Below are 65,731 nucleotides of genomic sequence, written 5' to 3' on the forward strand. Positions count from 1 at the left end.
AAAACCTCAATGCGTTGACCTTAATAGGCCACTTGATACGAGAATTACAGGCGTGAACAATGATTTGAGATATACAAATAAATATAAATTAACCTTGACCGCAGATAATTGATAGCTTTTAATGACCGCTCTTATAAGAACGATCAAAGACAATATACCATAATTACGACGTCCAGCAGGAAGTATTTCAAGATATCCAGTCTGATATTGTTGAAGTACTGAAAAAATATAAAACATGATAAAATAATATTTTTATTATACAAATATTTGGGCTTAAGGGCAACACGTTATGTTACAGAAAACTTCCTTGGCGTCAGTGAATAAAAAGCGATGAATGTAAACTAAATGACGCCAACATTATACTTAACTATCCGAGCAGTGTGCGCGGCAAACTGTGTGAATGCTTGAGGATATTTTTCTCTAGTATCATGTAATTCACTCAGTTCTGTCATATTGTAAATCAAGAACAAAACAAATTACATGCTACCTGCAGTTGACACAAAACACACAGTATATATATATGTATATAAAATGATAGTGTGTTCTCAGATAATTAAGGATAATTTGCCGCTAAAATACTGGGCCTAAGCTAGCCACACATCTTTGACAGAAAGTCGTCACCATAGGGGTATTTGCATACACGTGTGTGTACGACTACCAGTCTACTTGTCTCAGAGTACTTTAGCAAGCCGTTCCCGAGCGGTATAGCCTTACCTGATTTCCCATGTGGTACCGCATAAGAGTAAATCTTTGTGGGCATAGACCGACGTGAAATCGAGCTGTTGAGCAATCATGATGAGACTATTCCTCGTTAAGGTACGTAGGCACCCTAACTATTCGGAAAGTTTGTGGAGAAACGATATTATATTTGGTCAAAATAAAATACCGTAGCCCAAAACGAAATATGTAACATTATGTTGCCTGCCCAAGTTGCATATTGAGTAAACCCAAAAATTGAAGATGTTGTGCCTGATGAAGCCTTGTGCTTATTAAAATTAAAGTTGATCTAGATAAAAATTCATTGTCTATATAAAATTCCTTAACCACAATATTGAGCTCAACGTGAGAAGAAAAGACACAAGGCTAGGATGGAGGACAAGTTACAAAGTTATAACCGATTGAAAAAAAAAACGTTTTTTCTGCATTGTATCTGGTTATTTAATCTTTTCCAGCATGGATTTAATATCCAATTTAGAAGTTCTAATGTAACGTTTAAAAAAATCTGATTTCCAACGTCCCAGTGTTTGTATCATGCTGTCCTCAATACCTTGAGAACTATCACTTGTGGCCGCACCTGATCGAAAAGAATGTCCGCGATATTCCTTGTAACTATATTCTAATGCTATGAGTATTGTTTTCAGCTTGCTTATAAAATAGTTCCTGGAAAGTGGTTGACCGGTTTCTTCAACGAAAAACGAATCATTGTGCTTTGCGTTTAGGTTTAGTCTTATACTCTTTAGCTGGGATAGCAATTTATACGGACAAACGACGCCCTCTATCTTGAACAAGAAAATTATAATACTTTGTCGGAATATATCTGTCTTTGTAGCTTTTAGATTTACAGTTACTTCGCATTCTGAAACGAAATTTATGTCAGAAACGCATAAATTTGAATCTGGATCAAACACAGTTCTACCTGTAAACTTATTGCATCTCAGGAAACCATAAAATGCCAGAACACACGCTGTTTGAAATGTTAAATCCATAAAATCATGATTGAAAAATTCACATTGCAAACAAGTTACTATTTCCTGTAAAATATTAAACGTTATTGGTAACTTTTGTCGTAATGGCTTACTCTCAGATTTTTAACTCCATTTAACACATTTTGCAAACGTTGGTATGTATATCAAATTTATCACAAAGGGGATTCACATTTTCTAAATTAACTCCATGAAAAGGAACTCCATCGAGATATAATTTTATTGTTGATTATTTCAGTTTTAACACTGATTGGTAATGTGCCACGGAATAGATCAATAAATTTTCCGAAACTTGAGACATATTGAAAGCTCCTTGAGTTGAATCCAGTGATATGATCGCCACAAACACGGAGGAGCGCACAAGTTTGAAAGATGTTCGAATTGATTTTGAAAGTTATATACAGACGCAATATATGTTGAACATACAATACAATTCAATTATATTTATATATTTTGCCATTTCAATAATACAATAACGTGTTTATTCTATCGTTGAGTGTGAAGTAACTGCTGTTTTAACTGTTTGTCTAGAAAAATAATCAAAACTATGTGACTATCTATTTCACGTACATATATTGTGTTTATCCTGAAATTTGTCTCAACACTTGAAACAGTAGTTATTAAAATCTAAATCATTGTCTCTAATTTCTTAAAGAAATCGACATAGTTGAAAGGAGAACAGCGAAGAGGACCACAAAATGAACTGGTTACGAAACAGAAATATTGATAATCCTGCTTGCTCAACATGGAAGTGGGGTAACATGAGGTTCACAAGGATAAATAAAGCAAGTATTCATTTGTATACCTGTTATTTGATTAATAGATGGCTAATTGCAGGGTAAAGAACTTTTAAACAGTAGGCATTACATACGTAACACTGATTAACTCATTGTGTAAACGATTGTAATAAATTAGCATGCACAGTATGAAGATATACGAGATGTCAGCAACGCATGCAAATTGCTTGCAATAAATTAAATCAGTGGACGGGTTAATACTCACACAATCAGACATTTATAGGTATTCTTAACAGGCGTGTTATACTGTTGTTATACGTTACTGATTTACATTACCGTTCACCATTTGAAAAAATCTCAGGGGGCAACTTACTATGTAATGAATGGAAGAAATGAGCCTCTAAAAAAGGTCACTATGTGATCATCAATTATATATGAAGAGGGTTAATAATGCAAATAAGATATGTATCATTAGAATACTATTATTACTTGCTTCAATATATCACAAGTATTTGAAACGTATCTGATGACAGTAGTTATTCTTGATGCAGTTGAACAACAGCCACACATGCATCAGCTATTTAGTAAACCAATGAATTTCTATTTATCTTACAAGGTGGTATTTCCACTGATGCAAGATGATGATGGTATAAATCAGTATAAATTTGTACATACTATTACCATACAAACTTTAAGGTTTGTGTAGATGCAACATGATAACAATTATTTAAGGAAATTCAGTAGAATCACTGTCTTTTAAGATGGTATAAATGAGTCTTATTTATCAGTTCTTTATTCATTTAAAACGGAAATTGTTAATATTTTACCAAACATATTTTATACTTAATTTCTATTGAAATAGAATTGTATTCATAATAAAAGACTCACAATGTGTATATAGCAAGACGTGTTGAAGAGAAGTCAGAGATAGGCAAATGTTGTAAAGTGTTTAATACAATAGTTTGGTCAGGTCTTCCTATAGATTGAAATAAACAATTAATTTCCCCATAGGCGACAATGATAGCCTTTTTTGAGATACAGAATTTAGACAGTTGAACGTTTGAACGTAACCTTGCTAGAATTACATAAAAGTTATTCGGACAGTTTTTTTTTGGTCCAAAAAATATAGGTTCACGTTGCTTTTCTTAACGCGTAGTTTGTACTTATCTCCCATGCCTTTCAATTTTGCACTTAAAAATCCGTGTCACGTCCTATTGTTGAAAAGACATCTGATTTCCGTTAGGGCTAAGGAAAATAACTTGTTTGGCCTATGATATTATGCAGAGGTCTCGAATAATAAAAAATAGCGGGCGCACATATCAACCAATCAGGATTAGCCATACGTTTAATGCTGAATACCATGAAGCTCATAAAATGGATGCGCCCATACAATCTAATGGTGTATTGTAAACTTAAATACTGAGATTTATAAAGTTGCTGACAAAAATGTTGGTTTGTTTTCTGCCTAGTTGTTGTTTTAAAAGTAGTAGGTTTCACATATTCTTTCTTAATACAAAATGTATCCAATAATATATGAGTAAGTGTTATGAGTAATAATGCAAGTCTTAGATGGGATTTTCAACTTCAACTATTTATTTAACTGTTGTTTTCATACCAAAAGTCAGAGGTTACATCCGCAAAACATAGGTGTAAGTGACCATCACATATCAAATAGTTTGTCATTAAGTGTTATTTTCCTGTACGTTGCTTGGATAAAATGTTTAACATTTTGTGTTCAATAGACTTTAAAGAGTTAGTTGTTTTAGTAATCGTGTTGAACAACTAGTTTGAATTTAAGGGTAATTATTTTGTAATCGTGTTGAACAACTAGTTTGTATTTAAAGGGTTATGTTTTTGTAGTTGTGTTAAACAACTAGTCTGACTTTTTAATATTATTTTTGTTTAGAAAACGCAAATTATAATCTTATCTTTATGTGTCGATTATGAAATTAATCAAAGTGTTTATTAAATTGCTTATATTTTTATCGGATCAATAAGGTAATGAAGTAAGTCGCATCATATGTGGTCCGAGACCATAATTGTCGTCCCTTGTTTTTCGTTGTTCACGAATATAGTCCCTAGTGTTGACAGTGGGTTACTTGCCATTAATTTGTATACCCCTTTCAAATTTATTTCTCCATGTTTATTGCCTCAAATTGCAAGTATGGGGGTTAAATTACACTGTAAAAAAAATTTGGGTCGAGAATTTTAAAGGAAAGTAGTGATTTGGTCCAGCTGAAAAAGGTTGAAAATTAGCACTTCGGAAGCTGTCAAAAGATTTCAAGACGCCCTAAACATAAAATTGTCCATATTTTGAGTTAGAGCCGATGCAGTTTTCTATAATTTTGATATAATTTGTCCCAAAAGTAGTACAACACACTGTAAAAGTTTCTTTGAGAAAGCGCAGGTGGGAATTTTTTTATTTTCATTTATGTTCTAAAAGAAATGCACTACAAAATAATTGTGTTCTCGGACCATATTACATACTTTGTTACGTTAATTTGTTAAAGAAAAAACAAGGTTATTAAATCATGATACAACACAAAAAACAGACGTGGTGTTTCTATTTGAATTTCATGACACGACATAGGACACTTACAACTTTATATTTGATTTAAAATTAAAATTTGAAATATACTGTATCAATTTAAAGTGTAAATTACACGTTCTTAAATAAAAAAGAAAATCAGCTATTATGTTTTGGCAATACATTTACGTGAAATTCACACATTAGTAATGTCGTATTCAGTATATTTACATCTTTGTAGTTTAAATATTTCTTTTTTTTATGATATTTGGGGAAAATATAAAGATGCATGTATAACGGGGTAAGGTGTATATTGGAACTAGGAATGGTGCATTGTTCCATATTAGTTGCGGTGACTTGAAATAGGACATACATTGACTTGTTTGGTTCAGTGTGATGCTTTACCTAGTATGTTTGTTTGTTTATGTTCACATATCGTTGTCACCATAAAGGAATACAAGTGAGAGATTTAGCTAGTTATACCACCAGGTTTATTCTACATAAGAAAATGCATGTACCAAGTAGGGAACAGTGGTTATTGATTCGTTTTATTTAATTTTGCCATTTCAGTACGGACTTTCCGTTTTAAATTTTCCTTGTATTTTTTTGTCAATGTACTTTTAAGAATAGTAAAACGCCAATTTCTTCTGTTTTTCGTTTAGATCACTATAATACCCAAGAGAGAAAACAAAATAATTATTTGAATGTTCTCTTAATAATGATATTCGACACGCGGATATATATTTTTGTAAGTTCAAACGTCTTAATCATACGGAAAAAAAGTCCTTTAATATCTGTTTTTTTCTACATTGTTTAAAGACATTTCCGAAGTATTCGCTATAACAGGCTGAATAAAACAGATGTCTCCGAAAACCTTATTCATAGGAAACATTCTGAACTAGTTATTGATAGAGCACATTGGAAAATGGGTCAACTTTTAAGTAATTCATTTTCTACCAGGTCAACGAAGCCAATACATGAAAAAAGGAAATAAATCAAGCAGTTCCAGTTCAAGATAAAACAAAATCTCGTTCAAATACAATCAATAGCATGCATGGTATTATATTGCAATATTTCATAATTATAGCAAATTATTGTGTTTGATAGAATATGCATGGTTATCACAATGTGGTAGGTTTCATGAATACAACGCAACAGTTTTTTTTATATTATTACGAATTATTTTTGTAAAGGATCTTGTAACTTTTGATTACTTATCGTAAAGTTTTCAAGTTTCCATGTAGGTTATTAATGATTTGTTGTTTTCGCATCAAACGATCGATTTTAATCGTTATTTTGATTTTTGGCAATGTTTTAGAGAAAGGCATAACATTCTTTCCAAATCCGCTGTTGCATGACGCAGTTTAAAATAATAGTTTAATTATTACATGTTTCATATCATTAAATGACTCATTTTCACTGAACTAGTATATATTTGTTTAGGGGCCAGCTGAAGGACGCCTCTGGGTGCAGGAATTTCTCGCTACATTGAAGACCTGTTGGCAACCTTCTGCTGTTGTTTTTTCTATGGTTAGGTTGTTGTCTCTTTGGCACATTCTCAATTTTAGTGTAAAACAATTCAAACAGGAAAAGCAGCATTGTAATCGTTATACTAAAGAGAAACGAAAGACACTTAAGAAAGCTTTTGTTTACATGTACACTTCTAAATCGTCATGAATAGTCAGAATGACTACAGAAGAGCATGTTTTTTTTAAAATAGGCATAATATCTAAACATATTGAAATTGAATTGAGGAAATATCTCATTTTTTACTGTTTTAGGTTCAGAGTAATAAGTTGATGCGGAAATGAAAATTGCCTTTAGATTGCATTTCTGTAAATATTGGCAATGCAATTTCCCAAAGGAACTCCTTTTACGGCTAAAACTGTACCACTTTTACTATGAAGTTTCGAATAAAATCTTATCCTTGAATTGAAAGTCCTTGAATTGAAAGTTCATATGCACTATTATTGTTACCACAGGTCAAAATATAGGGCTATGCGGCATATTTTCAACGTTTATATGCCCTGAACTTTTCCGAGCTTAAACTAAAACTAATTTTCTTAACTACCCCTACCTCGAATGAAGGGTTACCACAGATTTCAATGTAAACAATATGCACATGTGTATTTACTGGTAACATTCCCAAGTTATGTCTCTATGAGATGGAACACAGAGAGCATACTTGGGAACCAATATGTAAACAAAATTAATTTTCTATGAATATTCTAGATCTCCCAAAAGAGGCGTGGTTTGAGAAACAGCTGTATTTACAAAGTGCAACCTATATCGATGAAATTATTTTTACTTTTTTTTGATGATGTCCTTTTAATCTTTTGAATATCCTTTATGTATACTGTTATTATCATGAAATGTTAATAAGAAAAAACTCCTAATTTGTTTTTAAGTCTTGAGCATTGAGCATTTTCCCATGATTGCTGGGAATATCGCCTGCAAGGGTGTAACTTATTCAAGCAATCTCTCTAGCAACAAAACGATATCACAGCTCAATGATAATATTGTATGCATTCAGCAAATGATTATGTAATAAAGAACTTTCTGTTTTAAGATACGCTGATTATCATCACAGTTGCAAAATTAATAATGCATTACTCATTTGATTTAGTATGTACTTTTTAATATAAAACATATAACATGTGTTTGTTTGCAAGTCAGATAAATATGATACTATTTGAATATTTAGATGGTGTTGTCAAAGGTGATGTAATATAAGGCAATGCATGTGTTACTTTAGTTGAAGTTGGTGTACTTGTAATTTTTCTTTGAAATAAATCGACACAAGTCTTACACTTAACAAACTTGAATTCGCAAACAAATGAAATAATGGCTATTTCAACTGTTGAAATGGGATGCTGGATTCACTTGATTCTAACAAAAGCTTACAATTGAATCTAATTTCTTAATTCATGTAAACGTTTTCACTCGACGTTTATTAAAAAGTACCTATGCATATAAAGGTCATAGAGTAGAATTAAATACAAAGCACAGAAATTTCGTCTTTCAACTTTACATTCATTCAAAATTTCACACAGACTTATTACCAATGTCATTTCAACTGATCGGGCGGAGCTTACATTTTAATTTGCATAAGGACAGCCTATTTGAAGATGTCTGTTATAAGGATGATAGCCGTTATAATTATTACTGATTTCTAATCACCTATCAGTGTCATCAAAGGAATTTAAAAAACAATGACTGGACACTTCATTAATGAGTTTATCCTAAAACACCTATCTATAGATGGACTGGTTTATTGTGAGCGAATCGGTTAAACTCCGCCCAGTCAAGTGAAATAAATTGAGTAATATTCACAACGGCTATTAACAGTACTGTTGCCAAGTCATTTAAGGTGTCATTTGTTTTGAAGTATTATTAATTCACTCAAATGTGATTTCAATCAAAAATGCTGATTTATTCTAAAACACATTGTTAAAGGACCAGCTGAAATACGACTCTCATTGCGGGATTTTCTACCTCCGTTGAAGATCTATTGGTAGTTTTGAGATTTGTTTTTCTTTTCTTGGTTAACTGAATATCTCTTTGAAACATTCCATGTTTTGATTTTTTATTGTAATATTGATAATTCAATAAATTTACCAAAAATTGATATAATTTTCGAAGAAAATGTCTGTACCAAGTCAGGAATAAGACAGTTGTAATTTTTTTCATTTGATGTGTTTAAACTTTGGATTTTGGCAATTTTTAGAATTTTGCGCGGAGTTCAGAATTGTTTGTTAATTTACTTTTCTTGTTATTATCTATGTATCAGAGGAACCTCATAAAAGTTAAAAAAAAAAAAAAGAAAAAGAAAATTCATGACTCTTACATTTGATTAATATTATTGGTTTTTGAATAGGTGTTATAACAAATTTAGTTGGAATGCCCCTTTGAACTTCGCAACCTCTCTGTATCCTTTAAGTATGGAGCGACCTGAATGGTAATTGCATTATCTGGGACTATGTGTTTACACAGTTTGAACTGAAGGTTCAGTTACTAGTTACATAGTACTCTTGTTTACATCACATTAGTATTTGCATATACCTTGACATAATATTTAGTCATTGACACTGCAATAATGCTAACCGTTGAAAAGAAACAGGAAAGGAATAACATCAATACAAATTAATGGAACCTGTAAATTGGGAAAACATACAAAATGTTGGATTTGTTAGAAACTATCGATTAATTGCATACATGTCAATAAAAAGAGTAGAGCAACACGAACCAAGACAAAAGTTGAACATTGTTAATTCATATAAAAGAAGATGTGGTATTATTGCCAATTATACATACAACTCACAATAGACCAAATGAAACAGAGATTAACAGCTATAGGTCACCGTACCGCCTAAAAAAAAGCCCATACCACATAGTCTCATGTAAAGGGCAACAGAAATAAAAATATAAAATATAAAATAATTCAAACGAGTAAACTAACGCACTTATCCATCTACAAAAAAAATAAAAATGAACGAAACAGAAATGTGTAACATAGCATCATGTAACAACCACTGACTTTCATGCCCCTGACTTGAGACAGGCATATTCACAGTCAGTATGCTAAAGTGAAAAACATATTCACAAGTGTAAGTATTTAAAAGCACATATTGTCTATTTTGTATTATTTGTATGGAAATAAGCAAACATATGCATTCTTTAAGTTTAAACATATTTATTTATAGAGTATTGGGAAAAAAGATATAACAACTTCTAATAAACCCTCTCACCGTTGCGGATGCAAGTGCTGCCGTGTAGCAGCATTTGTATGCTCTTTTGTGAAATCTTCAAGGTTGTCTTTTCCGTGCAAGAGATATTGCTCTCTCCTAACATGAGCCAGTCATTTAGCAATCACTTCCGACCAACTATCCTCGTTTATCAAGACCATATTCGCAAATGGTGTCAATGGAAAGCCGAAAATTAAATCCCAAAAATGTTCTCCCTGAAACTGGGATCGAATTAGGAACCTTTGTGTTGGTAGTCCGATGCGTTAACCACTTCACCACAATTTTCTTTAAAATGTATTGTAGCTGTTTTTTTTTAATTAATGTTCCGTCGTTCCTGGGCCTGAACTTCTTTCTTCGCTTTTTTTCTTTAGCTAAACTGAGGAGTCTTGTGTTGTCAAAGTTTTTCTACCTAACAATGCTCAAACAACTATATGCCATATCATTTTTTATAACTTTCTACTCAGTTAATAAAATGCACCATAAGATCTTATGTATATAGAGAAATAATGCTTACAACAATCTAGCTACCCAAAGATATTGTTTCTGTTTCGGTTTTAAAAGTTGTTCCACTAAACACTTTTTTCTTTGTCTTATTCTTCTTGGAACGAAACATTTTCTGGTTGAAAATAAGAAACAGTAAAGGATTAGCCAGGCTGTTTACCGGAGCAAGTAAATAGAGTATATGAAACCAAAGCCCATATTCTGCTATTCCATGGTGTGTTATGACTGCTGCGATTGTAATTGGAGCCCAGCAAATAATGTATGCTGTAAAAATATTTGTGAAATGATATTATTATTAATTGAAATCACATTAAGTAGCCTTTTTTCATGAATATATACATATATATTTCAGAGTCATGATACTTATAATAAAAATTAACATGCATTGTTAGTACTATTGAAATAGATACTAATACAATGTAGCTCGCAGGAGGATAAATGTTTTGCACCAGTTTAGACGAGTTGTATATACATAATATACACAGCCATGTATCACCATCATTGTTGGCGATTCGATGGATAAATTTGTTGTAGAGTTGTTACTGACTCAGACGTACTTGTAAAATATAATTATTTTCTGTGATTGTATCTTGCATTATTTGTAGGATCCTTTTCGAAATTTGGTGACTATGTGGAACGCATCTATCCCATCGAGCTAGCGATAAAGGAGACTACAGATACAGTTAAGTCGGACTCATATCTTGACTTACATCTAGAAATTGACAATGAGGGTCGGTTGAAAACAAAACTTTTCGAGAAAAGAGATGATTTCAGCTTTCTTATTATGAACTTTCCATTTCTAAGTAGCAACATTCCAGCGGCACCTGCATACGGGGTATATTTCTCCCAACTGATACGATATTCCTGTGCTTGCATTTCCTATCATAATTTTCTTGATAGAGGGTTGCTGCTCACAAGGAAGCTATTAAACAAAGAGTTCCAAATGGTGAAGTTGAAATCATCCCTTCGTATATTTTACGGACGCCATCACGAGTTTGTTGACCGTTATGGAATAACCGGTTCACAAATGATATCGGATATGTTCATTACGTCGTAACTATAATCTCCTTCCCTTTCATGAATAAGACCTACCGAATTAGACTATTTACCGGATTTGTTATCACATAAGCAACACGACGGGTGCCACATGTAGGGCAGGATCTGCTTACCTTCCGGAGCACCTGAGATCACCCCTAGTTTTTTGGTAGGGTTCGTGTTGTTTATTCTTTGGTTTTCTATGTTGTGTCATGTGTGCTGTTGTTTGTTTGTCTTTTTCATTTTTAGCAATGGCGTTGTCAGTTTGTTTTAGATTTATAAGTTTGACTGTCCCTTTGGTATCTTTCGTCCCTCTTTTACTATAGATAATTTAGCTGATCTGTAACAATAACATCTCCATGCATTATATAACATGTACTGTAGTACGACGCTAGATTAAAACTGACGAGAAAATGTAACACACGGCCACCGAAAACTTTATTATTGTGAAGCCGAGGTGATCGTGTGGTCTAGCCGGAAGGATACAGTGCAGGCGATTTGGTGTCACGATATCTCAGTAGCATAGGTTCGAATCCCAGCGAGGGAAGAACGAAAAATTTGGTAAAACAAATTTACAGATCTAACATTGTTGGGTTGATGTTTAGACGAGTTGTATATACATAATGTACACATCCATGTATCACCATTATTGCTGGTGATCCGATGGATAAATCTGTTGTAGAGTTGTCACTGACTCAGACGTACTTATAAATATAATTATGTTCTGTGATTGTATCTTGAATTGTTGGGTTGATATTTAAACGAGTCGTATTTATATATATTTGCATTGTTTAAGCTCGTATACTATCTGTTGTCTCCTTGTGTATACACCATAGCAGGACACGTGTTTTGTTTTTCTTTATTCTTTTGATCTTTTAAATCTAATTATTCGACTGATCATTGCTTTGTTTTTTTCCGTTTAGTTGACATTCCACTACTCATGTTGTAGCAGACATTTGTTTAGAATATAATTTTTTTTTTACATTGATGACAAAGGTAGATGTTGTATTAAAAGATATTTTTTCTGAAGATTTAAATTTGAAATTGTCTTTTGTTTCATTGTACTGATTGTAATTTCAATAAACACTTGTTCAGGCAAAATAAAAAAATCGTTATATTGTTGATATTTGATACATATTTGTTCTTGTATATCTGTTTTGTGAAATACTGACTTTTGGTTGCATTTAAGTATATATACAACACGTGTCCTTAAATAAAAAAGAGCAGACATTTGCAATGTTCTGTTTTTTTTTTTTTTTGTTTTTTTTTTTATCTTAGAAGGTGACAGAGGAATGATATATAGGACCAAGCTTTATACAGTTTATTTTAATAATAACACAATATCAAGAATATCAGTATTGTAGAAACCAAATAGCGTGTTTCACGAATGATCATAAAATACACAATTGTACATTGTATGTCGTTATTTCCTGTAATAAACAATAGCATTTACCCAAAGAATGCATGTTAAAAAGTGTAATTATGGTAATTTTACTTCAGGTAGCTCCCCCTCAAAATGAAGATTTCCGTAAGCAATTATTCCTTTAAAACAATTAAATATAATGTCTAACTAATGCCTAGACACCAGTATTGTAATGTATATTAAAAGATAAATATTGCAAATCAAAATAATTTGTTTTTAGATTTATCAATTGCCTCCGTCTCATGTATAAATAATGCAAAAAAGGGTGCAAAAAATATAATTCTTACCAAATACAACAACGCATAGTAGTTTGATGGTCCTGATCTTTGCCTTTGATATGCTTCTATTTCTTACATTTGTATCACAACCATTATCTATAATAAGTAATCATATTTTCTACAAACCATGCTTTATTAACAAATTATATTTAATAAAATCAACAGTCCTTGAAAATTCAGAAAAACGAAAGAATGGTATAAGTTTCTTTTTTATTATTTTTTTAGGAAACTATTAAGATATTATTTGATACTAGGGTTATATGCATGCTACCTTATACAAGGTATGGTATGAAGTATGATAACATCTGTGTTTTGGTTTGCCTTTTTTACAAGATTTCATTGTTAATCGTTTGCAGTTTTTTTTAATACTTTTGATTCAATAACAACTTTGAATTTTCATCCTGAATGCTCATTAGAGTGAAGACATAGACTGGAAACATTGTCTGTATTTTACAATACTCACCTGTATCATTGTTTTTACCACGTAAGAATCCATTCCTTTCCCGACCACGTATTGTAAAAATTATGACAATGTAGCATACTGTTATGATTACGATTGGTAGTATGATTATAGTGGCAAGATCTGCATAAAGGAATACCTACAACAAATAAAAAAAATCAAGCAAACAATAGTATATGATCAATGAAGATTACAATTCACATTCAATTTAAAACAGTCAACAAAACCAACCAATCCATAATTAGATCGGACAACATAAATCCTTCCCCAGTACTATATCGAATGAATCCTCACAATTTACCTTTTTGTTACTGCTAAATCAATCTTGAAAGTAAAACAAATTAAAAATAGAACCACGCTTGTATTATTTTAAAATTCCATAGTTTACGCAGGCTCAGTATGAACAACGCAGACTGCATAAAAATACTGTCCAATTTGAACTGGTATATTACTATAATAGCAAATTCGACGAAGATAGATTGATTACAACGTAATCTGAGTATCAATGCATTCCATATACATATGACCGTCTATTTGAACTGGTATCAATTTTAACTGGACGGCAGACGAAAGTTGCGTAATAAAACCTTTTAAATTTTTGAAATGTCGCTCTCTCTCTAACACTGCCTAAGCAATCAAACCTAAATTATGTATAGGAAAAATAATTGAACTTGCATTTATCCCATTGCACCTGATTTCACTCCCGGCTTTTAGTGGAGCTCTTTTTATACATTATTTATAACCGTTGATGTAAATTTCCTTTGGATATGTGAGTCGTTCTTTACTCCTTGGTTTTGATTGTTATTGTCTTTTGATTACTGCTATTCTATTTTGAACTAAACATCTTAGTTTATAAGTTTAAGTTTACGATTTGAAAGACAATAACGACAGAGCATTCCGTCTTAGTATAGTTAACTAAACATATTATATCATAAATGGTGCTAGAAAGAATTGTGATCCCTCGTACAATTTTTTCAACCTTTGATTCGACTCGGTTAACAATGTTTTTGTGAGGTAAATATTCTCATTTTCACCTTTTCAGCAATGTGTTATTGAGATAGTATATAAATTTGAAACACATATTCATACCCAGCCCTTAGCAATTTGTATAAAAACAACTTACTAAACTTGGAGCATCATGCGTACAGTAGATATCCTCTTCGTTGTATGTACCAAACACTCCGTAAGGAATTGCAAGGATACATCCAATAACCCATGCCGACAATACCATGCCATAGCGGTATAGTTTGCCCTTAGAAGCAGCGGCTAATGGTCTTACAATAACATATGCACGGTCAATTGATAACACAACAATTGCATAAGTTGACATATAAAACGGAACCATTGAAAAATACACATAGTATATATAACACACATAGGGATTCCATGGCACATCAAACCAATTAAATAGGGTTTCTGGTAGTACAAAAAATACACCTACACAAAAATCTGAAAATAAAAAATATAGAGCGGTATTCACATATGTGTATAGTAGTATGAAACTTTTGCTTTTTGTAAATCGGTTTTCATTCTTTTAGTAGTGTGTGCTCACGACTGATTTTGATATATATTGGTGTTCGTAAATATATTTTGACTGTCTTAATGTTACCAGGTTCACATTAAATCATTTTATCAATTCCAATGACGATGTACCCTTTTATTACACGTATATTCAATTTGGTTTTATATGAAGTTCACGATGTTCAATATATTATATCGTGGGGTTTGCCTTTTTTATTCTTTCTGCATATGTTGTCTAAATTTACCAATGAGACGATATGAGAATTTGCTATGAATTAGCGCTCTTGGTTGTCTTGAACACAATTCGTATGTGTACGATCCTCAGTTTGTCTGATATTTAGTTTGCAATTGCATTGTGTTTAATAATTACCCTTCATGATTTGAAAATGCGGATATTGGGAATCCATCATTGACCCCAAAAGCAGAACATATGTACATGTACAGCCACCAAAATCCCAAAAAAACCCATGCAAATGAACATCGCTTATCTTGCTTTTGTATCACGAAGTCACTGTGTAGCCTTTAAGACGTAACATACAAACTCTAATGTCATTACGAGAGGTACTCTAGCATTTGCCAATGATTTTAGAAACTGTTCGGGACAAAAAGGCAGACTGTATATCAAATTCCTGTCCTTTGCTGTTGATTGCTTTTTTAACTTGTTGTCATATTTTAAACATATTTAGTAGACGAGAGAAACTTTCAAAGTTCCAAATTGATAAGCATTGACATTAATTTAAATATATCTTTGTTTTTACTATATTAAACATATCTATTTAGAACGGTTAACATAACAGATTCATAAATCAATCACTCAAAGACATACATTTGCAATATCATATCGATATATTATTTCTAAGTCTGAGGCAAAAATAGATCTTTTAAATTGTAAAGCTAAGAAGTAGTTCTAAATGATTTTACATATGGTATAATTGACATAATCACCTTCTTTGTTCAATGAATGTATATCTTGGCAGAAATGACAAAGTAGCATCATATATTGATCAGTTGTAATTGTATTTGCACTTTAGAAAGCTGTTGAATACATTATCCAAAATTTCTTAGGTAAAATTTTTCGTGTAAAACCAAAATAGTAATAGATTATATTCTACTGGATGATAAGTCAAACGAAATATGTTTTAAAATATTTCTGATGAGAGAATATTTAGATAAAAAAAAAAGATTAAATTGAGTTGAAAGGATTTCTCATTATTATTTGGGCTTAATGAACTAATCCGGAAATATACTTCCGTATAATTGAACACTCATGAAAGATAAAATGCTTATATTTTGTTACTTACGCAAGTTGTGTGTTAATGCATTGTTAGTCTCTACAGGTGCGCTCAAATCAAGACAGATTAAAAGCTGTGCCAAATATGAACTTGAACATTAACAGATCATTTAAATAAAAAAAAAATGTTTTAGAAGCTGTTATACATATACATTTAGATTATAACATGTAGGCTTAGATGTGAAAAAAATCTAGGGTTTCGGATAGTTTTTACATGGAATTAACAGTAAATCAACAGAACTGACTACATCAAATATATTTCATATCAATACCAAAGTGCTTACTTAAAGATTGAATACATGATCTAGAATATTTCTGAGCTGGTGGCCACAAAACTTCGTCATAGAACACTGGGTTATCATTTCGTAACTGCAATACATCAGTCTAAATGGAGTTTTCATGTAAATTGTTTCATACCATCATACAATATCGATTCCGAATCATTCCATTGTAGATCTATACTATTTCTTACCTGCAATAGCTAGGTTAGTTACGAAAAATCGCATTCTTGATTTAGGATTTCTTGAAATCAGAAGCACCACCACCAAAAGGTTGAAAAATATTATTCCAAGGAGAATGATCAAGGAAATCCATTTGAGACCCTGTAATAGATTGATTCGCAATAATAAATATGATTTTACTGACTGCGTGATTAAAATTTTTTGATTAGGATAAGGTTTCCCAAAATTTATATAATGAATAATGTATTTTTTTTTGTATAAGAGAGGCACCACATACTAAAAGAATATTCACTGTCAAAATAAACATACAATGCAATGGCAACCCGTAGATGCCTCTTATATGGTGCTTCACATTTGAGGAAACAAAACACGGGAATGCAGTTAAGATTATTGGAACATATTCGTCGTCGTATGTGAAACAGATATTCAGTAATGGTCAACCAACTTTAATGGCTTACATAAGAGCAGCAGCACTATATCAATGAAATCATGATAAATACGAATGCCCTAAAATATTATCATCTAGAAGTTAAGTATTCAATATGCAGTCTTTACAGACATGTTGCTACAAAGAACTGGAAACATAAAAATATGTGGTATGATTGCCAATGAAACAACTCTTCATAAGAGATCAATTGAAACAATATTTAACAATTATAGGTCACCGAACGGCCTTTAATAATGAGCAAGACTAAACACATAGTCAGCTTTCAAAGACCCCTAAATGAAATATGTAAATTAATTCAAACGAGAGTATTGACGGTCTAAGTAATGTACAAAAAAAAACAACAACAAAAAAATATATAGCTCAGCAACAAACGACAACCCCTAAATAACAGTCTCTTTTATAACTTGTTGATTTAATTGTATGAAGTTAACAATTATTTGCTTGACTTGAAATATAATATATTACCTGAGATTCTTGTAAGTCAGTTGTCACTGTTTCATTCCAAGCTTTACTCCCGTTTATTTGAATTGTCATATTACTTAAGAACGCCATTGTTTCTAAGATCAAAGTAAGCCTACCAATTAAAAAGAAACAAGTAAGCAAAAACAGTTATGTAACGTGTAATGTATAAACAAAAGGTAATTAGAATAACAGAAGTTCAAACCTCTGATTATATATACATTAATGTGGTCGTTTGCTATTATTATCAATTCTTCAGATATACAATTAACAGTTGTGTTGCACTGTTATACATCAATGAGCCCGGAATATGTAACTTATTGCATATCGGCTGAGACAGGAATCAATATCTATCAGATGATTGTTTTGACGGCATCATAAAACGAGAAAGAAAATCGCAGTGAAGACTTTAACATTGTTTATACCGAGAAAAACATTTTAATAAAGCAAATTCCATCATTATAGAAAAGATTAAGTTTATGTTTTACAAAGAAGTTAGTCCAACTTCTCATGAGAAAATGTTACAAAAATGTAGGTTTATTTCGCACCTCACCTATGATTGTATTTTTTTTAAGTCCTTAAATCTCAAAACTAACAGTATTTTAAATCAAGTTTTTAGTCAAAAAGTTAAATTAAAATGCTGGAGATTTTTTTCAACGGATTAATGCCCTAAGATTGCTGTCAATTGCAACTGTGACACAATTTTGCATATTTCACCAAACAGATTTTTACAAAAACATCCCTGACCAGAAGATCAACTATATAGTAACTTCAATCCCTTCGATTATTTGCTAACACTCTAGTACGCTGCCACGAGACAATAATGTTGTGTGTGCTTTTCAGAAAAAAAAAATCACCAATACTCTTTAATATTTTGGTACCATCATTTTCTTTAAACAATTATAGATATTGACTTTTCAAACAAAACAGATACATGTTCAGTTGACCCTAACCTTTATGCATTTGTCTGTTCGTTTGTAAATATGAATGTTCGTGTTTTTGTCAAACGTACACTAATAAAAAATTAACAATTTTTCAGTAAAATGTTCAAAGAATCTTATACTCCTGATGACGTGTGCATCTATACATAAGATCTAAATGCAATACTATTTTCCTTTGCAATCTATATAAATGTAATATATAGACAATTACTGGGAGCAAGGTACGTTTTGTAGTTTTATATTTAGATATATTAACCAAGGACATAATTCCATATTCCAGAACTTCTACATACATTGGCATAGATTCACCTACACAGAAAATTTGATTTTTAGAAATATATCGTAATAGTTTTAACAAAAACATGATATTATATTTTGTTTTCAACAAATTAAAGTAATCTGTTGAATAATTCATGGCAGGTGGTTTTGATATGAGATAACCATATCAGCAGTCAATCAGGAATAAACCCTGATGCTTCACGTCTTGCTTCATTTAAAATTTAAAAATCAAGTTTAATATCTGATATTATCGCAAAAAGATCAAATGAACATGTTTGCAGATTTTTGTATATATGTAACACTGATGAGAAGTTGTACGACCCTTCGTAGTTGCCGTACTCATCGAAAGCTAGGAAACATATGTTATTTAACTGTAAGATTTCTTTTGTGGTATTTGAAATAAAACTTCCACTATTATGAGTGCATATCAAGTTTCAGATGGGGCTTATCTTTCTTTTCATTTTTTGACTGGTTAGACAGACTGTTGTCTGTATTTGCCTATTTTTGTTCTCATAGTCATTTTATTGTACTTTTTTTATCTACTAAGCATTTTTTTTTATCTCTTTTACATTGAATTCTCCATGACCGTTTAATAATATTTTATCACAATATTCGATTGCAACTAAACTTTTGCGGTTTTATAGATATGTATTGTAGAGCTTTCGTTATTTTGCTGGACACTCCTTTTTTATTTAAAGATATGCGTAACTAGTTAAAAAAAATCTTACTGAACACTTCAAGATTAGCAACAGAAATATTAAGGATATTTGACAAAATTGCAAAAAAAAATATTCTTTAATGTTTCAACGTTATTCTCTAAAAGGTTTGAATGTAATACAAATGTATCATGAAAAATCAAGTGACCTTGAATCAAGTCAATGGTTACCTCTGTTCTATCCGCCGTCCTTATCAAACTTTATGATATAAAAAAAAATCTCATTTTCTGTATAGTTCATTGATATGGAATTAAACCAGACAACTGCCTTAATATGTCTTGAAAGCGGAAAGCATTTAAGTCGGGTAGATAAAGAGAAGATGCAGCGTACAAATAAGTATGACAAACGGATCGTATAAACACGTCAAGGTAAGAACAATTCTAAGAAATGACTAAGATGAATGACATCGTTTAGTTTTAGTCACTACGCGGAGAACAACAGTTGTGCTCGTAACACCAATCCCAGTATTTCGATTGGTTGAAACAGAAAAAAGTTCGTAAAGCTATTCCCTTTATGATTGAATTGCGTTTGCGTCATACAGCTGAACACTATTTTTCGTATTATGTATGATAAAAGCACACCATTATTTTCAACTACCAGTTTAAAACGCAGTTATTCATCCCCTGGAGAAATCAGAATATCACAGGTATGAATTGTAACTTTTTTGCTCTATAATATGGATTTTATGTGGTCTTATTCAACTATCGCCTAGGCTTCGAATTAATATATCCTTGTTATTGAAAATTTTATTCCTTTTTTTTCGGCATGGGAATAGACTTATCATAATTCTGATTAGAAAACGTAAACTAATATTTTAACACTAGTTTATTCAAACTATGTATAGCCTAATGATTGTATGTTCATGTTGTCAGATGTTGATTGGTATTTATTTGACAATTTATCTTATCAGTCAAAGAGAAAACGATTTGAAGACATTGTTTTGTTGTTAAAAATGAGACTAATCCACCAGAGACTGAAATATAATTATATTCACCCCTACAGTCAGAAGATATTCCAATTAATCAATACGTAAAAGTCATAATAAATCTACGATGAAGTCTATGTATGATGATATGTTCAATAGGTGCTAAAATTTAGACTCAAGATAGGCTACATAGTAGGGATCCTAGCAGAGTTGTAACAAGGGTTTTAACACATGTAGGCAGTATGGCCTTTTTAATAAACGTTACACGACGTAGATTTTCATGTTATAGTCGGACCCTGCAATGGAGACACAGGAATTAATTCATGTACCCCGGGTACCTTTCGAGCAAGATAACTGTTGTTGTAAAGCTCACATAACAAAATGTTATCTAATAGTTCAATACTATGTATGTTGCATATGTTTTTTTTTTGTTGCACTTTAGTGTGTCTGTTGTTTCGTTATTTCCCTCTGTTTTATTCTAATTTTTAACCCGGATCATTTTACTCTCAATCGATTATTGACCTTTGTACAACAGTATACCTATCGTGTCTACAACTTGAAATCTTCTCTAAACATTTCGCTTGTTTAAGGTTAACATTCCCGCTCCGATCGGTTACCTTCTTTTGCTAACATAAACGTACCTTTGTCTCTGTTGGGTAGTTGTAAGTTTGGCAATCATACATTTGTAAAACATCTTCGTAACATAATATTGACTTTACAGATACAATTGGATTAAATTGGATTTTAACTCTTAAATTGATATACTTGTCACGCAATTTTCATTAAAGAAATGCATGACGGTCGTAAAGGAGTTTACATTATAGAGAATAATGGATCAACACAACGTCTTTTTTTGATTTTCCTGGCATTTTTATATCTACGATTATATGGAAAATAGTCCAAGACAGGGATGGGGTAATCGTAATCGATTGTAATTGATTACATTTTTTCAAGTAGACATTTTCGATTACATGTAATCGTAATTTAATCGATTACAGCAAAAATTTGGATGTAATCATCGATTACTTTTCGATTACATTTCGATTACTTTAGTAAAAAAGTTTGATGAAAAATAACCTATTTCAGAGGAAAATATGTATGTTATCACTTTGTGGTACAGATAAATATTATGCATCAATATTACTTTAGAGTTAAGCAACTGCCATATTTCTATCTATTGTCTCAAGCTGCATTTTGAGCAACCAGATCCTATACCTTAATTTACTTTATATCTAGCTTTTGAAACAAATGGATGTATGTGCTTGTCAATAATTCAAGAGCTTTTATATTAAAACAAGAAAATAGATTTGAAATAATAAAATAAGATTTTAAATAAGAAATGTGTCTGTCTTTCGTTAAGTTCTGTACTACATTTTTTAAAAGTAGTAAGCTTATTTGTATTAAATTTCCTGAAAACATCATTTTCAATCAGAGTTGAAATTAAAGCTTAGAATAGATAAACAGTTGATTTCTTAAATGTTATGATATACATGTATATAAATTAAATTAAAAAAGAACACAAAATCCTTTTAACAATGAACCAATGGCAATGCATAGCAATTCTTTTTAGAAATAGATACATGTATCCCTTTGACACTGTAAATATATTTTGTATATAATTTGATTGAAGAAGTTAACAAATTTTAACAACACTCTTGCCTTTACTAATGAGATGATCAAAGGATTCTAATCAAAAACAAACACTTTTGTCTAATTAAGAAGGAAATTTACAATATTTAGCCCCAGGTAATAAATTGTACTCCAGTGGCAGTTAAATAATCTGTAATTAGGGTGGTTATTCAAACAAAAGGTTTAAATAATGCATGTCATTATAAAAATAAATTTTGATCTTAAAAATTAGCTTACCTAATTAACTATTCTACATTTTTTATATTTCCTTAAACATTATATTTAACTATGCTAAAATAATTTGTTTTAAAGAGTAAAACAAAAAAGCTAACTTAAGTCAGTAAGAAAGTTTTTTTTTTAAACAATTAGTTATGAATATATAATTGATTATTGCAATGCGATGACATCTTTCATTTATGTTAAAAGTAAAAAATTCAAGATTTTTTTAAGATTTCTAATCTTCATCAAGAGATTTGATCAAAAAACAACTATTAACTTATAATTTAGAAACAATGCTTTGAATGATGCATTTGGTAAAGATCTTAATTTCCACTATACAAATGTTGAGCAATATAATTGTATTTTACTCATATGATTTTTTGTTGAAATGTTGACGTATGTAATTGACAGTAATCGAAAAGTAATGTAATTACTTTTGATAAAGTAATCGATTGTAATCGATTACATACTAAAATTTGAGTAATCGATTATTAATCGATTGCACAAAAATGTTTCATGTAATCGATTATTAATCGATTACATTTGTCAGTAATCGTGCCCATCCCTGGTCCAAGAATATAAAAAATAAAGCATTATGGGGCGTGATAATGCAAAGCATAGAATTGAATTACATACAATAAGGGAATATATACAGAATGAATATCATATATCCAGGCTTCTGTATTTGAACTGTATACTCCTTTCATTTGGCCTTTCTGTTGTATTGTCTATCTGTATACGTTGATCGTGTAAAATTAGATATCTGCATTTGTATCAAACATCAAACATCAATCATTTCTTATACTTAATCTTTGACACTTTTGAGTGTCTAATTGCAATTAATGCTTTCTATTCACGATGATCTTGTAAGACAAATATAATAACAGTAAGTTATTGTTTTGAAGATTTTACTTACTTTCTCAAGAAAAACTAGTTTTATACTGAAAGCGTGAATAACTTAATATCCTTTGTACAAGACTCAATGCAAGCATAATCCATAATACTAATACAAACTGTTACAACAGTCATGTTATAAGCCTATAATTGGTGATAGTCTCAATTTTGCGAAAAAATAGAATAAAACTTTAACAATATATATCTAGTTTCAATTGTTTCATATATAGGTTGTTGAAGATAGATTTTGAAAAAAAACCAAAATAGATGATTTTTTTTGTCTGCGATCTATCGAATTTTTATGGATTAATTGGCAAAAAGTTTGATCGTTTTAAGGACTGTATACTAATTTCAAAAACACAAAATATCATCAGTGACGATCTTATCTCAGAGTGATATTCATCCTCTTCGGTATCAGCCGTTTGGCGTGATAACTGCCTGTTCAATCCCTATTAATAAATCCCTCATTGACATTCCTTTTTTATCTTCTATACACCAGAAATAAAGAGTGAAAAATATTTGAAGGGTTTATCGAAGAAATGCCTCTGACACGGTTGACATAGATAAGTTAAGAGATAAAAACAGTTATGCAAAAGCAACAAATATAAAAACGACACGACTATATAGTCCGACATTGTTTTAAAACCTGCAAATCAAACTAAAAAAAAAAAGATAATAAAAACTGTATTAAATGCCAACAGTATAAACCGGTATTTATTCTAGGGAATGATTTGTTTTTGGAAATTAAAAAAAAAAAAAAAAACTATCCATAGACTTCTATACAAACGGAGAAGTTTACCAACGTGTTGGTACAATAGTACCTAATACTAATAGTGTAAATGTATACAAAGTAGATGTCGTTTTCGGTAACATTTTATTTTAAAGTATTGATCAATAAAAAGGTAAGATAACATGAGTTTCTATTTACATAGATATGCAAACTGCATTCACCATCCTCACTGGTCACATGTGCAAAAAATTAAACAAACAAGTTCTTTGCAATATGTTTATCTATCTAACATCATATGTTTATGTGTGTATAACTTGGATTCGAATGTTTTAACACTTCATATAATTATAATTTATTACGCTTGTCATTTGACATAATAATTAAAGGAAAATCGATAATTTTAATGATCTAAAAATAATTATAAAACGCTTTGATGGAATTAAATAGGCCATACCTAAAAGTCGTATACAAATTGATTACAGACAGTTATCAATAAAATAAAATATGAATAATCACACTGGTTCAAATATTCGATATAGCCTTTTTGTGCTAATGCGGCGTAAAACAAACAAAACTCGATCAATCATATATAAAGTATATTAGCAGCAATATATAAATTTGAAAATACATACAATATAAAAATATTTATTTAAAATCCCACATTCATGGTGATTAAACAGTTTGCAACTCGTGAAAGTTAATTATTAGTCAGTGAAGGTTAAGATTATCTACCTGACACTGATTCTACGGATATGTGAAAGCCTTGAAGGTATTCGTATTGAAACGACATACATGTATGTATAATGATTGGAGTATACACTAGTATGTAAAGAAGTAAGAATGAAGTGTAAAAAGTGTCTATCATGATAATATAATCATATTGTGTCTTTTTCTGTTTTCTTTATAGATTCTTTTTTGATTATTTTAATGATTACATATGTAACCATACCTATCACACATGTTTTTTTTTAAATTGCAAGGATAAGAAGATAAGAAAACATGACAAAGGCTAATCAGTTCAAATGGATTAAAAATTAAAAAAAATGCAATATAATATTTGTTTTCCAGTAGTCCTGTAGATAGAGAATTCACACTTGAAATATATCACAGTTTTGGAAGTACACAAATGGAGTTAAGATTTTCTTAAACAAATAACAAAGAATAAATTATATCATTGGGAAATATGGTATCTTGTGGAGAGTTGTCTCATTTACAACCATACCACATTTTCTTTTTTATTGATAATACTTTTCAGTAAAAGGTATTTTATATAAAAAATCGCTGATTCCTGGTGTAATTATGCATCTTTAAATATTATTGTAATACAGTATTTTTTCCTACTGTAAATACATACAAGTATTATATAGAAAATTGCAAGGTTTATGGTCAGTTTTCAGATAAAATAACCAAAGACATCATCTTTAAATTAACGATACAACCTTTATTTGCCTCATTTTAAAACTTATACATCGAATTTGACGTACACGGTCATCTCAGTACCAGAATGTATGACAAACCAAACGAGACCATCTTCATTTTGAAATTATCATTTGCTTCCACTTTTTTGTAGCAATAAACCAACTCTAACTGCATAATATATAATATACATTTTCCAACTTAATCGGAATTCAAAGAGCATGCAACAACTACTCAGACACTGTAAAACATCACCAGGGTTTAAACAGACAGTTATTGAACAAGGGCTTTGTCAAAGAACTTCATCAGGAGGTACCAAGAACCTCTTTATAAATATGCCGTATTGCATTCAAAACTAATACACGATGGTCATGCAGTATTGATTCTGGTTAATGCCGTTGTGTATCATTTGTATAAAGTGTTATAGTATTCATTTATTTGTCTTGATGAATATTACTTTTACTTTTTAGTCGGTTTTTGTGGTATTCATTTTACGTTTTGTCATTATGTATGGTTTATTATAATTTTTGTAGTCTTGCCTTTCTGTTATACTAATATGCTTTGTCTATTATGTTCTTGTTAGTGTGTTTTCGTTACATACGACGTGGTTCTGTACTTATGCATACCAGCATTATATCGTTGTTCTATGAACATTTCCATTTTCTTTTCTGTCATATTTGCCAATATGTTTTGTGTATATGCCTTTGTGTGTTTCTTTCTTACATATGACGTAGTTCTGTACTTATACATACCTTGATTGTGTTATTGTTACTAGGATATTTTCTGTCTTCTCGTTTAAAATCTCGTTACATATGACGTTTGTCTGTACCTATTCATCCGTCATTGTGTTATTATTCTATGGTAACTTCTGTATTCTTATTGTTTTATTGTGTCATGGTAAATGTTTGTTTGTATATCTTAAAATAAGAATCGAATGAATTTATATATTCGTATGTTTTTTTAATAGTAATTGATAAATAAAGACAACATTAGTATACCGCTGTTCAAAACTCTTAGATCCATGGACAAACAACAAAATCGGGGTAACAAACTAAAACTGAGGGAAACGCATTAAATATAAGAGGAGAACTACGACACAACATTAAAATGTAACACACACAGAAACGGACTAAGCATTAGACAAAATCCTATGAGAATTAAAAATATAACATCAAAACCAAATACATGAATTTGGGATAGATAAGTACCATGACACGTCTTATAGTAATGTGAATTCACACTTAAAAATGAGAGAAAACTAACGACACAACGGAAACACAACGTTAGAATGTCACACACACAGAAACGAACTATAATATAACAATGGCCATATTCCTGACTTGGTACAGGACATTTTTAAAGGAAAAAATGATGGGTTGAATCGGATTTTGTGGAATGCCAAACCTCGCACTTTAATGGCAATGTTAAATATAATATTAAAATGACAACATAATATTACAGGACTACAATTCAAATAAATAGGAGAACGTATTATGCAAAGAAACACATGAATAATAGAAAACAAAAGACATCAGGTTTAAAATTCAATACGCCAAAAACGCGCCTCGTCCACACAAGACTTACCAGTGACGCCCAGATATAAAAGTTCGAAAGTCAAAAAAAGTACAATGTTGTATAGCACTGAGGATCAAAAGTTGAAACAGGTTGTGCCAAATACGGCTAGAGTATTTTGCTTGTGATAAGAACATCCTTATTATTTAGAACAATTTATGCTATTGCAAACAGTAAATTTTACAAATGAATATCAAAGATATACACGATAAAACTGAAGTCTTAACTAATTACAGAAAACAAAACCCGAATTCATAATACAAAGACCAACACAGAAAATAGACACAACCGACTTAGTTCAGGCCTCAACGCCACAAATCACAAAAATGATGTCTCATACGAAGTGGTGAAAAGGCACAAAAATTACGTCACATTTGAATTTCCGAAAAAGCACAAAAATGACGTAACATTTGAAAAACTATATTTTTAAAAAATAAGATAGAATTAGGATTGATTTAAGATTATAATAAACTAAATACTGATATTACATTGAAACACAATGCACATTGCAATACTTATTAATAGCAATTAACTATATTATATATATGTCCGGTTTGTTTTGAATCTTACTTCAAACGTAAAACATCGTACAGATTACGTTGAACAAAATCAAATCTAATAAATGAAGGCGGTAATTAAATTTCTTTACCATTACACATGAATATAATAGAAAAGACGTCAACACATTTGACAAAATCCGATGAGAATTACAAATATAACATTAAACATTTAAACTAAATACATGAAATTGGGATAGATAAGTACCGTAACACGTCTTATAGTAATGCGAAATCACACTCAGCAAAACAGTCACAATCGGTAGTAAGTCACGTTTGGTATTTAAAGATTAGACGACGTAATGACAAACCACAATCTACCATGTGGTAAAAATGTCCTTAGCTAGTTTGGTCAAAGACACATCGTATGGATCCACCAATTTGTGATGGTGTCCATAAAATTTATGGAGTGTCAATTTTATTCTGTCCTCCTCATAACTTTGTTAGAGCAGTTTCTGCGTAGGAGCACACTCCTGTATATGAAGTCCGTATAGTGTGAACAAGCACGAGAATAATATATCAATTGTGATATGTAAACACCATACGAAGGGCTAGAGGGTATGTTACTGCTGAGAAATGGGAAATTGATAATTGGGAAGTTGAAATCGTTCCGTTTATCATAGATTTTCGTGTGAAGTCGTCCATCTGCGTCAATATTGAGGAAAAGATCAAGGTATGAAGCAGTCCTTCTAGTATCAGTAGTATCCTTAATTTCAAGTTCACCGGGATATATGATATGTAAGTATTGGCTGAAATATGGGTTATTCAATGATAGAACATCATCAATATATCGGAAAGTAAAATTACAGAATTTCGCAAGGTGCTTTTTTTCTTTTCTTGACATATTAACACAATGTTGACGGCTGCATCCCTATTTTGACATTTATACCTTTATGTCCGTTTGTTTTGTTCACACATCATTTTCAATATAATGGTATTTAATGCAACTGTTATACAAGTGTGAGGTTTCGCTAGCTTTCAATCATTGTTTTTTTCCAGCATTATTTCATAAGAAGATGTATGTACCAAGTCAGGAATATGACAGTTGGTGTCCTTTCGTTTGATGTATTTGAGTTTTTTAATTTTGCCATTTGATGACAGATTTTCCGTTTGAATTTTCCCTGGAGTGCAGTTTTTTGTGATATTTTTTTTTCTAGGTACATAGTAGTCTACATTGATACCTATACGGCACATCCTATGTTTCATTAATGAATAATTATATATCTATCTAAAAAAGATAATATCATATGTTTTAACTCATCAAAGTTAACTGTTATAATCTATGACAGGTTGGTTTGATAAGAGATAACTATATCAGCAGTCAATCAGATTTTGGCCAAACGTTATGTTTAAAGTTTCAGATCATTTAAAATGAAGTGTAATATCTGATATTATCACAAAAAGATAGAATGAGCATTTTTGCAACATTTTGTATAAATCGCTTATGAGAAGTTATACGACTTATTGGATATCACTCATGTTTGAAATTCTCATCATAGAGTTATAAATATATGCTATTCAAATGTAAATATTTTTTTTTCGGTATTTGAAATAATACGCTCGGAATTTCGTTACAAAGAAAGCGTTGTTGAGATCGATATTATGTAACTTTATCAATATTTAACGATTTAAATAATAAAAAGAAGTACTATATTCTTATAGATAATAAACCGCAGTAAAAATGTTCAATCTAGTATTTTGTTTGCCATTCTTTGCATTGAATATCGTTTTCGTGGATAACACACGCTTTCAAATCTTTTGCATGGGATACCTTAATAAAATATTACGTTTAGATCAACACAACGAGGTCAAATTTGTGCAAAATTTTTGTTGATTTTTAAGACGACGAAAATATCTACATATATGATACAGCTTAATGTAAAATAATTCAGAAGCAAGTCAGTATGAAAATACCTGCACAATTGTCGAAGAAATACAATTCGTACTGACCATGTATCAACGATATATGTCCCCACCAATCTACATTACGTCCTGTATATGATTTGTAATTTTTGAAGGATATTCATCACAACAATGTTCATTATATTATTAACTTGATAGCAATGACAATACGATCGATAATATTATTTATAAAATAAGCAGAGGTTATTTTTAAATAATGAAAATCTTTCGAATGACTGAAAGATACGTATTTTTTTTCAACAGATTATTTCCTGTTTCCTTTCATATCATCCCATACAATCACACATACTTCCTGTACACACAATGTACTTATCTATGCATGTCCTATCTAAATATAAACATTACTAAAACATGTAAAAAATTGAGTAAAATAAATAATATTTTCTTGTAAATTTTGTTTTTATTTTATTTCCGTCTGGAAAACCGAACAATACATAAGTATCCACTAGAGACATGTAGATAATTGCTATTAAAAAAAATGGAGAAATCAAAACTCGAAAGAGTTGTACGGTAGGACAGTCAAAACGTTTACGTTATCAATGCAATTCCAATAAAAGAAATGAAAAACGGAAGTGTCTTCATCAGATTAGTATTTTTATTTTGTTTACTAAAGTACCATCAAGAACATATGTTTAAAACAGTTTCAACTCTTTCTTGGACTTCATGCCTTCACTAGCTTATTTTCTCGTCATTGCAAACCAATATGTTACCTTTATTTGCTAACATTTACTTACTTTGGTCTTCATATTGACGTGTTTAATTTCTGACTGTTGTGAAGATGCGAGATTAAATTTGATTTGAGCACTAAAATTGATTTATCAGTTACGAAATTCTAATTGCATGCATGCTCGTTTGTAGGGAGTCACATAATAGACAATAATGGACAAATACAAGACCTTTTAATGATTTTTCCTGCATGTTTATATCTACGGAAAACAGACCAATACAATTAAAATTGATGAATATGTGCATCAAAATATCAAAAAACAGATAAATTAATATAATCAGGAAATGCAGAAAAATGGTCCCCCGTCTCGATCCTCATATTTGAAGTCGCATCTATTTTATTCGGCTTTTCTGTATTCGTCATGTTCGTTAATTCTGAAAAAAATGTGATATCTGCATTTTTTACAAACATCAATCATTTTTTTTATGTATAATCTATGAGATGTTTTCGTTTCTAAAGTAATACATTTTATTCACGATGAGATAGAAGATCAATAGACTTGTATTAAAGTATTGTTATGAACAGTTTTTATTGTAATGAAACAGAAAATGTAAAAAATAGTAACCCGGATTTGTTTTCTCTTAATCGATTAATGACTTTTGAACACTTGTATACTATTGTTGACTTTATATCTATCTCGAAAAAAAGTGAATATTATACTGAAGGACCCATAATGTCACAACAGGAAAACTCTAATCAAACATAATCCATCAAGTGAATACAATAAAAAAAAAATCCTGTTATTATGCCCTTTTCAGTAAATGTCTACATTTTCTCAAAAAACATAACAATTTATCCATGATATTGTCTCGCTTCAATTCTTTAATTTTTTTTTAATTTGGGACCTTTTATAACCAACAATAAAGGGTGGGGTTTATTGTAGAGGACCGTATAATTAGGTCTTTCCACTTTTCTGTGGAAAGACCTATTGTTTTTCTTCTGATTATTTTTTTTTTTTTTTTCTTCCGCCTAATTTTGTTCTTGCGATAAACATTTGTTTCGCAATATGTCGCTTAGATATTTTGTATATGATATCGAACAGTTTATGCGCTTTTGAAATTTACCCTGCGTAAACGAATACTTTTCTTTGTAGGAGTTATCTCCCCAAACACTGTTTTCCTTGTTAGCGCATCTCCTTCGCAACCGTTGAAGATTATGACAAATTTATTTTACAAAATTGCTCGTTATATCCTTGGCATGATTTGTCCTGTTTTGACCGAAGCGATATGACCGCTCCATATGAGAGTTATTTCCCCTTATGCATTTGATATAAGTGATATGAATTTCTATCTTATAAATCATAAGTGATAGAGACCTAGGATCTTTTGATTTGAGGTCCTTGGTCCCAAAAAATAAAAATTAGGTCAAGGTCAAAGGTCAAGGTCATATTCTAATATTTGAATTTGGCTTATTTTCACTTATATCCAAAGACTGTATAAGATATCAACAAATTATTTTTACTAAATTGTTAGTTGCGACATGTCGTAAGATGTAAATTTTGATTGCAAGCGTACGTTGAATGTAAAAGGGAGTTTTCTCCCCTCTTGTATTTAAAAATACGCGTTTGGTGATATAACTCATTAACTAAATATAATTAAGACCTATGGTCTTTTGATTTGAGGTCCTTGGTTTATGACCTTGAAATTGATCTCAAGGTCATAGCTTAATTTGGCGTTCTAGATTTTGACCTTTGCTTTTATTCTATATGTATACATGATAAAGATATACAACTTTTAGAAAAAGGTATCAAACCATTTAACCTTGAAAAAACAACCGGAAGTGACCTTTTGTAAACCGGAAGTAGCTATTTTTTTGTACTTTATTAATATAAAAGTATATAGAACCAGACATTTTTGGAATTAGTGTCAAGTAAATATTCAAATATAATCGGAAGTAACATTTTTCAAACCGGAAGTAACAAATTATCTCCCTTATTTAAAAAAAATGTATGGAAACAATATATTTTTGGAATCAGCTTACTAGGAGCTATCATTTGACGATTGAAATGACATTTTAAACTTAGTTTCACAACTTGTCATATCAAAATACATTGTTTTGATGGAAAGACCTTCAATTGTTCTCTGAACAATTGGTTTTTAATCTTTATTATATTTCTAAGATTTTCGTGAGATATAATAATGCATTGACCTTCAATTCTAATCAAATAACAGCTCTTTAAAGTACACCCTGAATAAAAAATGTTACAATCCAGGTAATACCTTACTGCGTATACCTCGGGCTACAATAGATTGACTTTCAATTTAGTTCTCTTTGAGTAAAGACGTTTTTTTCCAAATTATTTAAAGGTTAGTGGGTTTATTATTTTAGTTAGCATGGCTAACGCCCAACTCAATGACATTCCGTTAGGGATGGCTACACCGTCTCGAGAGAGCGGTGCACTTGATTCGGAAGACCATAGGGTCATTGATGAAAATGTAAGTTTTACCGCAGTGGCGGTAGAAACTGATAAGGTAGTCGAGTCTTTGGGCTCTTCTCACAAGGCGAGGAGAAATATCTCTTCTCGTCAAGATGATGAAATGTCGTTAGTCGACGGGACAGAAGAAGATGTCAGACAGAGCTGGTCTGACCTAGATACCAAAAACCCTAAACGGAAACGGGACGACTCCGTACCTAGCAGAAAAGGTAAGATTAAACACAGGAAAGTTGTAAATCATTCTAGCAGTTCCTCTGAAAATACTAGTAGCACTGAATCATCTTCTAGTAACTCTGAATCAGAGAGTTCAGAAGACAATGAAGCGTTTGACCCAGAACCTTCTTTGTCTAAAGATAAAAAAGAAAAAGTACCATCTCATGTAACCAAATATATAGAGAAGTATGCTCTAAAGGGTATAAGTAAAAAGACGAGACAAGATATGTCTTTAAATTGGCCTATTCCTTCGTCTAAAGGATTAAAGGCTCTTGAAACAGATAGATTTTTTAAGAAAAATTATTTTCAAGGTAGAAAATGGAATGCTAGATTAGAGAGAAGTAAAATTAACACACAGCTACGCATTCTAGATGTTATGGGTCCTCTGTCCCGTTTATGGTCTGAAGCACATAGGATTAAGAAAGATAATCAAGGTATGGACCCTTCTGATGTAATTCAGTTAACACAGAGGGCTATTGTGCTAGCAGGTAATGCTCACTATGTTTATAACACTGACAGGAGAAAAGCAATGTTAGTTAAAACAATGCCAGATAGTCTAGATTTTTTAAATGAGAAGAAAGGCAAGAAAGCTTTGGCAAAATCTAAGGGTCAACTTTTTGGTAATAAGTTTCTAAAGTCTTTGGCTAAAGAAAACAAGAATAACAAAGAACTTAGAGAAATGTTGTTGTTTTCTAACAAGAAAAAACATGCTGGTAAACCTCATTTTAATAGAAAAAATGATCAGTTTTTTCAGCAGGGGCCCACAAACAACCTGCAGTCTGTGGGCGGCAGACAAGCTCTCCATCCACAAGTTTCAGGGAAGAGACCTTGGCAGGGAAACCAGTCACAGAACAGACAGGGGAACAGTTATGGTCAGCGCCAGAATCAGCGCCAGAACCAAACCCAGAACCAAATCCAGACTCAACCTCAGAACAACCAAGTGTTCAAGAAACCTGCAAACCGATAGAACGGGTAGGTCAAGAGCAAACTTTCAGTCATATACAAAACTATTTCCAATTACCAATGAATTGCATAATCAATCAAAATTCTATTCCTGTAGGGGGGAGAGTAAGTCTTTTCCTACAGAATTGGAACTCAATTACAAAAGATCCTTGGGTTCTCCAGTGTGTAAAAGGAATAAAATTAGATTTCTTAGCAACACCTTTCCAAAATCAAATACCAAATCAAGCCTTTTTCAATCAAGAGAATCAAGATTTGATAAACAAAGAAATAACAGGACTTTTGAACAAGAAGGCCATAACACAGTCTTTCCTAACAAAGGATTCGTTCATAAGCAAAATTTTTCTGGTACCAAAGAAGGGAGGGGGTCAAAGACCTGTTATAAATCTAAAAGGCCTAAATGTTTTTTTACGTTACGAACATTTCAAAATGGAGGGAATTCATTTGTTAAAAGATCTTCTTTTGAAGAACGATTGGATGGTAAAAATAGACCTAACCGATATTTGACATTGCAAATAGCAAAAGAACACAGAAAATACCTCAGATTTTTTTGGCAGGGAAAAATAATGGAATTCAGGTCCCTCCCGTTTGGGATTGCAGTAGCCCCAAGAATATTCACAAAACTGATGAAGGTTCCCATGACTTTATTGAGACGTTTAGGTGTACGTCTGATAGTTTACCTAGACGATATTCTAATAATGAATCAGTCAAATCAGAAAATTTTGTCAGATCTCTCAACAGTTTTGTCAATATTAAGGGGCTTAGGTTTTCTGATCAATACAAACAAGTCAGTAATGGAACCTTCACAAACAATGGAGTTTCTGGGTTATACAGTAAACTCAAAGTTGTTGACTTTGTCTCTCCCGAAAGAGAAGGTAGAGAAAATAAAGAACAGTTCAAAATTAATGCTAGAACACAAGAAAGTGTCGGCAAGAGATTTAGCTCAGTTGATAGGTCAGTTAACAGCAACAAATCAAGCTGTCCTTCCAGGTCCTCTGCATTATCGCAATTTACAAATATTGAAAACAAAAGCCCTGCATTTGGGGGCCATTACGATCACCAAATCCAGTTAAACGAGGAAGTTCAGAACGAGTTGCATTGGTGGGTAACCAAGCTGGGGTCTTGGAACGGGAAAGCGTTACTAAGACCAGAACCCCATTTAACCATTCAGTCGGATGCAAGTCTGTCGGGATGGGGAGCAACATGTCAACAGATAAGTATAGGTGGGCTTTGGATGGACGAGGAAAAATCCCTCCATATAAATCAACTCGAACTAAAAGCAGCAATGTTCGCAGTACAATATTATGCCAAAAATCTACAAAACAAGCATATTCTTATACAAATGGACAACACAACAGCAATTGTATATGTAAACAAAATGGGGGGAACGGTGTCAAAAAGACTAAATTCCCTAACAAATCAGTTTTGGGATTGGTGTCTTCAAAGGCAATTAACAATCACTGCGGACTTTATCCCAGGAAAAATCAATGTTATAGCAGACTGGGAAAGCAGGCATTATGCGGATTTCAGCAATTGGCGGTTTTGCCCGATACTTTTCAAAAGTCTCATGAAACGCATAGGTCCTTGCAATGTAGATCTGTTTGCAGACAGGTCAAATACTCACCTGAATCAATATTTCAGCTGGAAGCCAGATCCCCAAGCGAAAGCGGTAGATGCCCTTCTCCAATCCTGGAGAGAGATAAAGGGTTATGCTTTTCCCCCGTTCTGTCTAATAAGTACGTGTCTGGCGAAAGTTCGGGAGGAAAACAGTCAGATAATTCTGATAACTCCAGTTTGGCAATCCCAGGCTTGGTACCCTCTGTTACTTCAAATGTCAGTAGATTATCCAGTGTTACTTCCCATGAGTCACAACACTGTATTGTCTCCCATGAAAGAGCCACACCCACTGATTCTGAACAAAACATTAAAACTAGCAGGGTGGACGGTCTCCGGAGATCATTTAACTCAATTGGAATTTCAGAGGAAACTAAAGAATTACTCCTTGGGTCTTGGAAATCGGGAACAAGATCTTCTTACGACAGTGCCTGGAATAAGTGGTCTAGCTGGTGTAGCTCACGGGAAATTGATCCCTTTTCAGCACCTTTGGCCGCTATCTTAGATTTTTTGACTTGGATGTATAAAGAGGGGTATCAATACAGAACTTTAAATGTTCACCGTTCGGCCATATCTTCAGTCTTGCCATATATCGATGGTGTCCCAATTGGTCAATTACCTACGCAGGCAGGTTAATGCAGTTTGAAAAAAATTAGCAATGATTTTCGGTGTTTGCATCGCAATCTAAATCTGACGTCATTTTCCTTACTATTCGACACGTGATTGGCTAGAACGTTTCGTCGACGTCAAATTTGAGCTTGTCACCAACAGCTGATCGGGCACCTTGTTATGATAGAAGTCGGTGTCTTCAGTTCGACAACAACACGTTAATATAGATGTGGGCTGCTTATATTTTGAGGTACGTTAGTTTTAAATTATTTTAGCCTTCTTCCGAGGATCTTGGATATTAATTTCATTCCCGATTATGAATGTAGTCTGAAGAGAAAGCTGCATGTTTACTAAAAAATGTGGTTATTTACAAGTTTCGCTGTCAGCATGATGTGGGCAGTCTGTTGAAACTTCCTTTGAATTAATTTTTCACGTTAACACTATTTTACTTGCTTATAAACAATCCAATCTTTATTAGCTATTGACTTTATAAAAAAAATAGTTTCACGTCGACAGTTTGCAGACTGACCAGGGATGCATTCATGCGGGTCAAATGTTTAAATTTGGGATCTTGATGGTCAGAAACAATGATCAACCATGCAACGTAAGCAGTAGAATTTGTTAAAATGTCCGAACAACATGCCGGCTGAGGCCCGCCACCTTTCACCTATGCCTTTATCACCCCCCCCTTAATTAGTCTCGTATGCAAACACCTTAACATTTTCTTTAAATATTTATTAGGTATATTTGTACCTGAATCTTAAAATTGATCGCATGTTAAATCATTCCTTATTCCAATTTATAACATATTGTAGAAGTAAAACAAAGAATTATTCAAATTATATGCATGCATGACTCTGTGCATCATACTTATGCCTCAGTCTGTATTTAGTAAAATTGTGTAAGCATTCACATGAGATGTTATATGTGAGAAATATTATTTATTATCATGGCCATAATTTATTAACAACTTAAAGTTTTCATTTATGGTTTTAAATTTTATGCTTAGTCATTATAGTATTATTCTTAAATCATCCCTTTTAGTGTACATTTGAATTTTTTGTCTTTATTAATTTTTTGTCTTATCTTTTTTTTTTATAGACATAAGATTAAATTAAATATGTACTTTTAATATTGATTAACTTTAATAATGTGTATCTGAAGTATATGTGTGTTTGTGTAAATCTTTTCAAATTTTGACACACTTGTTATAAAACAATTTACATCAACAGATCAACCTTAATTGTGTAATTATTGTAACTTCTTTTGCAGATTGATTTACAACTGGCACTAATAAGTTGACTGTTAATGCATAAAGAGTGTAGTTTCTATGATATGAGGTCTACACAATTAAATGTAAGTATTAATTGTATTATAATGAATGATTCCCTTCAGTTCTATATTTTATATACCATTTTCTATAATCTTTATCTGTTTTGCTCATTATTATCTATTCTTTGTATTTTAACACACCATCATTCTCTTTTATTATCAGTGTTTTCTTAATCTTCAATGTCTCAGCCTTTAAATTTTGCACTTTTGCCCATATAGGGAATTATTACATGATTGGTGTATCTATTCTGTAAACACCATCCAGACCCTCAGTTTATGTGAATATATAAGTTATCTGGTGTATTTAGTCACACTCACCCAATCTTGATTAAGTCATATTGATTATTAATAACAAATTGGCAAAGCAATATGATGGGTAAATGTCAGTTAAAGTAAGTTGTACTTACAAACTTTATTGTACTTTTACAGACAATTCATCAATTAAACTTTGTGTCAAGTTTTCTTTTAATTCAATAATAATTAAGGAATACACAAATGTGACAATTTTGACTGAAGTTTTCTATTTGTATCATAATATGAATACCAATTACTTTTAAATGCCATTAATGGTTTACATATTTTTTTCAGTACATGCATGAAGATGACTTGGAGGTAATGGTCTCATACATGTTAGTTTTAACTATAATAGCCTAACTGAAATTTGAAAAAAGTTATCAGAGGAAAAGAGTGACCACTTCTACATACATAACGTTATGTTTAGAAATGAACATTTGGTTACGAAAACCCTCACAAAGTATAACGTCATAGTATCCCCCTTTTTTCTCTTCGTATGCATGGTGATTCTTTAAAGATTCATGAACAACTCAAGTATGAAAATGTGAGAAAAAAAACATTATTTTACATCTTTAATGTGTTTATCTCTAGTCAGAAACTATCAAAATGTCGATTATTTCTTTCCCTGCATTTTTACACCGAAAAGGGGAATAATCGATCCGAATCAATTCAGTGTTTAAATGTCGCCGAGTAAGGACTTGAATATCATTCATCTATAAAGATCGCATTGGCACACCCCGTTAACATTTATTGATCTCTTTAAAACTTGGCATATTTATTCTTGAAAAGCTCATGAATACGAAGATTGCTGTTTCTTGTTTTTAAAATGAATATAACATATCTAAAATTGGCAAAATAGTTGACTTTTGGTGGGGCCATGGTTGGATTGTATGTCATTTCTGTTATTTCTTATTATAAAAGGGCACATTTAAAGAATGAAACAGCTGTTACGGGAAAGATAACATATTTGTCAACCAAATACAACTTTATTTTTATTCATTTGTCTAGTTCTATGGGGTGTGCCAGGCTCTTGAAGTTGGACGTTCACACGCCATCTTTGAATGCTGCCCGTTACCATGGCAACCAGATGGAGGGTTCTGAGACACCAGAAATTAAAACTTTGGATAATATTAGGGATGATAAAAATAAGTTCTGGGTATGAAAGTTTCTAGACAAAAATTCTAAATAATTTCAAATTTCATTGATTTTTATATGAATAAATAGCCGATTTACTCTCGATCAGCATTAACCTACCTGCGTATAGTAAAACAATTAATGAAAGGTGTTCTACAAAATAATCCACCTTTACCAAAATACCAATTTTCATGGGATTTGGATATTGTTCTTAAATATTTATCCGCTTTACCAATGAACAAAAAACTTGATTTTTCAGTTTTAGGTAAAAAATTATCAATTTTATTGGCTTTGGCAGCGCCAAAAAGGATATCTGAAATTGCAAGGTTAGACAGAAGATTCATGTCCAGAAACAAAAGTAGTATAATTTTTCATTTACCGGGTCTGTTTAAAACACAAAAAGATTGCAATAACAGATCAGTGAAATACTGCAAATTTTCAAAGAAAAAATTATGTGTTATTTCTTGTATACATGAATATGAATTGAGAACGGAACATTTAAGGCCTGTTAGTAAACATGAACCTGATCCTTTATTAAGGTCAACTAAGAAACCTTTTAAAGGTCTATCTTCGCAGACAGTTGGAAATTGGATTAAATGGGTTATGAAGGAGGCAGGAATCGACATCTCATTGTTTCAAGCACATTCTTGTCGCATGGTCTCAACTAGCAAGGCAGCGATGAGTGGCATCAGTATGGATGATATTATGTCCATGGCAGATTGGTCCAACACTAGAACGTTTAATAAATTTTATTTTAGGACTAATAAAAAAGCGGGTTTTGCAGATAAAGTTTTAGAAATGGTAAGCTTGCTTTAAACGTGCATTATTATATCTCACGAAAATCTTAGAAATATAATTTCAGATTTTATGAGGGCGCAAAGCGCCCGAAATGAAATATTGATTATATGATAAGATTAGAGTGAGATATAATAATGCATTTCCCACCCATCCCACCCAAATGCATTATTATAGAGAAATTAAATACATTGCAAATAGATGTGGTATGATAACAATGAGACGACTCTTGATCTAAGTATTTCTAAACAGTATTCAATAAAATATGAAATATTACACAGAATGTTTATTCTCGAATGCAAACTTGAAATATACATCTATATCATTAAATTTTTTCAGAAAGGGTAGAGTTGGATGGACTTGAATATGACTGGTATTCCAAACAATAATTGCAGTTTTGTTGCAGTGTGGCGGAATATGATATAGAACATTCGTATGCAGTTTTTTCGTGGACTATAAAGAAATTACTGACTTTAACGTGTATACTCTGTGAAATATTTTGATGTACATTTGATAATACAAATGATTATTTTCTGTAGTTATTTTTTTTTAAGTAACCGCCTTATATCTATTCAGTCCAAACAGTTCAGTATTCAGATGTTTGGTCAGATGTTGGATTTTGCTTTTTGCTTAGTGGTCTGATAATTAGTATTTTGGGTGTCAATTTGTTTATTCATTATCCAGATGCATAGAAATATGTCTATGGTGAACTATATCCATTGTTTACTGAATCGGTTACTTTCGTATCAGATCTTTTGAACAAGAATATGATATTTTATTGGTTCAGGTATTGGTTTTGTTGTTTTATATCAAACATAATTGTTTGAGGTTTAAGGTTTGGCTTCATTGAAAGTCAATCTATTGTAGCCCGAGGTATACGATGTTACCTATGGGCATGCGCAGTAAGGTATTACCTGGATTGTAACATTTTTTATTCAGGGGTATACTTTAAAGAGCTGTTATTTGATTAGAATTGAAGGTCAATGCATTATTATATCTCACTCTAATCTTATCATATAATCAATATTTCATTTCGGGCGCTTTGCGCCCTCATAAAATCTGAAATTATAATTATTATTTCCTACTTCTGCATTTTAACTTTTGTAGATATACAAAAATAAGAGTTGTTTTGTTGGCAATTATTACATATATCATCATGTTTGATATGATAATTCAACCTCCAAAGATGTTAAACATATACATTCTTATCACATTAGTTGCTCATAGCTAGATAAAAAGGAGCATATGTTGATTTCCATTGCATTTTATTCCTTCAGAGAACGACTAGAAATCCAAAAAATACTTAAAGCATTTTTGTTTATATTTTGAATATTCCGTTTTGTTTTTCTTCAAAAAAATCTCTTTTGTTTATTCTTTTGGAAGTATACTTTGCAAATATTTTATTTTGTTTTAATTTTTTCCAAGGTTTTTTTTTATTTTGCGTTTATAGTGCGGACGTAGCTACTTTATTGTGTAAAACTGTTTAGGTTAAACGCTTTTAACTTCAATAAATATTGTCTCAACATGCCGAAATCATTTCAAAGTGTGTAACAGCACATCTTCAAATTTACTATTACCATAACACATTGGAAAACGAAGCATAATCCAAAACAAAGGGGAATGAATTAACTAGCTGATAAAATTACAGAGATAATACCAACATATCTTACTTAAAGTAGCACGTCAATACAAAGATTTTTTTACTTCCAATCCCACACCTTTTAAAAAATGCTGTAACTTTCTTAAAATTGCTAAGAATTAATCAAAGAGGTATATGTAGATAGATAAAAGAATAACCTTTGAAATGAATGCAATATGTTTGTTATGCAATCATTATGTAATCAATTATTATGGAATTAGTAGCAAAATCTTGGTCAGTTCACTTGAATGAATTTCTCTTTTATCTCTATAGCTACAAAAGAAATTTGAATCAGCACATCAGGAGCTTTAAAAGCGTGTCTCAAATTATCGCTATCGTATTCCATTCTCTCATAAATTTGTAATTAGTGGAAACATCCTTACCACATAAAAGTAGATAATATATGATTAGGTGTAAAAATTGACCTATACATTCTATCCAAAATCTGAGAAACGCTTTTGTAGATAATGACTCAAGGAACAACATATAATAAAATCAACCCTCTAAGGGGATCCATGAAGAAGCTAATTTCAATTGAAAGTGGAAAATTGTTGTAAAATTTTGTAGACACAGTTATCATTATAATTGATTACATAATGGTTGTATAATACTAAAATTGCATTAATTTGAGTAAAAAGAGTAGGCTGTTAGCTATTCATAAATACCACTATTATAAATTTTCAAGCATTATAACGAAAATTACAGCATTTTAAAACTTAGGAATTGGAGGGTTAAAATCTTTGTATTGTGTTACCTTAAACAAAACTATTGCCCAAATTAGTATTGAAGTTGTAATTTGGATCATTGGTAATACGTCTCGAGCCTCCTAAAACTATTTATCCTATAAAATGTAAAAAATTAAGTAGCAGAATAATTTTGCCACTCCTGTTTTTAATCTACTCTTGAAAACAGTCGCCGGTGATAAATTGATCTTTGAAAGCGTGAAAACAAAGTTAATTTATGAATATTATATAAAAGGTTTAATAATGATTAGTTGCTTTGGTATGATTGCTAATGAAACAGTTATCGACAACAGTTCAGTGTCGTTACTGCAGGCATTCGACCTTAAGGATGTACGGTTGTTATGTTTAGGGATTTTTGTCAGAGTTTTAGAATCCTCTGTCTTATTCTATATGAATTCCTAAAAAACCAATTGCCCTTTGACCCCCATTATTCTTTTTATAAATATTCAACATGTGTAGTTATTATCCATCTGTAAAGTTGTAAATTGTCTTCGGCTGTAGATCAAGTTTCCTTCCGGCATCAATTTTTTTTATGGTTTCATTTTCATGTAGAATCAAAAGGTTTGATTTTTTTGTATCAAAAACGTTCGGTAAATACAATTAAATCAAAACTTCCGATTCTTCATGAAAGTGAAACTATGAAAACACATAAAGAAACACTTAACCAGAGCTCGATTCAAATTCGTTATACGTTTTGAACATGATGCTGCAATTTTTCACCATCTGTCTTTATTCTATCAAACCTATCTGACTATTCATATAAAGTATACGTATAAAGAAAAACTTACTATCTGCTGGTCATACAGTTATATATCCTCAAATATTTGTTTAAGAATTGCACATTGTAATGAAAAAAAAAACAAATGTTTAGTTTTTTTATGAAATTGTTGTACACTCGAGCCTCCTTAAGAATTAAACATCCAAATTAAAAAAAAACAAAAAAAAACCAGCACACACGACATATAGTGAGATTGATTATCATCCTCTGCATCCAAATCATTAAATTCTATAAGTGTTAATGTCTTCATGGATATATGGATAAACTATCAAAAAAATATCATCAAACATGAATCATCGACACCTTCCTCAATAACAACAAATTTATGAAATAATGAACTTTATTCGTAACGTGTTTATGTCTCCTTCGATAAAGTATGTTATGAATAGCTAAAAAGATTACTACGTTCTTCTTAAATAATTCGGCCCCATGATTGGGTAATTCATCGAAGCTAAATTCAAAAGAAATATTTTACCGTAAATATTACTTTAATAAATAACAAAGATGTTAACTCCCTCTGGAATAGTTCATGATATTACAGTACGTTTAATACATTGAACTGATGTTGTGTTGAAACATCATTTCATGTTAATATTTAATGAGAACAAAAATCAGGTAATATTTTTAGAATACAATTGTAGATATTCTGATATTAATTGAAAAAAATAATTTGTTTCAGAGCATTTAGTTTTTTTTCCAAATCAATATTTTATATTACTTTGTATTCATTAACTAACAAAAGTACACGGATGTGTTGTTTTTGACATGTTTTCATGCATTCAGTAGTATCAAAATCGTATAGCGTAAACATACGTCTAAAATGATTTGAAACTATTTCAATAATGTTTTGTTTTTATTATTTAAAAGTTTTTTTCTGCAGTTATTGAAAAACATATTATGTTAGCATTTTTTTTAAAAATATGAACGAATTATATGTCTTCACTTTTTTGTAGATGTCTTACTAAGACATGCATACTGCATGCAGGGGCCTAGTGAGTTTGCAAAGTTATTTGAGTACGTTTTTTTTGTTCGAGTAGCTACTGTACTCATAATGACAAAATTTCTACCTTATCTATGTCCAAGGTTTCGTTCATAATTACTAATAAATACTTTATATGCGCGTGAGACCAGGAATGAAGAAATAACTTCGTACGTGTTAATATTACTAACAATAAATTATAATGTTTTCATTTAAAATTTGGCTTCACTAAGAGAACTCAATTATCAGTTACATACTGATAGAAAATTATCATCTCTAACTTTTCTCTAGAGTTCTACTCATCAATTGTACAAACAATACAACGGTATCGAATAAAGGTATGTAATATACAATTCCTCTCCAATGACAAATATTTTTATTAAACTCTTTGGTGGTTATAGTATTGAGTAATTTTAATGACTCTCACAGACTTGTGTTCGGATCTATGAATCTGGGTAGAGTGACATCTTTTCCCGCAAACTACTTTCAAACATGAACAAGCACACTAAAAATTAAAAACAACGTGTGCTTCGCGTACAAATCTTGATTAGGTATAATAATCATATAGCAGAAACATGTTCTCGCATTCATCATGCGATCAATCATCATCATTATAATGAATCATTTTAAGCATTGAAATATTTATATATTGAATGTGATAACTGAATCATGAACCGACTTATGCATGCTCGACAAATATTTCGTCCCCTCAAGTTATGAATGAGTGTGTATTTGCATTGTGCATGTCGTGGTTGATGCAAAGAAAACGTTTAGCCTATCGATACGTTCGAGTTTTCTCCAGTTTGATTTCATTCGATTACCTAAAGTGAAAGGTATTCTATTTGGGAAAAATCGTGACTGTAGTTTTACAGAATTGATCCATTTCATAACTTCTTTTTATGTTAACATCGTCTTACTGTTTTAATGTTTGACTGAGATATAGACATGTGGTAATCAATAAACATATCTCGTTTCAATAGATAATCGTGCTTAAAAAAGGCACCCCATTGACTACCTTGCTAACGAAGGTACGTCTTGTTAAAGAAAAAGAATTAAATTCAGATCAATTTGAAAAAGATATGGAGGATGTTCAACTGAGTCATTGTACTTTTATTGCAATTTAAATAAAAATGAAAAGATAAATAAATAAATCGATCCATCCATTCATCCATACAACAAAGACCAGCAATATCCATCCTTTCCTACCTAGCTACCTTCTACCTAATTATCAATTAACTTAGAAATACGTGTGTTATTATATTCTAGATGCATATTTTCAAATGTAATGTTTTAAACGTATTTACTGACTGCAACATGGTGAATCAAACACCAGATTTGATAAGGGATAACTTATGTTAACCATTTTTATCCGTTTCCGTTAAAAGTAAAATAACAAAAATACCGAACTCTAATGTAAACATTCAACAGAAAGTCCGTCATCAAATGGCAAAATCAAAAGCTCATGTACATCAAACGAATGGATAAAAACTATTATATTCCTGACTTTGTAAAGGCATTTTCTTATGTAAAAAATGGTTGAGTAAGACTGATTTTGAAGCTAGCTTAACATCTTACTTTTATGACAGTCGCATTAATTACATTATATTGACAACGATGTGTGAACAAAACAAACAGACATACTACGTAAAAATATCAAAAGATCTACATCAGTCAACATTGTGTTTTAATCTTAATCACTATTAAAACAGGCAAATATGTCAACGATTTAATATAAAAAATTATCATGCTTATATGATTATGTGCACTTTTAAATATACTTTCCCTTTTTGTCTTGATAAAGTAATATTTCCATAACGCTATATTTCAATTTCTAGATTCAAACAAAAATTAAGACATACATTTCTTATGAATATCACCATCCAATTTATGAATTGAAATTAGTAATCATGCTTTCATGAAGAAATGCTTATAGGAAATTTCTCCTTAAACATTATTTTCAAACACCGTTCACACCAATAGTAACTTGATGAAATACAGAACTTTTTACTAACGTTGTAAATATCCTTGCGTAATAGATCTGATAATTCTAGGCGTGAAAGGTTGGTTTATTTACTATGCAAAAGTGATTTTTATACACTTTTCCTAAGAATAATTATATTATTTCTCTTAAAGACAAGAACACTTTTAACTCCTTAGTGTATGTGCAATGCAATTACGACATGTATTATGTTCCAAAGAGTTGTTGCAACTAAGCATAATTTCAGGGTAATTGTGACAGGTACTTGTTGTAAGATAAATTATAATTGAGTTATTAAGAAATCGATTTGTACAACAGATTTTGATAGTTATGCATGTTATATTTGATATAAAGACCAATATCCAACAAAAGTCATGGAAAGTTTATTCATGCTACTTTAGATCATTGTAAAAGAATAAGCCTTTAGCAAGTCTGGAATATAAAAGTTGTTGTCCATTCGTTTATTGTGTTTGATGTGTGTGAGCTTTGCATTTGCCATTAAATGAGGGACCTTCCGTTATGAATTTTATTCATTATTTTTGAAGTGTTATTATATTCTTCTAGAACCTCTACATCGATACCTACACAGAAAATCATAAAATTCATGAAATGAATCGTTAAATTTTTATCATAGAATATGATATTATATTTTATAAAAATAAAATAAAAGCAGTCTGTTGAAGAATTCATGACAGGTTGTTTAGATAAGAGATAACCATATCAGCTGTCAATCCAGGATAAACCATAATGTTTCACGTTTCCGATCATTCAAAATAAAATATAATATCTGGTTGTACCGCAAAAACGATAAAATGAACATTTTATATAATATAAAACTTATCATTGACGCTCATATCAAAATATATTTTTTTATTCATGAAGAATAGACTAATGTTCAGTATCAGATTAGCTGCAAACAAAATGTCTGAACCGCTTTGAATTAACAGAAAAAAAAAACATATGTTTAAAACTAATTGAACTCTTTCTAAGACCATGTAGACTTCATGCATGCTATAGTTTGATGTTCTCGTCATTGCAAACTGATGTGTACAACAGACTACTTTATAATACAAGATTCGGTATACACACATTTTCTTAACGGTACTAACTCCACAACAAGCACTTATCTTTAAAACCACTTAAATTCTGTAGAAGACTTTATGCCTTTTGTAGCCTATTTTTTGTCTCTTCATTGGCAATCAATAATACTCTTTATAATTGTTTAATTGCAGACTGTTCAGGTGATGCGAAATTAAATTGAATTTTAATACTCCGAATTAATTTACTAGTTTCGCAATTTTCATTTACGTGGATGATGGTCTGAAGGGAGTTTTTCAAAGTAGTGAATAATGGACCATTACAACACCTTCTTTTGATTTTCCTTTGCATTGTATTTATTTAACAGTTTTTGGAAATGGACCCACAAAATAACAATGGGAAAATAATTGTGTTCTACACAAGATAAATACAAAAAAATACATATGATCAGGGAATACAGAAAAAATGTACCCCGCATCGACCGTGATATTTCAATTTATTTTTTTCAGCTTTTAAGTTGTATTGTCAATTTGTATACGTTAATAGTGTTAAATGAGATATCTGCATTTTCAACAAATATCAATTTATGTTTTGCATACATCATATGTTTTCTATTTCTGTTCACTAAATACAATTAATGTATTTGCAGTGAACAAGCAAAACTTATACAATTAGAAACAAATCATTGTATTATAACTATCTCAAGACAAAGTAATGTATATACTAAAAACTAATGAAAATATGAACTGAAATGGGGAAGCATGACTTACTTACAATCATAATGGCAAGACTCAAAACACACACATTTAATAATGTGACTACGAAAAATTATTGATGTGATGCTTTGTGTACTGAAAAGTCTTAATTTGCACAAATATACTAAACTTTCACAATATATATCAATTTCCAATTGTTTCACAGTTTTAATTTCTAGGGTATTTTAGCCGACGTTTTTCTCTTTGTAGAACACGTACCTAGACCTATGATAACCATTTCGAACTATCGCTTCATTTTAACTATCGTAGATAGCTGTTGTAATTGTAATCATTCCATATCTCCACAATTTTCATATGATAAATTAATCTATTCAACCTATACATACTTATAGTATAGTCCGGACTGTCCGGGATATTCCGGAGTGAGGGAACCGGGATGCAGGCTGAGGGAATCGGGATTCAGGCGGAGGGAGGATCCCCCACAAGGAGAGCTCGATCAGTTCTGATACATGTGTTGAGTTTCATTATATAAATGATTTATGTTCGTATTAGTCTGGCGAATTAGAACAAAACATTCATATACGGTGCCCGTCTTCTGCTGATTTGGTACCGCCCTTGTTGTACATAGTGTAAGATATGTATGCTTTGTTGTCTCACATACACACATTTTTGTATATAAGTTCTTATTTCTAAACGTTTACGATGATGCAAATAACGTTTGTTACAACATCCATTTTAATTAGTTATAATCATACTTCTGATAAACAAATGGAATAGCAGAATAATTGACAAGAAAGGATCTCCCTTTCTATTATAAATCTTCTAATTATTATTCTTTGTTTGTTTTGATTCTGTTTGGCAGTTATATAGTATCGTGTTCTTTAGACAATTTGTAAAGCTTATTATGATACGCTTATACTGCATGCATCAAATTATTTTTGACAAGAGTAAGAACTTTTGATAAATTACAAGCCTCCTGTGATTTAGTGTCTATTGCTATCAGCATCATATATTATATATATTAAAAACAGATTATACAACAGCATCTAGTTAACCCTTGCATTTTAAAGTTGCATAAATAATTATCTCGAAGTTTCGTAACAATGGCTTGGTGTAGTACACTGGTTCTATGCACGTGTACTTGTGTAGATTAAGTACTATTCCTTTGCAGTATTGGAAACATACATTTAACTACATATTGCAGTGCTTGTTTGGTACCTCGACATTATTGTATTATTTGCAACCGCGCTGACGTACTGATCGTATGCGTCATGTCGAAAGTGACAGTTTTATACTTTCAACAAATAATATATTCTATATCTTTTTTATAGAGTCATAATAATATTATTTTAATTTTAGTTTCTTGTGTACAATTTGGAAATTAGTTCATTATCACTCAACTAGTATATATTTGTTTGGGTGCCAGCTGAAGGACGTCTCCGGGTGCGGGAATTTCTCGCTACATTGAGGACCTGTTGGTGACCTTTTTTTTTTATTCATAACTTCTGCATCATTTTAGTACTGTAAAATTATAGTAATACTACATGTTTATGCATACATGCAGAAGTAGCCATGTAGTGTCTCGCTGCTCGAAGTCTATATAATAATGAAAATTTCAGTATACGTAACAAGAAAAAGAAATACTATTACAAAATCAAAGACGTTTTCACTTTATTTGTCTTTATACTCTGTACTTAATACTTCACTTAATTTGTCTTTATACTCTGTACTTAATACTTCACTTTATTTGTCTTTATACTCTGTACTTAATACTTCACTTTATTTGTCTTTATACTCTGTACTTAATACTTCACTTTATTTGTTTTTATATTCTGTACTTAATACTTCACTTTATTTGTCTTTATATTCTGCACTTAAAACAACAGAATGGAGTTTCCTTTACCAGTTCTGAGCAAGATGAACACAGCAACAATCTATGTTCGAAGTGACACCAGTTATATATTTGTACATCTTTATATATTATTGATATTACATAACATTTGAACAAGGGAAGAGATCTATTTTGATAAATAAAAAATTAGCATTCACCTGTAATTTACCTTAACTATCAAATTTGAAAATTATTTCTGGAGTTAAAGATTATTCGAATTTTCTCAATAGTTCTGTTAAATTTTGAATATATCAAACAAATTATAAATTTGGAATGTTAATAATTCAAAACTTTAATAAAATATCCTTCCAAATTGTTTTTATAATTTAGAATTGTAAAGTGTTTCACAGCGCTTAGATGTAATTGGATGCTTTATAATGGTAAGCAATTGACCTGTTAATTGGGGAATAGCAAGTGCTGACGAAAAATGTTGTTTGCTGTAAAGAATGTTTGTAAGCAGTCCAACTCACCAAGACAAATTAATCAGTGTACGAAATAAATCATGGCATGGTTACTTTTTACATCACTTATACCTGTTTACAAAACTTTTGAATTTTTCGAAAAACTAAGGATTTTTCTACCCCAGGAGTAGATAACCTTAGCCGTAATTGGCACAACTTTTGGGAATTTTGGGTCCTCAATGCTCTTCAACTTTGTATTTGTTTGGCTTTTGAACTATTTTGATCTGAGCGTCACTGATGAGTCTTATGTAGACGAAACGCGCGTCTGGCGTATAAAATTATAATCCTGGTACTTTTGGTAACTATTATATGACTCGAAAACATTCACACAGTTGTCTTTCAACCTGAGCAGAACTTTGCAATAGTCATCTTCTATAAAGAGAATGTCACTGTTACTTTAGTTTTAACTAAAATAACGTTATTGCCTTCGTCTGATCTAACAAAGGCTACTGTGTTACTGATACCAAATAATTTAAATAACTTTCTTTTTTAATTCAATTTTTGAACTTCTGAGATAGAATGAAAGATTACATCTAATATCTCGCAATGGTTTGTTCGGACTGCACTTCAAATGAACAATGAATAGTAAATAAATGGAATGTTTTGAAGGCAAACAAAAATGTAGGACGAGATAAGTTAAAAAGATGACAACTAAGCGACAACCTCCCCCATATATTCATATTGTAGCAGGATATTTTATCAAAGTTGCGAAATATTAACATTCAAAATGGATAATTTGTTTGAAATTTTCCAAATTACATCGAACTATTAAAATTAAAATATTAAAAAACTCTAGAATTTATGTTTTAATTTGATAGTTTGGATATGAATAAAACTAAATATAAGAATACACGTTCTGTGTGTGTAATTTTTTTTAAAGCAGAACAGAAAACGGGCGCAAATGCTAAACGGAATGAATCAAAACAAACAAACAGAAACATAATTCGCCAAAATGAATCGACACCAAACAAAATGAAGATAAAATGTTACTTTTCAAGAGGCCGTGCCAATAAGTAAAGAGCATCGTACTGCACAAACCTTGAAAGTACAGAAAATAAGATTCAGTTTTAGATTCTTTTCATTGATTTATTATATCATAAACAAAGTTTTATTCTTAAATATTTATGGCAATTACCCCAAAACTCAATCCAAGCCTTTCTTTTGTGACATAGAACCTTGCAGTACAATTTCAGAGAAATTCATACACACTTAAACATAAGTTATTCATGTTATTGTCTGGAAACAATAAAATGTTTGTTTTAGACTATTTTTTGCCCCTTATTCCTAAACGTTTTGGACAGTTTTGATAAATTTTTCATCGTTCATGTTTTTTTACAACACACGCCATGATATTTATAAAAGATGTTCAATATACAATACATTTCAATTGTATTTATATCTTCTACCATTACAATATTGTAATAACCTGTTTAATATAGCGGAGTGTGACGACAGTGCTGTTTTACACTGTATGTCTTCATTTTACAAGAATAATAATCAAAACTATGTAAATACCTATTTCACGTGACTGTCGTGTTTTTTTTTTGGAATAACACATACCCATACATAACTTTTAAACTTTCGGCATTAAATACATTTAAATTTTCCTTCGCCATGCTCGTCCGAATTTAAAACATTTCTTTACCTAATCCTTGGTATAATAAATAAAACAAAACTCTAGATATGGGTTTAGTTGCTTGCAGTAACTTTTCTTTTTCTATAGTAAGCAATGTTTAATGACATTATAAATCAATATATTAAAACATTACAAGTACAACCACATTCATCCAATACATTTAAATGGTTTGAAATAAAGCTTCGTTTTACAAATGTATAAGCATATACATTCTTTAGTGACCGTAAATAAACTGCAAACTGTCGTAGTTACTGTATTTGTATATAACATACTAGTTATATTTAGTTTGCTTTTAATTTACTGATAACAAAATCAATATTTATACCAATAAAACAATATTCAATGATCTTATTACAGTGTTGAATTGGTAACCTTTAAGAATAAGTATATTTAAAGGAGCGATAAGTTTACAAGGATCATTTCTGAATTTCCGGGCACGGTTAACAACATTTCCGTAAACATGAGGATGTGCTATTCCGTTTGAAATAGGTTTCCTACATGTACAACCAAACTAGAAAACAAATCTTTATATCTATGGAAAAATTTCGTAACGACATGTTATTATTAGTTCGAACGTCTTTATCATATGGAACAAAGTCCTATGAGATGCTTGTTTTTTCTACATTGTTTGAAGACTTTTTGGAAGTATTGTCAACATTAGACTGCATAAAACAGATGTCCCCGAACATTTATTCATCGGAATCACTCTCAACTAGTTCTTGATAGAACACATGTGAAAATGAGTCAACTTTGAAGTAAGCCATTTTCTACAATGTTAACGAAACCAATACATGAAAAAAGGAAATAAATCAAAAAGTTCCAGTTCAAGATAAAAAATCTCGTCCAGATACATTGATAGCATGTAAGGTATTGTATTGCAATATTTCAAAATTATAGCAAATTACTGTGTTTGCTTTAAATATGCGTGGTTACTACGGTGTAGTAGGTTTAATGAAGACAATGCAACAGTCAATTTATAGTATTACGAATTATTTTTGTAAAGAATCTTGTTACTTTTAATTACTAACTGTAAAGTTTTTCCCCGCAGATAAAGCCCAAAACAACATTGTTTTTTTGTATGTAAAACTCATTACATTAACTGTTTGATAAACGAATTCGGTTATAGGTCTTTTCTTTGTTCCGTTGGAATTTCAACCAAAGATGAAAAACTGGATCTTCCATCACTGTATTGGATACTTATACTACATAAGTGTCCTTACAAATAACGGTATATTGCTGGGTCTTCCATGTGCTCCACGGAAGCTCTTTCCACATTATTAACATCTATTTTAGTTGTTGGGAAACTGCCTATTCTAGAGGTGTATTGAATCAGATGTGGATACTTAAAAATTCCCCAGATCTTTTAGAGTACATATAATCTAACTCTCTTTCATCATGCAACAGTATTAAAACGTTTGACTTTTCTACACTTTACACAAGTATCACATAGTTCAAGCCAAAAGACAAATTGAAAGAGTTTGTATTGATTTGTTTCATAAAACAGATTGGCCAACGTAGCTACACGTATCTTGTCATAGGGTTGGATAACTCATACTTTGTAAAGGATCACTATGATTCGAACAAACAATTCTCTGAAACTGACATTATCGAGATTCTTGATTTTATGATAGACAACGTATTTGTTAAGTTCGGAGGACGTGTTTTTTTCAGACTGTCGGCATTGCAATGGGAACCAATTGTGCCCCTCTTCTTGCCGACTTGTTTCTTTATTATTATGAGGCTGACTTTATACAGAAACTTCTTAGGAAGAAAGATATGAAGTAAGCAATATCCTTTAACTCTACTTTTCACTATATAGATGACGTTCTTTCACTACATAATTCAAAATTTTTGTGACTAGGTTGAACGAATATATCCCATCGAACTAGAAATAAATGATACTCCAGATACAGTTTATTCGGCCTCATATCTTGATTAACATCTAAAAATTGACAATGAGGGTCGGTTGAAAACAAAAGTTTACGACAAAAGAGATGATTTCAGCTGTCCAATTGTAAACTTTCCATTTTTTAGTAGCATCATTCAAGCAGCACATGCATACGTGGTATATATCCAAATTGATACGATATTCCCGTGCTTGAATTTCTTATTATGATTTTCTAGATAGAGGGTTGCTTCTCACAAGAAACCATTATTAAACCAAGAGTTCCGAATGATAAAGTTGAAATCATCACTTTGTTAATTTTAAGGACGCCATCACGAGTTAGTTGACTGTTTCACAAATGATATCGGATATGTTCATAACGTCGTAACTACAATCCCCTTCCCTTTCATGAATGTTACCTACCGACTATTTTACCGGATTTGTTATAACGTAAGCAACACGACGGGTGTTACATGTGGGGAAGGATCTGCTTACCCTTCCGCAATACCTGATATCACCTCTAGTTTTTGTTGGGGTTTGTGTTACTTATTCTTTAGTTTTTTATGTTGTGCCATGTGTTTTATTGTTTGTCTGTTTGTCTTTTTCATTTTTTTAAATGTATGTTTATTTTCGTTTTATGAGTTTGACTGTCCCTCTGGTATCTTTCGTCTCTCTGTTAAAGTTTTCATGTAGGTTATTAATGTTTTCTTGTTTGTGCTTTAAAAGATCGACTTGAATCGTTATTTTGATCGAGGAACTCAAGTTTAGAATAGTGGAGTTGGCAATGCTTTAGAGAAAGGCATAACACTTTTATTCAAATCCGCTATTGTATGACGTAGTTAACATGAATACGTTTTATTATTACATGTATTATAGCATGAACTGATTAGTGTAAAACTATTCAAACAGGAAAAGCAGCATTTTAATCTTCATACAAAAAGAAAAAGGAAAGACTCTTAAGATTCATATCAACCACTCAACAGAACACCAGGTTCGTGACGAATGTTACTGCTGATTTTAACGGAAATAATGTTTAATATATTATGTAGCTTTCTTTGTTTAATGCCAGAAACAAAAGGATACTTTTTGAATTTCGAATTATTGATGTCCATCATATCTTAGAAAATACATGACAATAGCTTTAACAATTTTTTTTTATTAATTTAGAAATTACAACGCGTAACGTTTAAGTCAAAATTATATGCACTATTTTATACATTTGTAACTCAGCATCTTTGATATGTTCTGTTGAAATAAAATTAACGTTAAGTATTTTTGCCAACTGCCGCTTCGGAATTCAGACTTGTATTAAAAATAATATAAGAGTCAATTTCATAAAAAAAAAACCACTCACGACATAATTGTTCGTATGTTATCTGTATTTTTCATAAATTACGACAACTTTTAGATGAACTTTTTGTTGTGAAACTATAGTAGCTTTTGTTTACTTGAACACAATTGAAACGTCATAATATGCCAGAAAGACTACATAAGAGCATTGTTTTTTTTATTAGACATAATATCCTAACATATTTAAATTCAGTTGTGGAACTCTTTCAACATTTAATGCGGAAATGAAAATGGCCGTTAATGATGAAATTATTTTTACTACTGATGATGTTATTATAATCGTTTGAATATACTTTATGTATATTGTTTTATCCTGAAATGTAGCTAAATTACTAAAAACACAACTCCTTATTTGTTTTTAAGTCTAGCATTGTGCATTTACCAATTGTCATGTTGGGATTATAGCCTTCATGAGTGTATCTTTTTCAAACAATCTATATATCTAGCAACGAAACGAAACGATATATCAATGATAATATTGTATGCGTTCCGCAAATGATTATGTAATAAAGAACCTTCTGTTTGAAGATCGTCTTTTTATCTTCACAGTTGGAAAAAAAAATAATATGTATCGCTCATTTAATATGTTTTGTCTTTTTATTATATGTAACATATAACAGGTGTTGGCTTCCAGGTCAGAAATATATGATACTATCTAAATGATGAGGTGTTCTTATCAAACGTGATGTAAAGTTCAGCAATAAATGTGTTGCTTGATTTAAAGTTCATGTATTTGTATTTTTTCTTTTGACATAAACAAATAATGTAATGAAGATATCTTAATGTGTTTTGGTTGATAAATTCATTGATTCATGCAAAAGAATACATTTGGTGTAGCATACTTTTCATTTCCTGCGAACTTTTCCACTCGATGTGTACCACCTTCCTTATCAATTTACATGCAATATGGTAGAATCCAATACAAAGCACAAAAATATGGTTATTCATCCATACACATAATCAAACAGTTTGCATGAACCTATTCACAAAAGGCTTTGACTATAGAGGTCTAAATATTTAATTGGATGTTTCAAATACTGATGTTTTTTTTTATTTAAGAAAATGGCTGCACCAAGTCCGGAATATGCCAGTTGTTTTCCTTGACTTGGATGTTTTTGAGCGTTTTATTTTGCCTTTTTATTACGGACTTTTCGTTGTGAGTTATAGAATTTTGAAAAAAAGACAATATTCAAGATAAAAAAATGAATGCTCTAAAGTATCAAATGCTCAGGAAGCGATAAAAATAGAACATTCAATAAACATTCATCTACCATGGCCACAACACGCAGACGATCAAACCACATCAGAAACACTCAACTGAAAACCAAACGGTGATAATAAAGATCTCATACAAAACAAAGATGCAACAAATGCATTAACTCCCTTAACGAAATAAATAATATATACATATAGGTCTCGGACATCATGAATGTATCTGAAATCGAAAAAATTGTATTTTATGGTTGTCCTCTAAGTATCACTGGAATTTTTCATATATTGCGTAGGTAAACCGTTAATACTCGCCATATTGGTTGGGTTTCGTGGGGTTTGTTGGAAAAGTTGAATAACGGCGAGACTTTCAACTGTGAAAAACATGACAGGGGCTTTCGTATACAAGTAATTGAAACTTGATTGATATTATCATACATTTGCATGATGATTTTCCCCGTTCCCAAATAATCTAAACTGGGTGTTGTGTTAGTGTAATTCACATTAACGCTCCCATTGAAACAACCCCTTTTTTTCTGACATGAATTGTCATCCTGGTTTTTTTTGCAACGTTGCTGTCCTGCCTTTTTCAAAATTCTTTCTCAGCTGTTTTAAACTGATGTTGGTATGTGGTATTGTGGTTTTGTTACTAATGTTGGTAGTGTTATGATCATATATATGACAAATGTGATATTACGTTATTGTGGTACAGGTTAATTCATTTTGTTTACATCACATCGATGATCTTTGTGTAGTCTGAAATGGTCTTGACCAATGCTGGCCCTGTCTCGACCTGTCTTGACTAGTCTCGAACTGTCTTAACTAGTCTCGACCTGTCTCGACTAGTCTCGACTGGTCTCTACTCAGTCTCAACCAGTCTCGACTTGTCTCGACTAGTCTCATTTAGTTTTGACTGGTGTAAATCAGCCCATCTAACTAAATTTAATATTGATCTTACAAAATTCAAGCTGATTAGGTATTTTGATTTATTCCAGTGAAATGAAAGAATTTAATTTTACAATAGGTAACACTAAAAATTATTATATAAATTCAGATAGGCATCTTTAAGTTTTTTATAACTTTTTCAAATCAACTTGGATTTTTATCAAACTATGCAGCTATTGTAGATATATATTAAACTTACTGAATCCAATGTCATTACGTTTTTGTTGTATTGCTGTAAAATTTAAGAATTAAAGTCATCTTGGTAAAAAAAACTAGGATTTGCAATTCGGACCGAAATAGAGATAGAACACTTTATTTTTTTTAATAACTTTTTCAAATCAACTTTGAATTTTATCAAACTATGCAGCTACCTTAGATATATATGAAGCTTACTGAATCCAATATCATTTAGTTTTTTTTGTTGTATTGCTGTCAAATTTAAGAATTAAATTAATCTTGGTAAAAAAAGCTAGGATTTGCAATTCGGACAAAATAGAGATAGTACACTTTAATTTTTTTAATAACTTTTTCAAATCAACTTGGATGTTCATCAAACTATGCAGCTATCTTAGATATATATTAAGCTTACTGAATCCAAGGTCATTTAGTTTTTCGTTGTATTGATGTCAAATTTAAGAATTAAATAAATCTAGGTCAGAAAAGCTAGAATTTGCAGTTCCGACAAAATAGAGATATTACACTTTAATTTTTTTAATAACTTTTTCAAATCAGCTTGGATTTTCATCAAACTCTGCAACTATCTTAGATATATATTAAGCTTAGAGAATCCCAGGTTATTTTGTTTTTTGTTGTATCGCTGTAAAATTTAAGAATTAAAGTAATCTTGGTAAAATATAAGCTAGGATTTGCAATTTCTGACTAAATAGAGATAGTACACTTTAATTTTTTTAATAACTTTATTCAAATCAACTTGGATTTTCATCAAACTATAAATACATGTATCAACAATCCTATTGTTTTATAAAATATATACAATAGAAAAAACCCGAAGAAAAACATATTTGAAATTTGATACAACCTCTAAACATCAATGGAGACCCCCTATTGTCAAAGTAGAGAAACAGAAGATATATTGTTTATGAACTCCTGTCATATTTTCGTATGCAATGTAGGATTGAATTTTCAGATTTCATTTTTTAAAATGGTACTATCTATTTTATATTTATTAGATACTATTTTATATGGGTGGTTTGTTTGAGGCATTAACTCCCAAGGTTTTTTATTTTTCTCTCTAGAAGGGTTTTGTGTTGGTTTTTGATGATTTTTTTTTAATTTATTTTTTTGGAGAGAGTGGTAGGGTATCACAAGGTTACTTTAACAATAAAGTACACCAACATCTCCTTATATTTATTTTTTAGATTTTATTATCAAGTATCTTTCTTTGAAAATGTTTTAAATTCTTGAATGTCAGCTCTCAGAAAATAAATAAGTAAATCCAGACGAACCGTGTAATACTTTTTTATATGATGAGATGGTTGGCAATGACAGAGAATAGGATAATCTATCTAATTTTAAATGAAGATATATTTGAGTTAACATTGACATTCAATGATAGAACATAAAACTGAAATAGATAGCATATATCAGTTGAATGGTCTTTGGGTCAAATATAAATAAAATATAAAAAATTACATCTACTTTTATAAATCTTATAATTAAAATATTTCCTGATATTAAAATTCAGAATACTTACACTACACTTCATTAATGAAAAACAAACTATGGTGCGTGTAAATGCATACATTTTCAATAGAAATTAATTAAAAGACACAGTACGCATCCTTTAAGCAGACAGCAATCGTAAACCAATTATAAATAAATCACAAGAAACACATCTGTTCTTCAGCTATATGCATGTTTATAATTATTCAAGCGATCAACAATTGACAGATGAAATACAGACTACAGTTTTTATACCAACAGTAATTTATCAAGTGCGATGAAATGTAAACAAACACAAATACTGTCTAGAATAGTATTTCTAGTCTTGCACTTAAACATGTCACCGTATTATATATTCACCATTTTGCTGCCTTATACATTTTTGAACAAATTTAGACAGATCAGTGTTATTAAGTAATAACAGGTCCAAATAAACGCGCAGTGCAAACAAAGAAAAACAAAGGTACTAAATAGAAAGCGTCTAATAATAAACCGTTTCACTGCATATATCTTGTAGTAGAACAATATTTCTTCAAAAGCTTCTTCTATATCAAGGATTATATACAGTAGTTACTGAAACTATTATAACCCTTGATTTTAGACTGGTTCTCCTCCTTGCAATATACAATACAATAATTATACACGCACTTGAAGGAAGCTAAAGCAGAGAAAACTTGTAGACGTCAAACTTTGCCATAAGAATTGATATATTGTCGCTTATTTATCGTCCAGGGTCAAAACGCTATGCACGTCCAGGACGAGAACAAATTAACAACATGATGCAGGGTCAAATGATTTCCTTATTCCAGATTGAGATTGATGGTTCAGTTGATGTCGACAAAGAAGCTGTAAAAAAGCAATCTGTCTATTGAACCATAAAGATTGAGGATTGAATATAGAATGTTACCAACAAGCGCTTTATATTATTCAATTTTAACAAAAAAACAGTCCAGAAATAACGTGGCATGATTTTAAACATCAAATTTGAGACTTTGTTAACAACCTGTATCCAGCAAGGAAGACAGATGCTTCATACATTTGTGTACAAATGTAGCAAATAGTATCGTAAAGCAAAATCAAATAAAAAAAAAAACAAGGAATTTTAACTGATATAGAAAGAAAGGAAATCCAACGGTACTAAATAGAAAGAGTCTGCAGCGTACCAGAGTATTGTCACAATTAAACATTTATATCATAATATTTGATTAATGATTTACTTTGTTTATTCAAAGATATTCGATGTTTTGTTTTCAACATTACAAACAAATATTAAAATATTGCATCATTGTATTTTTAATCATTTCAACTACGAAAACGTATATTTTCAAGACTGTGGTCGACAAAGAATGTTGATACTGACAACACCTGTATGTCAGGTATAAATAGTCCTCTCGTAAAAAATACAACTGCTAAAGTATATAGTCTAATAAATAAATTCTGTCAATATACGACGATATACAAATATCAAGCGTGCTGTTAATTTAACAATTTAGTACCTCAAGTCTTTTAACAAACAAGGTTGAATAATGGATTGATAGTGAACTCAATTCTCAAGCGTATCAATGAAATGCTATGTTTACAATAAGTGTACTGAAATACTGATTACACGTTAAATTATCTTAAATTATATTAATGTGTAATGTGCTAAAATACATTATAAAATATTGTTCAAAATTTGATGTTCACTGTATGATATATAAATAAATTAAATAAGAATATTACTAGCAAATATAAACAAAATATAAACAAAATATATTACAGAATAGAGCTTTAGTTGTTCTCTTTCATTTCAGGGAGAGGAATTTAACGTTTAAAAAAACTAAAGCCTTCTTGTATGTTTTATCGATGGCACTTTTTTTTGTTCATAATCATAACATTTTGGTCAAATTTATCAAGAATAAAGTATTTGTTATTCAACATCAAGCTTCCACAGCATTGACATGTTATTGCCATTTCATAACTAAAGATATACATACAGGATAAAATGATAGCTTTTTGCTAATTATATTGCAAACAAAATTATCAATGTCCTTTGTTTTCGAATAAGTTAAAATGATTAGTTCCATAAATCCCTCTTCATAAACAAATGATTAAGAAAACAAATAGTACTTTGTACATCTATCCCATTTAACTAGAGATAAAGGATACAACAGATACAGTTAAGTCGGCCTCACATCTTGACTTAAATCTAGAAATTGACAATGACGGTCGATTGAAAACAAAACTTTAGAACAAAAGAGATGATTTCAGCTTTCCAATTATGAACTTTCCATTTCTAAGTAGCAATATTCCAGCAGCACCTGCATACGGTGTATATATCTCCCAATTGATACGATATTCCCATGCTTGCATTTCCTATTATGATTTTATTGATAGAAGGTTGTTGCTCACAAGGAAGCTATTAAATCAAGAGTTCCAAATGGTGAAGTTGAAATCATCTCTTTGTAAATTTTACGGACGCCATCACGAGTTGGTTGACCGTTATGAAATAAACGTTTCAGAAATGATATCAGATATGTTCCTTACGTCGTAACTACAATCCCCTTCCCTTTCATGAATTTGACCTACCGAATTAGACTATTAACCAGATTTGTATTTACTAAAACAACACGACGGGTGCCACATGTGGAGCAGGATCTGCTAACAATTGTGGCGCACCTGAGATCACCCCTAGTTTTTGGTTGGGTTCGTGTTGCTTATTCTTTAGTTTTCTATGTTGTGTTATCTGTACGTCTGTTTGTCTTTTTTTTTCTTTTTCATTTTTAGCCCTGGCGTTGTCAGTTTGGTTTTCGATTTATGAGTTTGACTGTCCTCTGGTATCTTTCGTCCCTCTTTTTCAACATGTAAGCCATCTCAATATAGTTTTCGTTTCTGTATATTTACCTTATGGAAGTTCGCTGCTCAGTTTCAAAATGAATAAATTTCCATAAAACTAGTATATGTTGAAAGGAGATTAATTGAGGAATCAAAAAAGAAAAAAAAAAGATATAGGGGTCAATGTGCCTGTTTTCGAGATATTAGCCGTAGGAATCTGAGGGGAAAATATTATCTCTTAATTTTTCATAGCTTTATCATTGACCAGTTAAAGATCTCAAAAATAATTACAAAATAAATAAGATTTTATAAGACTTTTACAAATGGCTTTTGACTATACATGTAAAAGATTTATATAAAAAAATAAAATCGGTTCATGGGCAAATTTGTTCAAGGCATTCAAATAGATAAAACCAGAGGATTTTGAAAATACGACAAAAATTCCAAAACATGTCAAGCAAACATCCTTAAGGTGGCATCTATGTTTAATTTGCATGTCCCTCTTTGTTTTCAGCAGAAAACATCACTGCTTGCATATTTTGGATATTCTATATTATGATAAATTAATGAATTCTACGATGGAAATTACAATAATACGAATACGACATCAACGGAGTATAGAAATAATAATGGTCACGCTGTTTTATTTTGTTACATTAGTAGAACTCTTGCGAACATTTAGCTTTTAAACAGATAAATATATTTCGAGTATTTAAATAAACTCATCGTAGATAAAATGACTGAATTTTTCTTTTGCGCCAGACGTCCTTTTCGTCTACAAAAGACTCATTAGTGACGCTCTATCAAAATAAGTTTTTTTTCTAATTTAATCAAGTAAGGAAAAACACAATATATTGCCTACTAGTACTTTTACAATTAAAACAAATAAATGATAAAAGATACAGTATGCACCATTTATTTAGAACGCTATCAAATAATTACATTAAATGTATGTTTCATTATAATACGTTATTCTGATTGGCTAACTGCACATCACGTGCTATTCCTTAAACAATTGCATTACACAATAAAACTTATCAATCATGGTGACACGAGATCGAACAATAATGTGCACAGGTGAATCAAATAAAAAAATGATAAAAATCGTGTTTTCATGATTCTATCTAAAAAATGCAATTACAATTATTGAATGCTTCTTTTTGTAACTTCATAGGGTTGTAAAAGCTTTGACCGTGTGCACATTTTTAGAATTCTCAAATAACTATACAAACAAAACGAACACATGGTATTCTGCAATAAACATATTTATCGTAAATCAAATTGAAAACAAATGACAGAAGGAATACAGATAACAATTATAAAACAACAGTTACTTAAAATCATCCAGAACAATCAAATTGAAAATAAGAAGCACTGTAAACAATCTGGGTTTTAACTGGCAGATCGTATTCTGCAAAAAAACCAACATATTTATCGTAAACCAATTGAAAAACAAATGACAGAATGAATAAAGATAACAATTAAAAACCAACAGTTACTTAAAATCATCAAGAACAATCAAATTGATAACAAAAAAAAAGTTAGCACTGTAAATAATCTGGGTATTGACTAGCAGATGGTATTCTGCAAAAATATATTTATCGTAAACCAATTGAAAAACAAATGACAGTTACTTAAACTCATCAAAAACTATAAAATGTCAAACCAAAAAAACAAGCACTGTCAAAATTCTTGATTTAGAACCGACACTTGAATGTTTTGCCAAGTCATATATTTACCCGGTTGTTTTTATCATAAAAAAAATGTAATAGGACAGATCGCAATGAAACACAAATGAAAAGAAACACATGATCTGATAAAATCGATTGTACTGTCAAAAATAAAATCACTTATACTGAAAAGAAAACGTCTGCACTGCTTTGTTATCAAGGGTACTATGAATTACTTCAAACAGCTTAGTCATGTTGGTAACTACATAACGTTTGTCATAACACGGCTATTCTTTCAATTTACGAAGTATTTGCTACTGAACCTAAATCAAACAATAATCAAACAATTGATTAATTAATATATGTGTATTGAACCACAGAGACGAGGAGCAAACTCATTTGGCATTATACAAAAACACATTTACATAAAGCCCAGAAAGATACATAATCAATTTGAATACTTCAAATTTAGATGCAGTTTGTAGAATTGGATCCCTATCTTTTAATATGATAATGTGTAAATTGTATATTCAGCTTCTTTTTCACTTCCCAAATAAAAAAAAAGCTGTCACTTAAAAATAATATTTGAGTACATGCATACGAGAATAGAGAAAGCGAGAGATGCAAGAATGACAGACCTCCCACATTATTTATTTCTAAACATGCAGCTTTGGTTGATTTTTTGTAAGTTTGTAACTTCAAAAGTAGTTTGTATTCCACAATTCATTCATCAAATAAAACCACTTTCTGTATCCTTTGATATCAAGTTTTGACAGAATCATACACTTACGAGAAGACGTTTAATGCCATGATGTGATTAAATTTCCATTACAAAAACATAAATACAGCTGCAAAACAGTACATTCATATTTAAATAAATACTATATCTGGAAACAAACATATGAACTTGAGCCTTTAGATTGACCTTAAATAGCAGCAACTTATAGACAAAAATTTCAACCTAATCTTGGAGAAAACAGTTTCGTACTTAATCATAAAACGTCGAGAGAAATGTGCTACACGAAAACACAAATTGTATAAATAAAAAAAAAACATTTATGGACGGAACACACCTATACATGTTCTTTTACAAATTGTTACTTAAGTGAGAGATTTGTATCATGTCACTCATACTGCGTCCTTTTATATCTATAGATAAATTTTTTTTATCAAGATGTCGTTAAATAACTCTGATTTCACTGCGGTGTTGACAAGATTATCAATAATGTGGTCATTTTTTTTTTATACATTTCCTGTTTACAAAATTTTTAATTTTCGAAAAATTAAGGATTTTCTTAACCCAGGCATAGACTACCTTAGACGTATTTGGCACAACTTTTTGTAATTTTGGATCCTCAATGCTCTTCAACTTTGTACTTGTTTGGCTTTATAAATATTTTGATATGAGCGTCACTGATGAGTATTATGTAGCCGAAACGCGCGTCTGGTGGACTAAATTAAAATCCTGGTACCTTTGACAAATGTTTGATAACTATTCATAGTCTGAATATATATAAAAAAATTAAAGCCCGTTGGAGGATTTACCATATATTTTTGCAAGATTAAAACACTTCTGTCAAAATTGTGTTTAACAAAAACAAACCCTGTTTTCATTTTGATTAATTTATAGTCAAAGATGTTTAAATTATACATTTCTTTCGAGTATTATATACTATCAAGAACAGCATATGATAACCATGTAATAATAAACCAACTACAGTCCGTAGGTCCTGGAGCACTTTTACATTTTCAATCAAAATTGATTAAAGATACAGTGTGCAATATATTTAATTAAAAAGCATTCAAATAATAAGTATAAAAACACAAACAACACAAACTCTACATTACTTAACATCCAACTGTGAGTGATTTGTGTGAGGAATTTCGAATAATTTAGTACGTTTCTTAACTTCAAAGGTATTTTTCTATTTTTCATCTTATTCATAAAATCTAAACGCTTTCTGTATCTTTTGATATCAAGCTATGAATGAATCATATAATTCCGATAAGACGTTTTATCTTATAATGTGATTAAAGTCAGATATAACTAATAGTCTTCTCAAAGTATTCTATGTTCTGTTTTTTTCATATCTCAAACTTACACAATACCATACACGCATGCTGTATACTAATTTATAACTATGTAAGGTATTGGACGACTATATACATTGATACATATAACTTTGAGTTAACAGTGATATTTAATGATAGGAAATAAAAATTGAAAAGATTTGGATATCAATAATGGAATAAGATAATCAAGAAAACAAGAATACATTTTTGTAAACTCTGCAATACTATTTTACAAAGCCTATTATAATCATTTAATGAAAAACAAACTAAGGTGAGTAAAAGTCAATACAATTTCAATCGAAATTAATAGAATAATGTAGTGAAGATCCTATCATCCATGCTATCAAATATATACTACAACAAACACACGAAGAACACATGGGCTTCTGCATTGAACGTAATTTTCGTAGACGAAGCATTGAACTCACAGCTGACAGAATTAATACAAGTTAAGAACCATAGTAATTCAACTATATCTCTTCTTAATAAGTTTTTTTTAATTAAACTGAATGTCTTCATCATTTTATCCTTGTTTCAAAAATTCCAATATGGAACATATATTACATTATTGTAGTAATAAACTGATATCAAAGTTAATCTACAAAATTAGGTGTTGGGTACACGAAGCATCCTAAAGATAAAAACATACATAAACATTTTGAAGAAAATAATGCTTTTACTACTATAAGTCAATCGACTTATTATCTACATAAATTGAATAATGTACAAATTGCTACCCAG

At 30.9% G+C, this 65,731-nt stretch overlaps 2 protein-coding genes across 3 annotated transcripts; one reads left to right on the forward strand and one right to left on the reverse strand.

The window, feature by feature from the left end:
- Positions 1-9,643: 9,643 nt before the first annotated feature.
- LOC139502886 (cardioacceleratory peptide receptor-like) lies at positions 9,644-43,045 on the reverse strand. 2 transcript variants are annotated; one of them, XM_071292529.1, is made up of 7 exons: positions 42,673-43,045; positions 17,596-17,704; positions 16,694-16,823; positions 14,533-14,858; positions 13,413-13,548; positions 12,959-13,045; positions 9,644-10,477 (listed from the first exon to the last, which is right to left on the reverse strand). In XM_071292529.1, the coding sequence occupies exons 2-7, from the start codon at positions 17,680-17,682 to the stop codon at positions 10,233-10,235; spliced, it is 1,011 nt and encodes a 336-aa protein (XP_071148630.1). In that variant the 5' UTR covers positions 17,683-17,704; positions 42,673-43,045; the 3' UTR covers positions 9,644-10,232. The 2 variants fall into 2 exon arrangements, with proteins under 2 accessions (XP_071148630.1, XP_071148631.1); XM_071292530.1 differs by lacking the exon at positions 42,673-43,045 and adding an exon at positions 29,382-29,618.
- On the forward strand, positions 32,393-40,040 carry LOC139503450 (uncharacterized). Its single transcript, XM_071293228.1, has 2 exons — positions 32,393-33,736; positions 39,842-40,040. Exon 1 carries the CDS (start codon positions 32,451-32,453, stop codon positions 33,729-33,731), a length of 1,281 nt encoding a protein of 426 aa, XP_071149329.1. The 5' UTR covers positions 32,393-32,450; the 3' UTR covers positions 33,732-33,736; positions 39,842-40,040.
- Positions 43,046-65,731: the final 22,686 nt, after the last annotated feature.

Source organism: Mytilus edulis, chromosome 14, assembly GCF_963676685.1.
Source record: "Mytilus edulis chromosome 14, xbMytEdul2.2, whole genome shotgun sequence".
Classification (NCBI taxonomy): domain Eukaryota; kingdom Metazoa; phylum Mollusca; class Bivalvia; order Mytilida; family Mytilidae; genus Mytilus; species Mytilus edulis.

Bases quoted from the DNA above. Each gene is read 5' to 3' on its own strand.
- LOC139503450 (XM_071293228.1), top strand. From the start codon at position 32,451: ATGGCTAACGCCCAACTCAATGACATTCCGTTAGGGATGGCTACACCG.
- LOC139502886 (XM_071292529.1), bottom strand. From the start codon at position 17,682: ATGGCGTTCTTAAGTAATATGACAATTCAAATAAACGGGAGTAAAGCT. The intron at 14,859-16,693 runs GTAAGAAATAGT...TTTTATTTTCAG, and splicing joins AACTAACCTAGCTATTGCAG to ATTTTTGTGTAGGTGTATTT. The intron at 10,478-12,958 runs GTAAGAATTATA...ATATTTTTACAG, and splicing joins ACTATGCGTTGTTGTATTTG to CATACATTATTTGCTGGGCT.